Raw genomic sequence first — 72,089 nt, 5'->3', positions numbered from 1 at the left:
AAAGAACGCTGGTGAATCCCTAATTTATTGTAGTGTGTCAATGGCGTATACTACAGCTAGCAACTCCTTCTCGATAGTGGAGCAATTCAATTGAGCTCCCGAGAGGGTTTTGCTTGCATAGTATATGGCACATGGAAGTTTGCCAGCCCTTTGGCCTAAAACGGCACCCATAGCATAGTCGGACGCATCTTACATGATCTTAAATGATTGTAGCCAATTGGGAGGTTGCATGATGGGAGCAGAAAAGAGAAGAGACTAGAGTTGATGGAAGGCATCTAAACATGCTTTATCAAAGACAAATGGAGTCCCCTTGACAAGTAAATCATACAAGGGTCTAGCTATCTTGCTAAAGTCCTTGATAAAACGACGATAGAAGCCGACATAACCTAGAAAGGAGTGGATTTCTCTCACCATAGAAGGTGGAGGTAATTCGGAAATGAGCTCAACTTTGGCCTTATCAACTTTAATACCCTTCTTGGATATGACATGTCTAAGTACAATCCCCTCTCGAACCATAAAATGGCTCTTTCGCCAACTTAGCACGAGGTTTATCTTTCGACACCTTTGAAGCACTAGAGATAAATGATTGAGGCATAAATAAAACATTGACCCAAAGACCGAGAAGTTGTCCATGAAAACCTCTAGATACTTTTCTACCATGTCCTAAAAAATTATCATACACCTTTGGAATGTGGCAGGAGCATTACATAAACCAAATGGCATCTGTCAGTAAGCAAACGTACCAAAGGGACAAGTGAAAGTAATTTTCTCTTGATCAAACGGGTCTAAGGCTACTTAATTATAGCCTGAGTAGCCATCTAGGAAGCAATAATAACTTTACCTAGCTAATATTTTTAAGATTTGATCAATGAAGGACAAAGGGAAATGGTTAATCCTAGTGGCGGAATTGATCTTATGATAATGTACACACGCTATGAAGTGGCGGTGTGTTGTGAAATTTGCTCGCCTTTTGAGCTCTCAATGACTGTAATTCCTGACTTCTTGGGAACTACTTGTGTTGGACTCACCCATTTACTATCGGAGATAGGATATATGATCCCCGCATCCAGTAGCTTGACTACCTCTTTCTTGACCACCTCTTTCATATTAGGGTTCAACCTCCTTTGAGCATCCCTAAAAGGCTTTTCATCATCTTCCATATGAATGCGATGCATACACACGGAAGGATCAATGCCCTTCAATTTGGTGACACTCCATCCAATGGCTTCCTTGTTTTCCTTGAGTACTTCCAAAGATTCTTCTCTTGGTCACTTCAAGATTCGAAGCAATGATGTCCGGAAGATTTTAATTTGGGCCTAAAAAGGCATATTCTAGGTCGGATGAGAGCGACTTTAGCTCGAGAGTAGGTGAAGAAATGAGTGATGGAACCAGTGGAGTACTTGAGAGTGGAGGAAGAAGTTCTTTTGAAGTTTTCCATGGTGGGTAGTCCATCATAGCCACGGTGTCCACTAAATCATTCACTTAACATATGGAACCATCGATGTCGAAAGTATCTATATTGAAGTAAGCAAGGCACGCTAATAAGCGCCCAATATTGCATATTCAAGCACCCTTATTTGCATTAGTTAAGTCCATTAGTTGATCATATTGTATATATTAACTTTATTTGCGTGTTTTTGTTAACTTTCAGGTTGGTTCCCCAAAGATAGTTAAAAGTGCAGCTTTGTTGAGTTGTTGAAGAATCAGAGCATGTCGTTGTCGGGGACCTTCATTTTGGCCAAGCCAGTGATCCATTGAACTCATGGTTATCCCAGCAAAAAACGCTAAGGAGGATTACCGCATCTTCGAGCCGAGACAAATCATTTCAAGTTACAAGTAGCAAAATGGTGCAAGGCTGTAGCATTGCGGGCACCCACCAAGCCCTTATGGATGCCAGCCAAATTAGGCAGAAAAATTGGAAAAATGCGGGGCCCCCGTTGTGTGCCGCAGCACTCCCTCTTGACACCATGCAGGCGCCCGCCCTACGCTGCGGGCACCCGCCATTCTACAGATAAGAGAACATGGCCCTATTTATTTCACCTAATATTATCCCCTTAATTAAGGGGATTGCTCTGCACTTCTGTGACGGCCCAAGTTTTGTAAACCCAGTGCTTCAATGATGACCAAAAGATGACCCGATAATGGATCCGAAATGCAGAAACGAAAGGTGAAACAACGGTCTCTAGAGATACAATGCATCTCTAAGACACCAATGTGACCCTCAATGAGGTCACGAAACCCAAAGGAAACAAATAAAGAAGTGTCGTTTCAAAAACAGACAAAAAGAACCTAGGGGCAAAATGGTTATTTTGTAAAAAGTGGATTCAGGTGCTATCGAGTACACCACTAGAAAGACAATGACAAATTAGTCAAGTTCAAAAAAAAGTTTACTCAATTTGGATTCCGGACGGGGGAGAAAGGTCAAAAACAAAAATGATGTTGTGGCGGCCCGACAAGGACAACCCACCACTGCTGCAACTGAGAGCAAAAACGGGCATCTAAACGGACTTTTTTGGAAAAACTCAAAGAAGAAACCCCCCCTAAAATCAAGTTTCCTACCCTGAATATGGATAGAAACAAAAAAAAAAAAAAATGCATAGTAAAATGTCCAGAATGCCCCCAAAAAAATCATGTCAAGAGGAAAAAAACTAATCCGAGCTACTGCCCAAGTTTTGGAAATAGGGCTTTGGGAGGTTTTTTAATTGCCTAAATTGAAAATGAAATCTTAAAATGCACCCACAAGACCTCCAGAAGTTTCAGATCAGTCGTGACGATTTTCAAAAAAAAAGTCGATGAATAGTACCAACAACATTTGTACTAAAAATTTGCAAAACTTGGCAGCAAGGATTTTTCAGAAAAATATTGATTTTTGAGGGCCAAGATGATGTTTTCTGGAAAAACACAAAGAAGACACCCACCTCAAAATTGAGTTTTCTATGTGACTCGCAAGGAAAAATGAAAAAAACGCATTGTGAAATAGCCAAAATGCCCCTGGAACATAATAGGGTAAAACTCCCTAAAAATGCTACTTCGAGTTTTTGTTTCATGCAAGTGTATGTAATATGATAAAATAGATGTGCTATGATAAAATAGATGTGCTACAATGGCCAAGGAAGGTATTGTTTGCCAAAGTGAGTATGCAAGTGTATGTAATATGATTAAATATATGTGCTACAATGGCCTATGGCTTCATTACAATACATTTAGAACATTTGACATGTCAAACCTCCAAGTTAGAAAAATTACATTTCATAGACAAATCATGAACATGCTAACACTTGCATGTGAATAAGAATGCTTCTAAAGAAGCTCAACTCAGCAAATCACCCAAGCAATTGCAATCTCCAATCTTGTATCCTGTACCTGAAATATGCCCCAGTATCATAGGCGTGAGTAACATAAAGCTACTCATAGGAAATGAGCATGCATCGACCTAGCATTTTACAATTATATCACCTTATGGTAAAACATGTTAAAGGGGCTTATGTCACCTAACGTCTATATCAAGTGAGACTCGGGGAGCATCCTAAGCTACCCATGCAAGTTAAAGCGAACAACGGCATCCAAGTATACATGCTCAAGTACACTCAACCATATTAAAACATGATACACGAAATACAAGCATACATCTCCAAGTATACTAACCATGTTAAGACAAGTTACACAATGTCTAAGCATATTACCCAAGTATACATTTTATATAAAAATCTCATAAATCAAGTATACGAACATAAGTATATTAAGCTCAACAAAATGCACATAAGACAAGTATACATGTCACAAGTATACTAAATGAAAGTCAAACTCACGGAGCAAGTATACAAGTTCAAGTATACTAAATAGTATTCAATTGTCCCAAACAAGCATCAATTCTCAAGCTACAAGTAATCCATGATTAACAACTTGAAATTAAACGCAAAAACAACAAATAGTTGAAAGACTAGGACATGCGGTCCCTAGACCAAGCAAGTATTTTCGGGTAATTACGACCCACAAGGTATTACCTAGTGCGCACTTATGACTTAGAAGACACTTGTCTCCGTACTAGAGCCAAACCCTAGCCATCACATAATATATGTCCTCACAAGCTTTCCAAAACCGATAAGTTCAAAACTTATACAAAATCAAATGCAAGTTACCACATTGCATGCACAAGTAAGGTTGATTCCACACAAACCATGTCCTAGAATTCAAGTCTAAATAGCATATGACATGTCAAGTCCTCAATATGCAATTTATACACAAAGAAAGAATATTTTACAATAATTGAGTCACATTACCATCCTAAGCCACAAGTACTAAATAAGCTTCAATTTAGTAACTAGTTTCCAAGGTAAACAATTGTAAATTCTAGATAAGTTATATACCTACACAAGATACATTTAAACAAGCTTTACTAATCAATGATATTATAAATCATGTTAAGTCTAAATACCATTTTAAGAGGCCACAAGTACTAAATATACTTCAAATTAGTAGTATGCTCACAAGGTTATTAGAATACTACATTTTAAGAGATTTTCAACCTAATCATGGAAAGTCTCTAGATTTCAAATCTATCCCAAACAACCTCAAATTAATCTATGTTAAACAACATAGCATGCTCAATACATATATCAAATCAAAAGAGCAAAATAAGCAAGACATCATCATGTAGATTTTAATTAATTCAATTTTAATTAAACCTCTAGATTTCAAAAGTTGTTCAAATGATCCTAAATTAATATATAACAAGCACCAAATCATGGTCATACCATATCTCTAGTCTAAAATGGAATATAAGTAAAATACAATTTACCAGAATTTAAATCAAATTAAATTCATTAAATCTCTAGATTTGAAAACTCATCTAAATCATCCCAAGTTAATATATATCAAAGATCAACTCATGGCCATGCCATTTAACAAGTTTAAAATGAGTTACATGCAAGCTATGATAAATCATAATTTCTCAAATTAGCAAAAGACATGCATATAACTCATATAAGCATCAATAGCATGCAAGAAACAAAATATAACCCTAAAACATCCCCTACCTCACAAGAGGATTGTTTCTCTTGAATCCAAGGCAAATCAACACAAAATAGCAAACCCTTCAAGGGTTATGAAGAGGAAGATGAGAGGAAACTTTTGTCTCCCAAGGTTAATGATCTAAGGTGAGTGGAAGACCCTCAAAAATCAAGGTCAAGGCTTAAGACTTCAAGCTCCATCCATGGAGGCTAGGGTTTTTGGTGAGAAAGGAGATGAAAAAAATGAATGAAGTGTGAGTGGAAGAAATAGAAATCCTTCACTCACTATGTGATCTTACACCATGGTCAACACACACATCTACGGTCAATTATACAAAAACCCTCCTTTAAAACCATAATCCCAAAGTGGCCCAAAGATATTTGCAAGACTAAATTGTGGCCCTACACTTGTCACCAATCCATGGCTCCTTCCTAGGCTTTATCCCACACCTACACTTGTCAACCATCCAAGCCAACAAGTGCACCAATCCTAGGCCAACAAGTGGGTGAATCCTCACCCTCCAAATGTCATCATCCAATGCATCAAAATGTTTCCACACAAATGTCAACAAGTGGACCAATGAGAGTGTGACACTTGTCACACTTTTCAAAAATTGCAAAAAGGTCCTTTTTGAAAATATCTTCCAAGTTTAATTGCAAAATGGTCTCCAAGATGAAAAATAATTACTTTATTTAATTACACTAAAACCCCACAAGTTAAGGATAATTATACTAAAGTATGCATTAATGTCCCTTTATGAAAGAAGTAAACAATTAACGTATTTTTCTAGAAAAGTAAGAATACCACTATCATGGAAAATCAAATATCATGAATGCATGCAAAACCGGAATCAAATCCGAGCACAAAAAGTGAGGTTGTGCCAGGAAAAAGGATAAGCGAGAAAAAGACAAAATATGAATAGTGTTCAGAAAAATAAAATATGGAAATGACAAAATCCCCAAAGAAGGTTGTCAATCCAAGGAAAAGAGTCTCGGAAATCATTCCAGAGCACTCGAGACGACATCAAGTGATGAAAAACTGAACACAAAAAGGAAAAGACAACAGAAAAAAAAATATCCGTAAAAATCCGAGAAAAAGAAAAAGAAGAAAAATGACCGAGTCATTACAACTTCTCTAGGAGTTTTGGGCCACGAAAATGGAGTGGTTGGAAGGCCATGGTGGATTATTAGAGTCTTGATACAATGTATTATTGATATCATATATTGTAAGGGGTTCTAGAGAGAGAAATATTGAGTTTTTGAGGGTGTGTGTGTATTGTGGCTTCTAGGTGCGAAAATGGAGGGTAAGATCACCTCTTCTCCTTCCTCCTTTACTTCTATGGGTAACTAACTCCCTTCCTAGGGAGGTGATGAAGCCCTTCCTTGTAAGCATGCCTTAGTTTTGGTTTATTTTGGGGAATGAAATATATATATGGGCCAAGTTTCATAATCTAAAGTATACACATGATGTAATGGACATTAATGTCTATAAATGATCATTTTGAGTTTATTATGTTGTCTTAGATTGTTTTCTCTCATGATCATATGGCTTGCATTTTCATAGTGACAATGAAAATGAGATTGTGAAATGGTTTTAATGGCATGTTGTTTAAGAAGTTTGATAGTCCATAGCTTAGGGCCTTCCTTTGATGGACTATTATTGGTTTTTAGCTTCATGTGCTATATCATTTGATTGAGGGTTTGATAATCTCTAGCTTTGTGAGCATGTCTAAGGCTACACCCTAGTTTAGGTAGTTCAAGCATGTAAAACTTTGATAGATTATTCTTACCTATTGATTTCATGAATTTCTTGAAAATAATGTAGAAATTTTTTGTTGTTACATATCATGGTCATATATATATGTTGTTCCCCGTGTTAAATACAAGCTAGCATTTTTATAGGGTTAGTAGTGGATTCACGTCCTTAGCCCTCTTTACATAAATCTTTCTCCTTTAAATTACTTGCATTTATTGTTTATACACATTTTTAATTCCAAATATCAAGTGATAAATCAAATAAAACCTTACACCTCTTTCATCAAACTAAAAGTGATTTTACAATCTTGGTTGCCATAAACTAGCAATCCCTGTGGTTTGACTTACCCGTACAGTAGCCCTATTTTACAATGATTTGTGCTATTGCAAAAGGTTGATTATTATTGTAATCGGCTCGACCGACCAATTTTTGGCGCCATTACCAGGGATTGTAAATGGTTTTGTAACCGAGGTTCAAAGATTAACTTTGGTTTGATTGTGAATATTGTGTCTTGTGAATATTTTCTTGTTGGTTTTGGTGACATTAGGTTTTAAGTTTTCTTATGAGATTCTAGGGACTCAAGGCTTGCCAAGGGAAAACTGAAAATATCATAAGTCTAGAGGACTTCACGTAAGTTTTTCGAAGTTTTAGTTTCAAAATTATTAATATCTTGCATGTGGTTAAATTAGAGATATTTGATTGTGGAGCCCTTGTCGAGGCTATTTCTATTTTACTTTTTTACAAAGCATCGGTCCTTGTTATGGCCATTTATTTTCTGTCTTGTTAATAATTGAGGAGAAAGGGAACATTGTATTTGGATGTTATAGTGAAGAGGTGTTGTGCTTGTTGTGAATTATGTAGTTAATGTTGGGACGTAGGTCATTATCTTTGCCAACTCTTGAAGCCCCAATTGATATAAATTCACTTGAAAGGACTATTAGAAGAAACCTTAGGGAATCTAAAAATACAAGAGAAATTGAACTTGAATTTAATACAATGGCCGGAAATGAAGGAAATGTCGGGAATGAGGGAATCAATAAATGATAGGGCCGAAATTCCAAATGTTATACCTATGACTCTTAGGGACTATTTCATCCCTACAACTTATGCCTCTCCTTCTTGCATAGTGAAGCCAAACATTGAGGCAGCCCAATATGAGATCAAATCTAGCACAATTCAAATGCTTCCATCCTTTCATGGATTTGAAAATGAAGACCCTTATAGGCATCTTAATGAGTTCCTTAAAATTTGTTCTACAATCAAGCTGAAGGGCTTCCCTGAAAATGCTCTCCATTTGCATCTCTTCCCATTCGCCTTAAAAGATAGGGCAAAATATTGGTTGAACTCCCTTGCTGCAAATTCCATCACTACATGGGCTCAATTGCAACAAGAATTCTTAAAAAAGTACTATCTTGTGAGTAAGACCAACCAAATGAGGCGTTCCATTCTTAGCTTTACACAAAGCGATGGGGAACAACTCTATGAGACTTGGGAAAGACTTCAAGACCTCCTTAGGAAATGTCCGCACCATCTAATTCCAAAATGGTAATTGGTGCAAGCTTTCTATGCTGGTTTAACCGACCCACATAGATTCAAAGTTGACTCATCATGTGGAGGGATGTTCATATCTAAAAATACAGATGAAGCTTGGCCCTTACTCGAGAATTTGAGTGAAAACTCATTGCAACATAATTCTCGTAGGGCTCTAACCTCAACCAATGCAAAGAACACCAATCTATGTCAACCAAAGACAATAAGGGAAGAATCTTCTCAAGTGGATGCTATAGCTCATAAATTCTATCAATTAATGGCACCACATCTCTCTCCTTCCTTGTCTCAAAATTCAGCAAGTGTGGTATGTGCATCATGCACTAGCCCATTCCATCTCTCGGAAGATTGCCCCTCACCGGAGCAATTTCCTAGTAACAATCAAGAGCAAGCAAATGCTATGTTTTCCAGGCCCGAAAATAATCCTTATTCCAATACCTACAATCCGAGATGGAGAGATCATCCAAATTTTTCGTAGAGGCAACCCGCCCCACAAAATTCGACATTTCAAAATCAAGGGCATCAAAACTAGCCCTCTTCTCAATTTCCAAATAGGCAATTTCAGGCATCTTCAAGTTACCGTTCACCCTATAATCCAAATATTTCTACTCCACCTCCTGTGTGTCCAACTGATGAAATTCTCGCTGCAAATAAGCAAATGATGGAATCTCTAAACAAGCAAATGTTAGAATCTAACAAGCAACTGTTGACATCATTGCAGCCCACTCTCCAAATGGTTCATTCACATACTCAGTCAATAGCTAAACTTGAGAATCAAGTGGGACAAATAGCTAATTCAATGAACCAACTTCTTCAAAGAGATAAGGGAAAACTTCCCACTCAACCATTTAAAAATCCTAGAGAGATGCATGTGATTGACGAAACCCCTCCTCCAAGTGAGCCTACTCATGAACAAGCTCAAGCAATCACCACCCTTCAGAGTGGTCGAATTGTGGACAACAAGGTTGATAGAGGAAAAGATGAAACAATCCTTCCATCCAAAAATCCAAATCCTAGATCATCTAATCCAAATTTCACTCCTGAAAATCCAAAGTCTAGCATTGAAAATTCCAAGCTTGTCACCCCAAATGTGGAGACTTCTTATGAGCCTAAGGCTCCGTTTCCTCAACGTCTCCAAGAGTCGACACATTTTGGGAACAAAAGTTGTAAAATTCAGGATATATGGGAGGTCTTCAAGCAAGTAAAGATCAACCTACCTCTCTTGAATGCTATCAAGCAAATTCCTCCCTATGCTAAATTTCTCAAGGATTTGTGCACTTAAAAGCGCACTTCTAAAAGTCATTTACCGAAGAAGGTAAGACTAACTGAATAGGTGAGTGCAATAATTCAATACAGCACCCCTCCAAAGTCTAAGGATCCAGGTGCCCCGACAATCTCGTGTGTCATTGGTGACAATAAGATAGAAAGGGCTCTCCTTGACTTAGGAGCGAGCCTAAACTTGATTCCTTATTCAATTTACTTACAACTTGGGTTGGGAGATCTCAAGCCAACCTCCGTGGTCTTGCAGCTTGCCGATAGATTGGTCAAGCACCCACGGGGCATTCTTGAAGATGTCATTATCAAAGTGGACAAATTCTACTTCCTGATAGACTTTGTGGTTCTTGACACGGAACCGGTCCATAATCCAAAGAAACATATTCTCGTAATCCTCAGTAGGCCTTTCTTAGCTACGGCTAATGCTTTGATAAATTGCCGAACTGGGGTGATGGATATTGCCTTTGGAAATATGTAAGTCAAACTCCACATTTTTCATACAACTCAACATCCTTCTGAAGAGGATGATTGTTTTCTCATTGATGTGGTAGATGAAGTGGTCAAAGAATCTCTCCCTTTCATTCTAAGCAAGGATCCTCTTGAAACTTGCATGTCTCACTTTGATTTCGCAAACTTTGATATCAATCAATCCATCCAAGAAGTAAATTCTTTACTCGACATTGGTGCTATCATGGACTTTCCTCCATGGAAAGTGCCAAAAGAACCACTTCCACAACTTTCCACTACTCCTCCGGTCCCTTCCTTGAAATCTCCACCACAACTTAAGTTAAAGCCACTCCCGGCCCACCTCAAGTATGTGTTTCTTGGTACAAATAAAACTCTTCCAGTCATCATTGTATCAGACCATTTAAAGGACTAAGAAAACAGCCTTTTAGGGATGCTACAAGAGCACAAAGAAGCTATTAGCTGGGCAGTAGCTAATTTAAAAGGAATCGACCCTTTTATTTATATACATGGCATTCATATGGAGGACGACGTTAAACCTTCTATAGAGGTGTAGCATCGGTTGAATCCAAACATGAAGGAAGTGGTCATAAAATAAGTGATCAAGCTACTAGATACAGGAATCATCTACTGTAATACCCTTAATTTTAAAAGGATAGTCTCGACATTTTAATTATTGTTTTTATTATTATTTTTGTGTGACTATTTGCTTATTTGGTAATTGTTTAGTTGTTTTAATTAATTATTTGAGTTAATTGTTTATTTTTCTTGATTATATGAATTTTTAATGAGTTAATTAATTATTTGCTTAGTTATCTGAGTTATTTAAATAAACTGTTAATTATGTTATTTAATGGAATTGTTTATTTTAATTGCTTATTTAAATGAATTGTTTAAGTATTTGCTTCTTTTATGTATGGTGTTAGTAGGATTGCATTAGGGTTTTGTTTTTCTGTTTAGGTAATTTAATTTTAGCCGACTTAGAGATTTAATGAGTATTTTCTTTTTCCGGCTTTAAGTTACAATTAGGATTAGGGTTTTTGGTTTGTTTAGGCCTATAAATATATTTATTAAGTTCTGCCTAGGGTTTTAGAACTCTAGTTACGACTATGGAGGCAGAGAAAGAACAGACGTGGATTTCAGTAAGGATTGCCGGAAACCTTAGGACGACGGTATTAAGATTTTGAACCAAAGTCTTACAGGAAAGTTCTAATCCTAACTCTGTTCCTTAGGCTCGTGTTCTTTTCATGTCTAATACAACTCTAGGAATGTATATGGATTAAAAGTAAACAGGTTTTCATGTCTCTGTTGTTTAAACTGAACATAGCCAAGAGTTGTACTGCTTGTTTTATTAGTTTTCATTATGTAACTCATAAAGTAATTCACAGAACTGGTTGTATATTTCATCTAAATTGATATATAAAGAGTTGAGTTAGTCTGTAACACACTGGAAAGTATTAATGTTAATCTGGTTTGCATGTTTAGGTTCATTTACAACTGTATATGTTTGCATGTTTCGTATTTGCTTGTTTTACTTCTTTCTTGAATTTTTCTATTCTAGTTAGATTAGGTTTAAGATTAATGGTTTTAAAATATCTAGGGCATTGGAAACTTAATTTTAATCAGTAGAAACCATTAAAGTTGAGGACTGATAAAACTGGACGTCACCGGAGAAGACACCGTTGAAGGAAACTAGCAGATAGGAGGAGAGGGGGAAGGAGGCGGCTCCAGGGAATCATGGAGCTGGCTCTAAAGGGTTTGGAGGCGGCTCCAACTTGTTTAGAGCCAGCTCTATCTTGGTTGGAGGCGGCTCCAACTTGTTTGGAGCAGGCTCTCTTCAATTCTTTAGTTTTCTGGGTTTTGGGGCGACTGTTTGGGCTGTGGTGCTCGGATTTTGGGATTTTTAAGTTCTGGTAAGAGCTGTATTGAGGTGTTTTGAGATGATCTAACTCTATATGAAAACTTCTATGGGTTGATTAATGTGTACTAAAACACCATTGTTCAGGGTGAAACAGAACATAAGTCGGTATATGAAAATCTGGATACTGTCATTGGAGATGAAGAGTTTAATTGCTTAAAATTAACTTAGCAGATTACTATGGATGGTTACACCATGTTAATCATGGAACAGTGGTAGGAATAAGCATGCTTAAACTTTAACTACTGCTAGCTACGGATTAACCGACGTATAGAATTTAACGACTTGTTTCAGTTAGTGTTGGTTTGGTATAAAAGTAAGCATGTGAATTTGTATATTCTGTTATGCTATCTTGGAGTTAAATTGATGTTTATAAGTATGATATGTATGATCAATTATTGGAAATATGAAATAGTTGATAACTACATTTATTACTTGTTTTATCAACTGCTGGATGTTGGATTACATGCACCGGTATGGGACGGTGGCATGTCTAGGTTTGGATTAGTTCAAAATACTAAATCTTACTTACATAGAATAAGGGAATGGATTATAAAATAAATCCTACTCATACTTAAGTCAAAGAAGCTGTACAAGATGAATGACTAACTGGATTGCTTGTTATTTATGTTATGTCAAAGAAGCTGCATAAGCTGAATGACTAACTGGATTTCTTGTGGATGGATAGGATAGGACTTTAAATATATTTTTATGGTACCGTGATATGAGCTTGAGTCTCAGAGTCGATGGTTAGGGAGCGTATATGCAGTAAGATGCGTAGCTGGCTATGAGAGATTGAAGTATACCCTGTTAGGTCTAGGCACTCATGCCCACCTTTGGGTGCGTTTTCGCATGTTGCCTTCTATTCAGGTTGAGACCCTCTCCATAGTCCAGTGAGAGTCCTGTAGTATGGATATACTTACGTACAGACTATTAGCTATTGTTGAGTTGCTTAGGATTTATATGCGTATCGAGTCTCTACTTGGATTGTAGTAGGTTAGAACTTTTTCGTGGGCCTAACCCACTTCTACTTTTCAGGTACTCGTCAGTTCTAGACTTAGACTTGATCGTGCTGAGTAGAGACTACTACTGACTCTTCTAACGACGTAGGACTTCTCTCCATGGTTTACTCTGGATGTTTTTTGAGTAGTTTCACTTCAGTTCGGATTTTAGTATTAGAGGTCCCATGGATGGATTCCCGAGTTGTTTAAACTACTGAAGGTTTTGGATTACCGGATTTAAGTATTTATTTTTCTTAAAGGATTTTATTTTAGTTTCTTCCAGCTATTATTTATTTATTTCTTATTTCATTTTGTATTCCGTGTTCATTTTAAATGTTAATTGTTTGATATTCCCTCGGGTTTGGGCTTGGGCCTGATCAACCCGTGTCTCGTATTCGAGGGGTATCATAGTTGGTATCAGAGCACTCCAGGTTCAAGTGTCTCTAGGATGTTTCGTATGAGACTTCTGCGTAGCGTTTTCTCTTTATTAGAGCTTAAGTTTAGGATTCATCGTATTCCTTTATGGTTCATTTAGAAAGTACTGATGTCAAGTTTATTCTGTAATTTTAGAATGTTTGGCACTAGGTAATGGATGTGGTCCGCGATGAAAGTAAAGAAGGACCCAAGGAAGAGGAAGGTTACTCCAACGATTCCCCTACGAAGGCCGACCATGAAGGCAGAGTTAGAGACTAAGGAATTGATTCCAATGGGTGTTGCTTCGGAGTTCAAGGCAAGGAAGGTTTCTGCTGTGCGAGATTGGCCACCATACTGTGGACCTAACACAACTTTGGTGGTGCTCAAAGCTGAACTAAGCGGAGAGGAAGACCCCGAAGAAGATCAAGATGGAGGAGATACCGGAGCATCCAAGATGGAGGGCACCAGAGTTCAAGGATGACCGTTATTTTAAGAGTACTTTTAATTACTAATAATGGAGGAAGTATTAGAAAGTGTAGTATGGATTTAATCACGTACACTAGGATTATGTTAAAGAATATTTACGATTGTTCATTTAACAGTTTATGGTTTGGAAAAGTTCTTAATAAAGTGAACTAGCGGTTTGGCTATTTTTGAATTGTGTCTTGTGATAGCATTCTTTTGGTAATATATAGACATATGGTTTTATTAGACTATATTGGAATATGTATGTTGCGATAATAGATGATTATCACAGTGGAGTGATTGGGGGTTTGTGGAACAGGCAAACAAATAGTTGCTTGTAAATACATGGTGTGGAGACAGGTTGATTACCAAGAAGTTTATAAAAGAACTTGTGTAAATCAATATGGTAGGTTTGGTTTAGAAGGAGGAATTCCCAAGATAGAACAATAATCTAAAAATGGGACGATTGCGGAGCATTTCATTTTACCTTATGTGTTTTGCTCTACGGAGTATTCAGAAACTGAGGATTTTCATGGAGTGGTTGGTGACACACATATGCAATAGACCTCAGGATATTTTTACCCCGTTGGGTAGTACTGCCATTTCTCATAAGAGTGATGGGCCTGTGACACTAGATATTGGTAGACTTGGATTTCTAGCCAATCTTTTTGTCCTGGACATGCACACTTATGACGTGATACTTGGGATGGATTGGTTATCACTGCCATGCTCAAGTTATTTGTTTTGGATGGGTCTATTGTGGTTACCATACCTAGTTAGGACATGTACGTCGTCGCTATGCCGCGTTCTAGTGGGGTCACTAGCACCTATTTGTTCCGTATGGAGGAGGGGACTACTGTAGTATTGGATAACATACCAATTGTACAGGATTTCCTGGTTTTTTTTTCAGGAGATTCCTAGGTTGCTGCCAAGTCGCGAGATCAACTTTGTGATTGGCTTAGCTCCAGGCACTACGCCTATTGCTAGGGCACCATATAAGATGGCACTAGTGGAGATGCGAGAGCTGAGGGATCAGATTCAGCAATTACTCAGCCAGGGTTTTATTCGTAGGAGTACTTCACCCTGGGGAGAACCGGTTTTATTTATAAAGAAAAAGGATGGTTCACTTCGACTGTGTATAGATAACAGGGAGTTGAACAAGGTTACTATTCATAACAAGTATCCGTTACCCAGGATTGATGATCTTTTTTATCAGTTGAAGGGAGCTACTGACGACAGCCGTTCCAATACGCCAAACTAAATGTAGTGAACGTGTGGTTCAAGAAAAGCCTTTTATGTCAAATTTAAATTTATAAAAACCACTACCAACACCACTACTAACGTAGCAAGAGTGAGTAGGGATCGTCCCAAGGGATTATACGTGTTGGAATTTCAACTTCGACTCTAGCGTACCAAATGATTACAAAAGAGAGTTGGGTTGATTGATTACTTCTAGAAAAGAATGAATTAAAATGCAATAAAAATAAAACTAAGTAGAGATAGGGATTTAAGAGATGAGAAGAGAGGACTTAGGGTGTTGGAATCACCACTAAGCTCATGTAATTAACCACTTGCTTTCCATTAATGGGGAATACATTGTTGTGAACAAAATTGGTTCGACTAGCAAAGGTGACTCAACAAGTGTATAATGTTTAAACAACATGTGAAAGGCTACAATATATCTATTGGAAGAGGAATATATTGTCTAGACAACATGTGAAGAGAACAAAATATCAAATCAAGTCATTAAACCTTTCATTAAGCTCATAGTCCAAATAATTCACAAGGATGACTTAGTTAAACATATATTGTCTAAACATCATGTGAGAGGCCACAATATATCTATTGGGAGAGGAATATATTGTCTAAACACATGTGAAAGATACAATATATCATAACAAGTCATTAATCCTTCATTAAGCTCAAAATTTCATTACACCACAATATTAGAGCATATGCTTTTTGCATTCAAAAACATGGAACATCAAAGAACAAGCATGAATTGTCTCCCCCATCTAACACTACACTACAACTACACTACTAGCATGAAAATAAACTAAGGGAGAGGTACAATCCATCAAGGAATAAGTATGAACCATCAAGAGACATAACAAGAGCATTCCATTAAGCACTAATGTCTAGCCATCACTAGATTTTCAATCAATCACACATAGACATGCAATTAATATAGAAAAAACTAGTGTAGCGATCAATTCCCCAAATAATCACACATAAGACAACATGTAATTAAAATAGAGAATCAATGGAAGAATTAACCCATATGAATCATGTGAGACATAATTCCTAATTTAATCACACATAGACATGTAAATAAACTAGAGAATTAATAGGAAGAATTAGACCATGGAAATCATAGAAATATACCAAGATTCATGACATTCACAAGGCTAGAACACTAATCACAACAATATATATAAAAATCTCCAAAAATGGAAATACAAGGGTTTAGATTACACAAGACTTAGGGCTCATCCAAGCCCTAAGTGTAGATCTAGTAAATCATGGAGGAGGTGGATGTAGTCATGGAATCAAGCTCCAAACATAGCTCCATCTTCTTTTTCCTCTTCTTCTTCTTCTTCTTTGAAGCTCTAGAGATGGAAAGATAGTGGATTTAGAGTTGTGTTCTTGAGATGTGCCTCCACTTCCCTCTTTTCTTCTAACCCTAATCTCCAACTTTTCTAGAGAGAAAAATAAAAATTACAATGTAGAAAATAAAATGATAAAAAGCCTAAAGAAAATCCTCCTTTACAAATGGGTCACTTCCCTTTATATATAAGGTCATTTTCTTAGTCACTAAGTCTAGAATATATGCCAAAAAATATCTAATCCCACAACTTTTTGGTAGGTGAACTTTTGGGCGCGCACGGAAAAAGTGACAGCTTGTTGCCAGCATGTCCAGTTCGATCGATCGAACTTATTTTCGATCGATCCAACTTTTCTGATCGATCCAACTAAAAGTTCGATCGATCCAACTTTTTCTGCGATCCATCCAACTTTTCAGCTTTTCAGTATCAGCTTCTTTTTGCTCCAAATCAGCCTCTTTTTGCTCCGGATCATCGCTAAGACTTAGTTTGACTCCAAAAAGGCCTTAAGAACTCATTTTTAGCCCATTTTAACATTATTGACCTGAAATAGATAAAAACACAAATAAGTACTAAAACGGATAAATAAGATAGATAAAGGTCCTAGAATACTCAAGCTTAAGGGGTTTAAATGTGTACTTTTCAGCGCTCATCACACCCCTAAACTTAAATATTGCTAGTCCCTAGCAATGAACTACAAAGTCAAGAAAAGAAATGAACAACTAAACAACTATGAACTAGAAAGCAATAAAATGATAGCGCCACTTTCGTAGGGAACACGATTGCATTTAGCATATGCAACAAGCCTTTTAAACCCCTAGGTTACCCCTAGTGGACGAGTGAAGTCTCGTGAGGGTTTCCAGAAATGATACCCACAAACATTAAGCTCATTCTTTCAAAAGAGGCACCAATATTACAAACAAGCATTGGGAGAAAACTACCTCAAGTATGCAATTTTTCAACCATTTCCAAGCAATCTCCCAAAATCTCAACATCAAACAAGCAAGTATGGTCCTCCACATATCAAGAAAATGATCATGAAAATCGAAACAAGTCTAGAATCCATGTGAGAGGTCCGGCATCAAGTGTGTTGCTATCTTAGCCAACTAGAGAAGTAATCACATCCTTACCCTCAAACTAGCACACAAATCTAGTACCGATCATCAAGATAAGAGAGTGGACCTTTTATTAAAGCTTTATTGTTCTAGGTAGGCTTATTCTTTTCACTCTTTTTCTTCTTTTTTTTTTTCTTTATTGAGGATCAAAGATGGAAATATTGTGCAATGTGTTGATCTCTTAAACTTTCTAGAAGATTCATGTAGCGAGCTTTAGGTCAATGACTCCCAAACCAGATGGCTTTAGGGCATTAGGTGTTAAGACACCCCAACGGACTTACAAACTCAAATCAACTAGGCTACAAATCAAGACAACAACCATCTAATCATTTCCTACTTCTCACCTTTTGGGAGAAGTCCTCACTTTTATTACTTTTGCAACTTCCTTTTTTTTTTTTTTTTTTTTGAAATAATCAATTATTAACCTAGAGTTTGGGCCCTCCACCTTTCGGCGCGAGAAGTTCACTGCTTAATGAGGCAAGAATCCCTGCTACTCAATGAAAAGGGGTTGTTATCCACCTTTATCAAGAATGAAAGCTTTCAATGCACTACTAGCTCAATTGGGATATAACCAATTCAATAATCAACAAAGCATGTACTCCACAAATGAATGCTAGTGTGCACCGATGCTAGTGTAGAATCCTAGAATGAATCTCAAAAGAATCACAATTTCAGGATGATGTGGACCACAAATGCAAGCAAGATATCAATCTTTTGAAAAATTTACTCCTAAATGGCATCCTCAAGGCATACAAGGAGTATTAGACTCTCAAGTCAAGCAATTTTTAAATTTTAAGCAATATAGTCCTCAAAAGATCAAAATCATAGCTAACATCAATCTCAAATCTCAATCATGCATTTAAAGCTCAAATCTTAAGTAGAATGCAACAAGACACCTTACCCCCAAACTTAAACCGCACATTGTCCTCAATGTGTAATGAGAACAATGGAAAAGATGGAAAGAGTATACCGTGGTGGTGTAGACATGAAACCCGGTCATGATCCAATTCGAAAGACGTCTCCCCCAAACTCGGAATCAACAACCTACTTGAATAACCACGCTAGCAAACTCACATCAAATATCAAATGGGATAAGAATAATCAAATCAAGCATTCTAAGGCAATGTAACACATGATGCAAGAGAGATATAAGATCAAGCCCTAACTAAAGCATAAAGTATGCATGACTACACATAAGGGCACAATGATGAATCTTTTTATATTTTTCATTTAATGAAAGTAAGTATATACAAAATGCAAGAAAAATAAAGAATAAAATGTATGAACAAAATATAAAAAGAAAATTAAATAAGGCAAAATGTAATGAAAGAATATGTTCAATGTAAGAAATGAAAAACAATATGAGCAATGCAAGAAATGAAAAGGAACATGTACAATGGAAAGAATATGTACAATGTAAGTATATACAAAATTTTCTTACTTTTTGTTTTTCATTTTTTTTTTTTTTTTTTTTTTTTTAATATATATGTGAAAACATGCAAAGAAAAATGAAAAATGTAAGAAATATGCAAAATGGGTGCTAAGTTTAACGTCTCTAGCAAGACGGAATACTTCTTTGAAAAATCGTCTCATTTTTATTATTTTTTTATTTTTTTTAGACAAAACAAATATGTACACAAATAAAAATAAAAAGGCAAGTAAATAAAAATGTAAGAAAATAAGGAATGCAAAGATTTTTTTTTTTTTTTTTTTTTTTTTTTTTTTTGATAAGTTAGAAGAATTAAAAATTAAAGTTAAACAAAATATTTTTGGATTTTTTTGGAAATAAGATAAAAGGAAATAAAATAAAATAAAAGAAATATTATTATATTTTTTTATTTTTTTTATATATATATTTTTTTTATTTTTAATACCAAGATAGAAGTAACTAAATAAAATAAAATAAAATAAAATAAAAATAGAAATAGGAAAAAGTCAAAAAGTCAAAGGGTCAAAGGGGCAAAGTTGTGATCGATCGAAGATGAAGTTCGATCGATCGAACATAGCTGTGATCTATCCGAGATGAAATTCGATCGATCGAACATGTAAAATTTTGGAGATCCCGAGAGCATGCATTTTTGAAAAATGGATGAGGCTTGAAAATTTTTCTAAGTGTTGGGACTCATGATCGATCGAACCACATGTTGGATCGATCGAAAGATAGTTCGATCGATCGAAATGGTTTACGATCGATCGAACTTTCAAAAATTTGGAGATCCCGAGAGCATGCATTTTGGAATTTGGATGCAGGTCCAAAATTTTTCTAAGTGTTGGGACTCATGATCGATCGAACCACATGTTGGATCGATCGAATGTGATCTTGTGATCGATCGAACTGGCACCAAATGCCTAATTTTGAACTGAAAGTGCAGAAAATCCTATGCTAAGCCCCAATGATGGTAACAAGAATAAAATTTTGAAAAATAGATGGAAGAATGTACACAAGAATGAAAAATAAAAAGAAATGAGGGAGGAATAGAGTTGTGAAACTCTACGAATACTAGTGTTTAACGTCTCTAGCAAGACGTTAGGTCAACTCACTAATCAAATGAATCAAAAACTGGATATGAAACATCCTTATTGACCCTCTTTTCACTTTTCTCATTTAATGTCTCACTTATGACAATGAAATCATCCTCCAAAAGAATGACTTGAAAAGAAATAAAAGAGATGATATTGTTCCTTTCATCCACGGTCTTGAAAACAAAATCAATCATGGTTAGGCTTGCCTCTTTGTTGTGTTCTTGAAACACATTTAAATGATCATCCATATTGATAATTGGAGAGGCATTGTCTTTCAAAGACTCATTTAGATTAATAAGAAACACCCTCTCTTCATCCATCTTCTCCTCCTCATAAATTACCATTTCCTCACCTTCTAAGTAAGCTAAGGAGTCCATTAGAGAGTTTATTTCATTTTTAGAGTTTTTAAAGTCAAAACCACAATTTTTATACATTTCCAAAAGACACTCCTCAAGAGGGTCATTAGAGATAATAGAAGGAAGGCCCTCTTCAACAAGTTCATCCTCTTTCTCTCCTACCTCAAGTGTGGTCAACATCTCCTCACTTTCTAGAGTAACCATGTCCGAGATAAAATCATAATCAAAACAAGGAAAGTCCTCATTAATCATGTTATGTTCTATTGGATTAGCCACTAACTCACTTGCCACTTCCTTCTTTATACAAGATAGAGTGCTAGGCATTAGCTCACTTGTTTCATTCTCCTCACTCTCATCATCCTCATCTATATACATTAAAGTTCTCGCCATTTTTTCATTTGCCTCTTCCTCCTCCTCTTGATGAGAAAGAGTACTTGCAATTTGCTCAACTTGAGCTTCTAAGTTGGCTAAAGTTTAAAAATGAGAATTAATAAGTGAAGTGTGTGAAATATGCACATCAAGTAAAGCTAACACTTTTTCTTCAAATCCGGGTGAGTACTTAGAAGGTGGTGGAATTGATTCATCATAAAATGGTGGTGGAGGGCAATAGTCATAAGAAGGATTAAATGAGTGATCAAGTCCATAATAAGATGATGCATGAAATGAATTGGACTCAATCTCATAAGGATTAAAACATGATGGAGGAGCATAAGGTGAAGGGATGTAATTCCCCCCTAAACTTGGATCAAACAATTCCTCCATTCACAATTAAAACCCAAATGCAAAAAAAAAAAATTGGCCTCAACAAGGGCTTATGCTTGGACAAAAATTTAGTAATAAAATGAGCCTCAACAAGGGCTATCACAAGCATACAAAGAAGTGAAACAATTAAAATACAAGAGTGCCAAGAATTGCTTACAATGGTCCTTTAGCACTTCAACTCCAAATTTAGCTTTTAAGCTCCAATGATTGCTTTAAGTTCCAAAGTTCGCCTTCCTTGTAGTCAAGTACCTAATTGAACAAATAATAATGAGAATCAAGAGAAAAGAATATACAATGGAAAATAAAATAAAAATAGAAGCAATCTAATGAACACTATTGTCTAGTTTAATTCCAACAAAACCGTTAACCTCGGCAACGACGCCAAAATCTGACGACGGCCGTTCCAATACGCCAAACTAAATGTAGTGAACGTGTGGTTCAAGAAAAGCCTTTTATGTCAAATTTAAATTTATAAAAACCACTACCAACACCACTACTAACGTAGCAAGAGTGAGTAGGGATCTTCCCAAGGGATTATACGTGTTGGAATTTCAACTTCGACTCTAGCGTACCAAATGATTGCAAAAGAAAGTTGGGTTGATTGATTACTTCTAGAAAAGAATTAATTAAAATGCAATAAAAATAAAACTAAGTAGAGATAGGGATTTAAGAGATGAAAAGAGAGGACTTAGGGTGTTGGAATCACCACTAAGCTCATGTAATTAACCACTTGCTTTCCATTAATGGGGAATACATTGTTGTGAACAAAATTGATTCGACTAGCAAAGGTGACTCAACAAGTGTATAATGTCTAAACAACATGTGAAAGGCTACAATATATCTATTGGAAAAGGAATATATTGTCTAGACAACATGTGAAGAGAACAAAATATCAAATCAAGTCATTAAACCTTTCATTAAGCTCATAGTCCAAATAATTCACAAGGATGACTTAGTTAAACATATATTGTCTAAACATCATGTGAGAGGCCACAATATATCTATTGGGAGAGGAATATATTGTCTAAACACATGTGAAAGATACAATATATCATAACAAGTCATTAATCCTTCATTAAGCTCAAAATTCCATTACACCACAATATTAGAGCATATGCTTCTTGCATTCAAAAACATCGAACATCAAAGAACAAGCATGAATTGTCTCCCCCATCTAACACTACACTACAACTACACTACTAGCATGAAAAAAAACCTAGGGAGAGGTACAATCCATCAAGGAATAAGTATGAACCATCAAGAGACATAACAAGAGCATTCCATTAAGCACTAATGTCTAGCCATCACTAGATTTTCAATCAATCACACATAGACATGCAATTAATATAGAAAAACTAGTGTAGAGATCAATTCCCCAAATAATCACACATAAGACAACATGTAATTAAAATAGAGAATCAATGGAAGAATTAACCAATATGAATCATGTGAGACATAATTCCTAATTTAATCACACATAGACATGTAAATAAACTAGAGAATTAATAGGAAGAATTAGACCATGGAAATCATAGAAATATACCAAGATTCATGACATTCACAAGGCTAGAACACTAATCACAACAATATATATAAAAATCTCCAAAAATAGAAATACAAGGGTTTAGATTACACAAGACTTAGGGCTCATCCAAGCCCTAAGTGTAGATTTAGTCAATCATGGAGGAGGTGGATGTAGTCATGGAATCAAGCTCCAAACATGGCTCCATCTTCTTCTTCCTCTTCTTCTTCTTCTTCTTTGAAGCTCTAGAGATGGAAAGATAGTGGATTTAGAGATGTGTTCTTGAGATGTGCTTCCACTTCCCTCTTTTCTTCTAACCCTAATCTCTAACTTTTCTAGAGAGAAAAATAAAAATTACAATGTAGAAAATAAAATGATAAAAAGCCTAAAGAAAATCCTCCTTTACAAATGGGTCACTTCCCTTTATATATAAGGTCATTTTCTTAGTCACTAAGTCTAGAATATATGCCAAAAAATATCTAATCCCGTAACTTTTTGGTAGGTGAACTTTTGGGCGCGCACGGAAAAAGTGACAGCTTGCTGCCAGCATGTCCAGTTCAATCGATCGAACTTATTTTCGATCGATCCAACTTTTCTGATCGATCCAACTAAAAGTTCGATCGATCCAACTTTTTCTGCGATCCATCCAACTTTTCAGCTTTTCAGTATCAGCTTCTTTTTGCTCTAAATCAGCCTCTTTTTGCTCCGGATCATCGCTAAGACTTAGTTTGACTCCAAAAAGGCCTTAAGAACTCATTTTTAGCCCATTTTAACATTATTGACCTGAAATAGATAAAAACACAAATAAGTACTAAAACGGATAAATAAGATAGATAAAGGTCCTAGAATACTCAAGCTTAAGGGGTTTAAATGTGTACTTTTCAGCGCTCATCAGCTACGTACTTCTCTAAGATTGATCTGTGGTCTGGATGTCATCAACTTTGGGTTCGGGAGCAGGATGTTCCGAGGATAGCGTTTCTCACAAGATACGGATCTTATGAGTTTCGAATGATGCCATTTGGGTTGACGAATGCACCAGTGGTCTTCATGGATTTAATTAACAGAGTCTTCAGGGCTTATTTGGATCAGTTTGTCATTGTTTTCATTGATGATATCTTGATCTATTCTAGGTCTGAGGATGATCATGCTAGACATCTACAGATTGTCTTACAGACGCTTCGTGAACACCAGTTATATGCCAAGTTCAAAAAATGTGAATTTTGGCAGCGGGAGGTGAAATTTCGGGGTTACATGGTGTCAGAAAGGGGAATAGTGGTGGATCCAACCAAGGTTTCAGCAGTGGTTGAGTGAGGACAGCCTATTTAACCTACCAAGATTCGGGGTTCCTTAGATTGGCAAGATACTATCGTGGGTTCATCTAAGGGTTTTCAAAGATAGCCGGATCACTCACTCATTTAACTAAAAAGGGTGTACGGTTCGTATGGGATGAACTTTGTTTGAAAGCTTTTGATGAGATAAAAACTAAGTTGACTTCTGCACCAGTTTTGTCCACCCCACAGAGCGGAATAGAGTATCTTGTCTACACGGATGCTTCTTTGCAGGGTCTTGGATGTGTTTTGATGCAGGAGGAGCGACCAATTTCGTTTGGATATCAGAAGCTTAAGCCTCACAAGCTTAATTATCCAACACATGATTTAGAGTTAGCAGCTGTGGTCTTTGCCTTACGTATTTGGAGCCATTATGTGTTGGGTGAGTCCTTCAAATTATTCAGCGATCACAAGAGTCTGCAGTATTTGTTCACTCAGCGGGAACTGAATATAAGATAGCGTAGGTGGTTGGAGTTTGTAAAAGACTATCATTTTTCTATACAGTACCATCCAGGGAAAGCGAATGTGGTGGCAGATGCACTCAGTCGCCGACCCGTTGCTAGTTTTTCTACTCTATTCACCACTGAGTGGAATGTTTTGAAGATGGTGGATGAGTTGTCGGATGCTATCATGGCTTGCATGGTAGTTACACCTTCTATCATTCACAAAGTTTTGAAGACACAACTCACGGATCAGCAATGCATTGATAAAGTTACAGAGATAGCTTCCGGGGAGGTTCCATTTTACTATGTTAAGGCTGATGGAGGTTTGAGGTATAAGGGATGGTTAATGGTACCTTCTGCTGATGGGTTGAGGAAGGATGTGATGACTGAGACTCACCACTCTGAGTTTCTGTTCATCCAGGAGGAGACAAGATGTATCAGGATATGAAGCGGCAATTTTGGTGGGCAAGTATGAAGAGGGACATTGCTCTTTTTGTTTTGCAGTGTAGTACCTGTCAGATGGTTAAGATTGATCATCAGAGGCCGCCAGGAGCTCTACAGCCACTGCCGGTACCGGAGTGGAAATGGAAGAGCATTTCTATGGATTTCGTGGAGGGATTGCCTAATTCCTTCAAGGATCCCAATTCCATTTGGGTCATCGTGGACAGATTGACAAAATCAGCTCATTTCTTGCCTATTTGCACTGACTTCACTTCGGAGTAGTTGGCGAGACTTTACATTTCAAAGATTGTAAAGTTACATAGCATTCCATTGTCTATTATATCGGACAGGGATTCAAGCTTTGTGTCAGGATTCTGGAAGAGTTTTCAGTAGGCTTTGGGTACAGAGTTGCATCTTAGTACTGCTTATGATCCTCAAACTGATGGACAGACTGAGAGGGTTAATCAGATTATAGAGGATATGTTTCGGTCGTGTGTTCTGGATTTCAAGGGTCATTGGGAGGATTACTTACTGCTTGTGGAATTTGCTTATAACAATAGTTTTCAGAAGACTATTGGGATAGCACCATTTAAGGCGTTATACGGCCGACCATGTCGATCGCCTGTTTGTTGGATGGAGGTTGACCAGAGCATATTCTTGGGTCCTGCGTTCATCAAGGATACTTTTGAGAAGATAGCTCTTATTAGGGATCGCATGCGCACTGCCCAGAGTAGGCAAAAGAGTTGTGCAGATTGTCGCACACGTGCTTTAGAGTTTCAGGTTGGGGATCAGGTTCTACTCAAAGTGTCGCCTATGAAGGGTGTAATGCATTTTAGGAAGAAAGGGAAGTTGTCACCATGATTTGTCGGTCCATTCATGATTACGGATCGAGTTGGAGCTGTCGCTTATCGGTTGGCACTTCCGTATAATTTGGTTCGGGTACACACTGTATTTTATGTTTCCATGTTGCGGAAATTTTTGCGAGATGAGGATCGGTATCAGCATGTCGATGTTGGGGAGATTGCGTTGTAGCCGGATACAACTTATTTGGAGCCACCGTGTCGTATTGTCGACCGTCGGGATTAAATCCTTCGTAATAAGGTTATCATTTTGGTGTTCAGTGGAGTCATCACAATGAGGCTGAGTCTACTTGGGAACGGAAGGATGTCATTCGCTCACAATTTCCTGATATATTGGAAGAAAGTAAGAGCGAATTCCGATGACGAAATTCCTTTTGTTAGGGGAGAAGAATGTAATAACCCTAATTTTAAAAGAATAGTCTCGATATTTTAATTATTGTTTTATTATATTTTTGTGTGACTATTTGCTTATTTGGTAATTGTTTAGTTGTTTTAATTAATTATTTGAGTTAATTGTTTATTTTTCTTGATTATCTGAATTTTTAATGAGTTAATTGATTATTTGCTTAGTTATCTGAGTTATTTAAATAAACTATGAATTATGTTATTTAATGGAATTGTTTATTTTAATTGCTTATTTAAATGAATTGTTTAAGTATTTGCTTCTTTTATGTACGGTGTTAGTAGGATTGCATTAGGGTTTTGTTTTTCTGTTTAGGTAATTTAATTTTAGCCGACTTAGAGATTTAAAGAGTATTTTCTTTTCCTAGCTTTAAGTTACAATTAGGATTAGGGTTTTTGGTCTGTTTAGGCTTATAAATATATTTATTAAGTTCTGCCAAAGGTTTTAGAACTTTAGTTACGACTATAGAGGCAGAGAAAGGACAGAGGAGGATTTCAATAAGGATTGCCGAAAACCTTAGGACGGCAGCATTACGATTTTGAACCAAAGTCTTACAGGCAAGTTCTAATCCTAACTCTGTTCCTTAGGCTCGTGTTCTTTACATGTCTAATGCAACTCTAGGAATATATATGGATTAAAAGTAAACAGGTTTTCATGCCTCTGTTGTTTAAACTGAACATAGCTATGAGTTGTACTGCTTGTTTTATTAGTTTTCATAATGTAACTCATAAAGTAATTCACAGAACTGGTTGTATATTTCATCTAAATTGCTATATAAAGAGTTGAGTTAGCCTGTAACACACTGGAAAGTATTAATGTTAATCTGGTTTACATGTTTAGGTTCGTTTGCAACTGTATATGTTTGCATGTTTCGTATTTTCCTTCTTTTACTTCTTTCTTGAATTTTTTTCTTCTAATTAGAATGGGTTTAAGATTAATGGTTTTAAAATATCTGGGGCATTGGAAACTTAATTTTAATCAGTAGAAACCATTAAAGTTGAGGACTGATAAAACTGAACGTCACCGAAGAAGACACCGTTGATGGAAACTAGCAAATAGGAGGAGAGGGGGAAGGAGGCAGCTTCATGGAATCATGGAGCCGGCTCTAAAGGGTTTGGAGGCGGCTCCAACTTTTTTTGGAGCTGGCTCCATCTTGGTTGGAGGTGGCTCCAACTTGTTTGGAGCAGGCTCTCTTCAATTCTTCAGTTTTCTGAGTTTTGGGGCGACTGTTTGGGTTGTGGTGCTCGGATTTTGGGATTTTTAAGTTCTGGTAGGAGATGTATTGAGGTGTTTTGAGATGATATAACTCTATATTAAAACTTCTAAGAGTTTATTAATGTGTACTAAAACACCATTGTTCAGGGTGAAACAGAACATAAGTCGATATATTAAAATCTGGATACTGTCATTGGAGATGAAGAGTTTAATTGCTTAAAATTAACTTAGCAGATTCCTATGGATGGTTACACCATGTTAATCATGGTACAGTGGTAGGAACAAGCATGCTTAACTTTAACCACTGCTAGCTATGGATTAACTGACGTATAGAATTTAACGACTTGTTTCAGTTAGTGTTGCTTTAGTATAAAAGTAAGCATGTGAATTTGTATATTCTGTTATGCTATCTTGGAGTTAAATTGATGTTTATATGTATGATATGTATGATCAATTATTAGATATATGAAATATTTGATAACTACATTTATTACTTGTTTTATCAACTACTGGATGTTGGATTACATGCACCAGTATGGGACGGTGCCATGTCTAGGTTTGGATTAGTTCAAAATACTAAATCTTACTTACACAAAATAAGGGAATGGATTATAAAATAAATCCTACTTATACTTAAGTCAAAGAAGCTGCACAAGCTGAATGACTAACTGGATTGCTTGTTATTTATGTTAGGTCAAAAAAGCTACACAAGCTGAATGACTAACTGGATTTCTTGTGGATGGATAGGATAGGACTTTAAATATATTTTTATGGTACCGCGATATGAGCTTGAGTCTCAAAGTCAATGGTTAGGGAGCGTATATGTAGTAAGATGCGTAGCTGGCTATGAGAGATTGAGGTATACCCTGTTAGGTCTAGGTACTCATGCCCACCTTTGGGTTCGTTTTCGCATGTTTCCTTCTATTCAGGTTGAGACCCTATAGTCTAGTGAGAGTCCTATAGCATGGATATACTTACGTATGGACTATTAGCTATTGTTGAGTTGCTTAGGATGTATATGCTTATCAAGTCTCTACTTGGATTGTAGTAGGTTAGAACTTTTTCGTGGGCCTGACCCACTTCTACTTTTCAGGTACTCGTCAGTTCCAGACTTAGACTTGATCATGCTGAGCAGAGACTACTACTGACTCTTCCGACGACGTAGGACTTCTCTCCATGGTTTACTCTGGATGTTCTTTGAGTAGTTTCACTTCAGTTCGGATTTTAGCATTAGGGGTCCCATGGATGGATTCCCGAGTTGTTTAAACTACTGAAGGTTTTGGATTGCCGGATTTAAGTATTTATTTTTTCTTTAAGGATTTTATTTTAGTTTCTTCCAGCTGTTATTTATTTATTTCTTATTTCATTTTATATTCCGTGTTCGTTTTAAATATTAATTGTTTGATATTCCCTCAGGTTTGGGCTTCGTCCTGATCAACCCGTGTCTCGGATTCGAGGGGTATCACATCTACCCCATCTCTGATAGCAAGTGGGTGAGCCCCACTCAAGTTGTTCCCAAGAAATCATGCCTCACCGTTGTTGAAAATTCAGCGGGAGAGCTCGTGTCACAATGCACCACCACCAGGTGGCGTGTGTGCATTGACTACCGGAAACTCAATTCTGCCACTAGGAAGGATCATTTTCCACTCCCATTCATTGATCAAATCCTAGAAAGGCTTACCGGCCAAAGCTACTACTGTTTCCTTGATGGTTATTCCGGCTATAACCAAGCGGCAATTGATTCTCAAGATCAAGAGAAGACCACATTCACATGTCCCTTTGGAACATTTACCTATAGACGCATGCCTTTGGGCTATGCAATGCACCAGCAACCTTCCAAAGGTGCATGATGTCCATATTTTCTGATATGGTTGAAAAGTTTTTGGAAGTATTCATGGATGATTTCTCCGTCTTTGGATCTTCCTTTGACTCATGTCTCCAAAATCTATCCCTTGTGCTTCAAAGATGCAAGGAGATAAATCTTATTCTAAGTTGGGAAAAGAGTCATTTCATTGTCTTGGGGCATGTTATTTCAAAAAGGGGAATTGAGGTCAACAAGGCCAAAGTCGAATTGATCTCTAATCTTCTTCCTCCAAATTTTATCCGACAAATCCGTTCCTTTCTTGGTCATGCCGGCTTTTATCACCGCTTCATCAAAGATTTTAGCAAAATATTCCGGCCCTTTCGTAATATTCTTGCCAAGGATATTCCCTTCAATTTTGATGAAGCCTATTTGGAAGCTTTTAAGAAACTCCGTACTCTTCTCTCATCAGCCCCAATCATGAACCCGCCTAACTGGTCTCTTCCATTTGAGATTATGTGTGATACATCTGATTATGCAGTGGGTGTGGTTTTAGGCCAGCGTGTGGACAAGCTTCCGCATGCCATCTATTACGCTAGCAAAACTCTATCTGATGCTCAATTGAATTACACCACCATTAAAAAATAGTTGCTAGCTGTGGTTTATGCCTTGGATAAATTCCGTTCTTACCTTCTTGGATCCAAGGTCATTGTCTTTTCAGACTATGCCGCTCTAAGGCATTTGCTCACCAAAAAAGAGACCACACCCAGCCTAATTTGATAGATACTCTTACTTCAAGAGTTTGATATTGAAATCCAGGATAAAAAAGGGAAAAACAATGTTGTCGCTGACCATCTCTCTTGTTTACTCATTGAGAAATCCTCTGAATTTGCTGCAGCTCGTGATTCTTTCCAGATGAGCAACTATTTCAGATTTCTCATTTAAATCTTCCTTGGTTTGCGGATATTGTCAACTACCTTGCGGTAGGAAAAATTCTGTCCAAATGGTCAAAATAAGAGAAAGACCAATTCTTCTCCCAAGTCAAAAATTTCTTTTGGGAAGTTCTGGAATTATTCAAGTATTGGCCGAACCAAATCATCCGGCGATGCATTCCCGAAATTGAATTCTCAAGTGTCCTAAATTTCTGCCACATTCTTGCATGTGGAGGACACTTCAGTGCCAAGAAAACTACTAATAAAGTCCTTCAAAGTAGATTTTATTGGCCCTCTTTGTTTCGGGATACTTATAATTTCTGCAAGTCATGTGAGCATTTCCAAAAGCTCGGATCTATGTCCAGGAGAGACATGATGCCCCTAACTCATATCTTAATCATAGAAATCTTCGATGTGTGGGGAATTGACTTCATGGGACCTTTTCTATCCTCTTATGGCTATGAGTACATTCTCGTAGTGGTGGATTACGTGTCTAAATGGGTTAAGGGGAAAGCTACCAAAACCAATGATCATAAAGTTGTGGTCAAGTTCGTGCAATCGAGTATCTTCAGTCGATTTGGTATGCCAAGAGCCCTCATCAGTGACGGAGGATCTCATTTTTGAAATCGCTATCTCAAATCCGTCCTTCTTAAATACTCTATGATTCATAAGGTTGCCACACCTTACCACCCTCAAACGAGTGGTCAAGTGGAAGTATCTAATCATAAGATCAAGCATATTCTGGAAAAAATGGTTTGTCTGGACCGCAAAGATTGGTCAGTAAGACTAAACGATGCACTCTGGGCCTACCGGACAGCGTATAAAATGCCCATCGGCATATCCCTATATCGACTTGTCTTTGGCAAAGCTTATCATCTCCCAGTAGAGTTAGAACATCGTGCTTTTTGGGCCATAAAATGGTTCAACTTTAACCTTAAGCAAGCTGGTTCTACTCGCAAATTGTAGCTCAATGAGCTTGAGGAAATTTGAAATGATGCGTATGAAAGTGCCAAAATCTATAAAGCAAAGACTAAAGCATTTCATGACAAGCATATTGTCAACAAATCTTTTGCCCCTGGACAGAAAGTTTGGCTTTTCAATTCTCGCTTGCAACTCTTTCCTGGTAAACTTTGTTCACGATGGGATAGTCCATATGTTATCTCATCCGTCTTTTCTCATGGTGCAATCGAACTTCATGGTCCTACCGATGGATCTCTCTTTAAGGTTAATAGCCAACGGCTTAAGCCTTATGTTGATGGCATAGTCCCGATCCGAAAAGTAAAGAAAGTTCTATTGACGGACCCAATTTATGAGGACTGATGCAGCATCATGGTTCATCTAACTCATGGGAAGCAATTCTTTCAACTTCCAAGCTTCCCTCTTTCAAGTTGCCTTAGCCAAGGTTTTTCGGAAATTAGCTAAGTGTAGCCAAAATGTGAACTTTTCCAAAACTGTCTCGAATTGCGTTGCAAAAGTCACATTCAGTTTTCTTAGTCATTTTAAGGTCTTGGTACCATTTTTGGAATTTTTCAATGTCATTCCAGTAATTTTCTCCAAAAATCACGGGAAATTTGGGCCTAAAAAATAGCGCTTTTACAAATGAGCTCCGCTTCTCGTTCCGAAGGTTTTACAAGGTGTCTCGGGTCCATAGGTACTTAAGTTTCTAACTAAAGAATTTTTTAACCCCGGCCCGGCCTCCGTTAGGCCAAAAATCACTTTAAGAAGGAGGTTTCTGGCTAGAAGGATGGCGGGGCCCCACCAAACCTTGAGGGCTCCCGCCATATGTTTTCATCCGAGCTGAAGTGAGCGCCTTTGATAACCTACAGGCGCCCGCCAGCCTTCGGGTTTTATAAAAACCAATGAACCCTTGGCCCATTTTAAAAATACTCTTACCCTCCCTCTCTCTTTCCCTCTCAGCCCAGCTTCTCTAATTCCCCTACCCTTCTTCTCATTCTTCCTCATTCTCCCTCCTAACCCTATTTCCATCACAAACCCTTATCTCCATCATCTCCCTCATCCTCTCATTCTCTCATCCACCAGCCCTTTCAACCAAGCAAAAGGGATTTTGTTCTCCATTGTTGGGTAAGTTTCTATCTCTCTCTTTATTTCAATTTTTAGATTGATGGAGGAAGGGATTGATCATGTGGAGGTGTAGTATTTGTTTGGGCTTGTTCTATCTTGATTGTAGGACAAAAATTTTGGGGTTTTCACCATTCTAATCAATTCTTGCCTTTTGAAATTTGTTCTTGCACACCAGGTGATCGATAAATTGCTTGAACCAACTCCTTCTTCCAAATGGCTCCCAAAACCTCCTTCAAGCGTGCTCGCTCCTTCGAGGGACCATCTGAGGACCCTCCCATGCCCAATTGGGCTGAGTGGCCCATTAAAATCGAGGCAAAATTTGTCATCAAAGACGACTTTGAAGAAAATCCGAATATGGGCGGTCCAAGAGTTGAAGGACCATGGCCTAAAAGCTCTATTCAAACCACGCGCTAGCTCTTTCTATCCTCTCATCATCCGCCAGTTCTATTCCAACATGTTTTATACATGTGCAGAGCCGGAGGTCATTAAGACCACCATTGATGGTGTAGCTTTTGAATGCACCATTCATGACCTTGCCGCGGCCTTAGAGTGTCCATTAGCATCTCCGGTGAATAAACTGGACCAGCCTCTGTATGATGACCCTCCAACTGGGCTAAGATTGTCTGAAATTATCGAGGAAATTTGCCACAACATGTATACCGGCAGTCGCAGATCAAGCACGAATAAGTCATTCCTCACGTGCCGGTTGTGGTTCTTGGACTCGGTCCTTGCCAAGAATGTCCTGCCCATCCCTAAGCACTATTAACGTAAAGGGGTGTTTCTGCACACCCTTTATGCCACTGAGAAAGGACATTGGTTTTGTGTCCCGCAACTCATCTGGGACCAGCTTCTTAAAGTCTACAATGATCTTTTTGTGACACAGACGGATAATGCCCTCACTTGGGCACTTCCTTTTTCATACTTGGTCACCAAGCTCCTTAAGATTAAGAAGTTCAAGGTCCCCTAAAAAGAAGAGAAGAGCGCTAAGGTATTCCTTTTTGATATTGGTGCATAGAAGTCGAGCATTGTCTATCTTAAGACTTCACATCAAACACGCATTGGTGGTGTGTTTGATTGGGGAGGTCCAGCTGCTCCTGTTGCTCCTGCGCCGGCTGCTCCCGCACCAGTTGCGCCACCACCACCTACTATGTCCCGTGCAGATTACGACTCTCTCAGCACCCGTCTTGATACCCTTCAGCTGCGAGTCGAGACCATGGAGGGCACCCTTACAGACTTCCATAGGGAGACTCAGGAGGGACAGAAGGTCTTGCAGGCCATGCTGCAGTCTCTGATTGACCGAGCCCCAGGCGGCGCCGGTGGCTCTTCCTCTACGGCAATGATGGAGTGATTTTATGCTTTCCGTTCCTATTTTCATTTTCAATAGTATTCTTTTGCTTTATGTTGGGCCGCGTTTGGCATTACTTCGGTTCCTATTTAGAACTTATAACTGCAATTCTTTTTGCTATTTTGTATAACTTCTCAGTTTTTAGTTAAATAAAATTACAGTTGTTTATTTTTATCTTTGTCAGGATTTATTGATGTTTGTTATGCATAGATGCATTTTGACAGGTTTTTAGAATCAAGTTTGGGGGTGTGCTTTTGGAATTCACATGGTGGCATATTTTTGCACCGCCACTAAATTTCCTTCTCCACTCGGTAATATTGTTCTTGTTACCCTCTCTATTTTTTAGGGTAAAGTGCAAAAAAACCCCTGATCTTTACTCTCTCTCCCAAGAAACCCCCCTGAATTTCTATTTTTTAAGTAAACCCCCTGAACTATGGCAATTTTTGTAAAAATCCCCCAACCATCAATGTTCCAATATTTTGTCCACCTGAAATTGGTCTGTGACGTAGCAAAAATTTAAAATGACAAAGATACCTTTAGTACAATAAAATTAAAAAATTAATTTTTTAAACCCCAAATCAATGGACAGAGACGATGCACTGCCTCTCGCCAAACACCACCTCCTCCTCCTCCTCAGCCAATCTCACCTCGCCATGTGTCCATTCTCCGGCGACACACTCCGTCGCTTCTGCCACAATAAAGGTATCTTTTCAAGAAAAAAAAAAAAATCAACTCCATTCTCTATAATCGATTCGTTCTCAGTTATTGTGATCTGCAATCGATTTGCACACATATATATATGAACGTATATAAGATGTTCGAATTTGTGAGAAAATCAATTATTTAACTACTGGACTCTGACTCTCTCATTCATCAACCTCATCATATTTTTTATCTTCCTTGTTCTTCCTCTATATCACCGTTAATGGAGAAAGACACAATCAACCCCCATACTCAAGACCCAAGTCCTCTTCTGCAATCTTTGGTTTATCTCACGATTATAGTATCCGTCAATGGAAAGAGACGTTATCAATCAAACCCAACATCATCGTCAATGGAGAGACCTACCACGCACCAAATTTGATCAACCCCGATATAAAACCTGTTTAAATTGGAACCCATTTTGATATTTTGATAGTGTAACCTTACAATTTCCTCTCAGTTTCTTCAATTGCTTGTCGGTGCCAGAGTTATAGGTTACGCTCTAATCTCAAACACTCCACCGCCGATTCTTTCACCATCGGCAAAGACCTCCAGCTAAATTAGTAAAAAGCCCTTTGCACCATAAAGTCTCTGTTCCTAATCTTGGACCACATCAACGCCATACCCTCCAAGAGTTGTCACCTTGCAATGAGTGATTTAGAAGTTGCAGTGGGTGAGTTAGAGTGATTTCTGGCACAAGTCTTGATGGTGTTAGGCCCTAAAACGGGATAACAGAAGAAAGATAGTGATATTGTGATAAGGTTTAATGCGCTGTCTGATTTTCATTGGGTATTAGGATTATGGACGACACGTCAGCAACTGAAGGTAAAGAAACAATAAAATGGTTTCCTTCTGTTAATGATAAATTGGTAATTTACTGTGTACTTAACGGAAACATCACATTTTGTCCTTAAATGCACTTTTTTTCATAGTTCAGGGGGGTAGTTGTTAATATAAGGGGGTTTTGTGCAATCAGCTGATAGATTAGGGGGGTTTTTTGCACTTTACCCTATTTTTTATTAATCATTCTTTGTCTTCTCACATTGAGGACAATGTGACATTCAAGTTTGGGGGTATATTTTTGGTATGCATTTTTGCTTTTTATATGCATTTTTGTTTGCATGTGCTAATTGTTCATGTCAAGTAATAAAATCATTTTTTGGAAAGCAATGATTCTGTAATTTGGAACTTGTTGGAGATTGAAGCATATGTTTAATGCTTTGTGTATAGAGGCAAATGATAGTTTTGAAAATAAAGAAAAATCTGAAATGATCATGTTGATTCAAATCAGTTTGTATAAATGCTTCAATTAGATTTTCGTCAGATTTCATACTCTTCTATGCTTCACACTTCATAGATGCACACCAGAAACTTAATTGTGAGGCATGCAACCCGTTTTACCTCGACCTTGACTCAGTTGATTTGAACTGATGACCATAATGAATGGATATCTTTGGCATTGAATCTTTTAAAAAAAAAATTAAAATAAAATAAAATAAAATGAATAAGGATAATGACTAGTTTAAGTTCGTAGCCTTGCTAACTCGAGTTATTAAGCCCTTGGAATGTCCTTACACTTAACACCCTAAAGCCATCCAGTTTGGGAGTTGCTGGCCTAACACTTGCTACATGGGTTAGTTAGAAAGTTTAAGGGACTTAGGCATTGCACAGTCATTCACAAAAATAAATAAATAAATATGGTTCATTGGAGTTCGTAGCCTTACCAACTTGAGTTATTAAGCCCTTGGAGTGTCCTTACACTTAGCCCCTTAAAGCCATCCGGTTTGGGAGTTGTTAGCCTAAAACTTGCTACATTGGTTAGTTAGAAGCCTTAAGGGACTTAGGCATTGCACGGTCATTCACAAAAATAAAAATAAATAAATATGGTTCGTTAGAGTTCGTAGCCTTGCCAACTCGAGTTATTAAGCCCTTAAAGTATCCTTACACTTAGCATCCTAAAGTCATCCGGTTTGGGAGTTGTTGGCCTAACACTTGCTACATAGGTTGGTTAAAAAGCTTAAGGGACTTCGGCATTACACGACCATAATATGTATGTAAAAAAAAAAAAAAAAGGGTTGTATTTTGAATAAATTCATGCCTTAGAAACCTCATTTAAAAGGGAAATTCAATAATTTGAAGACTTGTGTTTTGAAATTTGAAAAAGAAGGTAAAAGCTATATATTGGGAATCCGATTCACTTTCATTGAAGTTAGAGTTGATTTCTATTAAAAAGATGACAATTGAAGTATTTATATAGACTATGATGTTGATGCATGAGAATTGAAATATGTTCAGCCATTTTGTTATATCAAGGCTTCATATACACAAAGTAGTCTGCAAAATGATTCCGTCTCCAATACTCTGTCTGTTCCAAGTTACAAGTGAGTTGTGTGTATATTTTCTTGCACCATGGTTGATGTATGTTGATAGCATTTCAAATGTTGTCATTTTGTTAAGATCTTTATTTTTGGTTTTGCTATGGGACTAGCAAAATGTAAGTTTGGGGGTGTGATAAGCGTCAAATATTGCATATTCAAGCGCCCTTATTTGCATTAGTTAAGTCTATTAGTTAATCATATTGTACATATTAGCTTTATTTGCGTGTTTTTGTTTACTTTTAGGTTGGTTCCCCAAAGATAGTTAAAAGTGTGGCTTTGTTGAGTTGTTGAAGAATCAGAGCATGCCGTTGCCGGGGACCTTCATTTTAGCCAAGCCAGTGATCCATTGAACTCATGGTTATCCCTGCAAAAAGCGTTAATGAGGATTACCGCGTCTTCGGGCCTAGCCAAATCATTTCAAGTTGCAAGTAGCAAAATGGTGCAAGGCTATAGCATTGCGGGCGCCCGCCAAATTAGGAAAAAAATTTTGGAAAAATGCAGGGCCCCACCATGAGCTGCGGGCCCTCGTCGTGTGCCGCAGCACTCCCTTTTGACACCGCGCAGGCACCCGCCATTCTGCAAACAAGAGAGCATGGCCTTCTTTATTTCACTTAATGTTATCCTCTTAATTAGGGGGATTGCTCTGCACTTCTCTAGGAGTTTTGGGCCACGGAAATGGAGTGGTTGGAAGGCCATGGTGGATTATTAGAGTCTTAATACAATGTATTATTGATATCATATATTGTAAGGGGTTCTAGAAAGAGAAATATTGAGTTTTTGAGGGTGTGTGTGTATTATGGCTTCTAGGTGCGAAAATGGAGGGTAAGATCACCTCTTCTCCTTCCTCATTTGCTTCTATGGGTAACTAACTCCCTTCCTAGGGAGGTGATGAAGCCCTTCCTTGTAAGCATGCCTTAGTTTTTGTTTATTTTGGGGAATAAAATATATGTATGGGCCAAGTTTCATAATCTAAAGTATACACATGATGTAATGGACATTAATGTCTATAAATGATCATTTTGAGTTTATTATATTGTCTTAGATTGTTTTCTCTCATGATCATATGGCTTGCATTTTCATAGTGACAATGAAAATGAGATTGTGAAATGGTTTTAATGGCATGTTGTTTAAAAAGTTTGATAGTCCATAGCTTAGGGCCTTCCTTTGATGGACTATTCTTGGTTTTTAGCTTCGTGTGCTATATCATTTGATTGAGGGTTTGATAATCTCTAGCTTAGTGAGCATGTCTAAGGCTACACCCTAGTTTAGATAGTTCAAGCATGTAAAACTTTGATAGATTATTCTTGCCTATTGATTTCATGAATTTCTTGAAGATAATGTAGCAATTTTGTGTTGTTACATATCATGGTCATATATATATGTTGTTCCCCATGTTAATCACAAGCTAGCATGTTTATAGGGCTGGTAGTGGATTCACTTCCCTAGCCCTCTTTACATAAATCTTTCTCCTTTAAATTCCTTGCATTTAGTGTTTATGCACATTTTTAATTCCAAGTACCAAGTGACAAACCAAACAAAACCTTACACCTCTTTCATTAAACTAAAAGTGATTTTAGAATCCTGGTTGCCATAAACTAGCAATCCCTGTGGTTCGACTTACCCGTACAGTAGCTCTATTTTACAATGATTTGTGCTATTGCAAAGGGTTGATTATTATTGTAACTGGCTTGACCGGTCACACGCCTCAAGAGGGTCCTTTGATAAAATAGAAGGAAAGGATTCTTCCACAAGTTCATCCAAAACATCCACTAAAAAACACTCGCCTTCATGATCATATTGCCAAATGAAATGTCTATGATGCCGGATCTACAATTGATAACGGCATTGGCGGTGGCAAGGAATGGTCTTCTTAGGATGATTGTAATATGATTGGTAGGGTTAGGGACCAGGTTGGTATCAAGCACGACAAAATCAACCGGGAAGTAGAATTTATCGACTTTGATAAGGATGTCCTCAACAATTCCACTTGGTTGTTTCGTGGATCTATCAGCTAGTTAAAGTACCATTGAAGTTGGCTTAAGGTCATCCAAACCTAATTAACAATACACGAAGTAAGGAATGAGATTAACACTCACCCCTAAGTCTAGAAGAGCCCTGTGAACCTCATAGTTCCCAATGATGCAAGAGATGGTAGGAGCAACAGGATCCTTGAACTTAGGTGAGGCATTATGCTTATGATCGAGCTCATTTGCTCCGTGAGGAGCACTTTCTTTGGGGCTTGACCTTACACTTCCTCTTTTGTGTACACAAGTCCTTCAAGAACTTGGCATAAGGTTGAATTTGACGAATAGCATCAAGAAGAGGAAGGTTGATTTTCACTTGTTTGAAGATTTCCATTATATCATGGATCTTGCCTACTTGTCTCGCAAATGGAGAAGAGTCTCTCAATGCTTTAGGAAAGGGAGCTTTTGGATTATAAGGCTTCTCTAGATTGGGAGATGATAATGATGGTGGTGATTAATCCTTAATATAACCATTTGTCTCTAGTGAAGTAGGAATAGATTTGGGAATGGAGAGCTGGCAAACACTTGGTTGCATGAGACCAGTAACTTCACTAGGTAATTCTACCTTGTTGTCAACTTTCCTCCCACTCCTCAAGGTGGAAATGGCTTGCACTTGTTCATAGGTGGAAAATCCCGATGGAGGATTTGTTTCCACCATGAAGTGCGCCTTAGGGTTTGGCTCAGGTTAACTTGGCAACTTTCCCTTCTCCCTTACATTCATGGAATTTATGATTTGCCCAATTTGGGATTCAAGCTTTGCAATGGATTGGGAATGAGAATGGAGTAATTGAGTGTTTGTCTCGAGGTTGCCCAAAGCGGCCAAAACCTTGTCCTCAAAAGCAGAATTCCTTGGAGGGACTTAAGGTGGATGAGAGTACGCTTGATTTGGACCTTGATGGTTGGAAGAGTAATTCATATTGGATGATGTAATGATGATGATGGATGATACGCTTGATTTTGTTGATTTTGAAGGTGGGGAGGAACATACTTTCCTTGGGAATTTTAAAGAAAATGAGGATTGGTACCTTCTCCTTGATTTCTCCAAGAAAAGTTAGGATGATCCCTCCATCCCGGATTGTATGTGTTGGAATAGGGATTGTTCCCCAGACGAGTAAATATGGCATTGACTTATTCTTGGGGCTCACTCGGTAAAACATATCCAAGAGGACAATTGGAAGTATTGTGAGTAGCACTAGAATAAGTCATGCTATTCTCATTTTGAGGATGAAAAGAAGAGGACGATTGGCTTGCCGGGTTTTGACTTGAGAAGAATTGATCAAACTTTTGAGTGAGAGTCTTAACCTCGATAGTAATCTCCATAGAGTTATCTACTTGACATAGATTTGTGAGTTTCTTTCCCATAACATTATAAACACGCCTCGGCCTTGAAGATAACGAATGGTGCATGGAATTTTCACTCATATTTTCAAAAAGAGTCCAAATGTCATCTTCATGCTTTTGCAAGTATGTGCCTCCACATAAAGCATCGACAATACCTTTGTGATTGTCGAATAAGCTTTCATAAAAACATTGAACTAATTGCCACTTAGGAAGTGTAAGATGTGGACACTTTCATAACAAGTCGTTCAAATGCTACCAAGCTTCATGTAATGGCTCTCCATCACCTTAGGAAAATTCTTGAATTGAAGTTCTCATTGAATTTGTCCTACTTGCGGGGTAATACTTCTTTAGGAATTCTTGTTGCATTTGAGTCCAAGATGTTATAGTAGATGCCCCCAAGTTGTTGAACCAATACTTAGCTTTGCCCCGAAGAGTGAAAAGGAAGAGTTTCATTCTTAAAACTTCTTCGGGGACATCTGTGATCTTCATAATAGAACACACTTCTAAGAACTCATCCAAATGTTTGTTTGGTTCTTCATTGCTCAACCTATGGAATATGGGACACATTTGAATGGTTCCGGGCTTGATTTCATAATGGTTAGCCCTAAAGTTTGGTAATTAGTAACATGTCGATGCATCATAGACATAAGGAATATAATGATCCCAAAGGACCATTTGAGGAGGGGGTTGAGGAGGTTGAGCTCCGGGAGGAGGTTGCACTACATTGGGTCATGAACCTAATGGAGGTTGTTGCACCAATTAAGGCTCAACATAATCGGGAATACGATTTTGTTGTTCCATTGAGTTGATTGAATGATTAAGAATAGGAGGAGGAGGAGGATTCCTACTTGCACTACTCCTTAGTCGCCTAAGGGAAGATTCAATTTCTTAATCTAAACGAACAAGAGGAATGTGAAGAGATCTCCTACCATAAATACACAACAAAAAACCATGACAACAACTTCACAAAAGCAATTCACAACATCCACATACGATGATCCCGTTCTCCCTAATATAACAATGCACTTAAAGAAATGACCTCGACAAGGGCCTATGCTTTGAACATTAAATAAATGGCCTCGACAAGGGCCTATAATTGGACAAGAATATAAACAATGTGATAGCCTTTACAAGGGCTATCTCGTAATCATATATAGCAATATGCAATAATGGTGTAAGAGTTTAAGATACGCTCACAACGGTCCCAAGCAATAATGCTATGATCCAAAGCTCGCTTTTCTTGTGATCCGATCAAATACCCAATTGCACATTAAAGAAAAAGAATAAGAAAAGAGTAGGAGATTAATCCTACTTGCTATCAAATGAACACCAATGTCTAATTTGATTCCAAATTGAAAACCATTTAATCCCAGAAAACAGCGCCAAAAACTTGATGCGACTTGTGTGTTCCAACAAAAAAGTGTTTAAATATTTAGAATTAAGAATGCAAAGTGGGCATCAACTTTTACATTTATAAAAGCTACTAACACTTATACGTGAGTATAAAGTGAGAAGGGGTCGTCCTTAGGGATTGTGGGATGGAATCTAACTCAACATTAATGGACGTGAGATTAAAAGGAAGTTTGATTGATTGATTATACTAATATGAACATGCAATTCAAAGTAAAGCTAAAGTAAATAGGGTTTAAAAATAAGAAGAGGAGGCTTAGGGCATGGAATTCACCACTAAGCATATGTAACCAAACCAAAAGTCTTCAATTAATGGGGGAAACATATTGTAACAAAATGTGGCTACAAGCACACATAAATCAAGAGGATAATATAAATTGCAAAATAAGCATAAACTATCAAAATCAAGTATAAATTGTCTACCTAACAACAAGTAAACTAATGTGTAGAACAACCTATCAAGACTAATCCATAACCCATCAAACTAATTGACAATTGTATCTAATAAATACCATGCATAGCCATCACTAAACACAATTAGTAAAAGCATTTAGTGTAAAGATTAATCCTCAATTAATTACACATAAGACAATATGCAACCAATATAGAGAATCAATAGGAAGAATTATCAATAAAATCCTTGGTACAACCAAGTTTGATTGCACAAGACCATAGCACAAATTACAATATATAAATCCCTAAAAATTGAAGAATAAGAATTTAGTTACACATGCTTAGGGTTCATCAAAGCCCTACGTGAAGGTCTAGCCAATCATAGAAAAGGTAGATGTCATCAAGGATGATTCACAAATCATCTCCAAGACTTGGCTCATCTTCTTTTTCTTCTTCTTTGGTTAAAACCCTAGAGAGAGTGTGTATGAACTAGAGAGAGAATGTCCCAAAATATATCTAATCCTAAGCTAATCCTTGCCAAATGTCTAACATCCTTTTCCAAAAAGGGCTAATTCCCTTATATAGGTGACTTAAGTGACATCAAAATGGTCAGACCTCGTGCATTAGGATCCCAAATGATTACAGCATGAGCTCCCCTAAATTCGGGCTTCAATTATACTTTTCATAGTTTTTGAGGCAAGTTAGATCAATCACAGGTGTGGCTCGATTTATCATAGTATGACGACTAATAATGTGATTAAGGATTGTTAAATACAAAAGAGAGAACTCTGTATTGTATATTGATGTGTAATAAGATGTATACAAGAGGGGTTTATATAGGAGGGATTATGTGTGATAAACAAGTAAACCCTATATGTATATGGTAACTATATATGGTAATCTTATTATATGGTAATCATATATAAGGTTAGAATTTTATATATGGTAATCCTATACAAGGTTAGAATATATTATACAATATAGTAATAATATATTCTAATATATTCTAACAGCCCCCTCCAAAATCAAGGTGGATTAAATGAAACCAACTTGAGTTTGGAAATAAGATCCTAAAAATGGCATGGCAGAAGTGATTTGGTGAAAACATCAGTGATCTGATCATGTGAAATGATGGACCGCAATTGTAAGGTCTTCTGAAGAAGATGATGATAAACAAAATGACAGTCAATCTTAATATGTTTAGTGCACTCATGAAAAACATCATTATGTGGAATCTAGATTGCACTCCTATTATCACAATAAATAGTGGTAGTGGATGAAGAAACTCCCATGTCTTGAAGGAGCCAACGCAACCACAGAAACTCAAAAGTAGTATTAGTAAGCGCCCTACATTCAACTTCTGTGCTAGATCGTGCAACCATAGTTTGTTTCTTGCTGCACCAAGAGATAAATGAAACACTAAGAAATAAACAATAGCCTCTGGTGGAATAACGATTTGTAGGGTCTCCTGCCTAATCTGCATCTGAATAGGCACAAAGAATAAGAGATGACTGGGAAGAAAAATGCAGTCCATGAAACATAGTGCCTTTGAGATAACGAAGGATGCAATGAACAGCGGCAAAATGAGTGGACCGAGGGGCAGTCATGAACTAACTAACTATGTGGACGGCATGAGAGATGTTGAGACAAGTGACAGTGAGATAAACCAGACTACCTACCAATTGGTGATATAAAGTACCATCTCGAAGAAATTCTCCATCATATAGATTAAGTCTTGTATTGCACTTAAAGGGGGTATCAACAATCTTGTTGTCAGTGAGACTTGATTTTGAGAGAAGATTGGATATGTATTTCACCTGAGTAAGATAGTAACCATTTGTAGATGTAGTTATCTCAAGACTAAGAAAATAACTAAGGGGTCCAAGATCCTTCATCTCGAACTGACGATTGAAAAAATGTTTGAGCTCCTGAATTCTAATTAAATCATCTCCAGTAATGATCATATCATCAACATAAAGTAAAAGGCACGTCATATGGACTAGCAGAGTAGCCAAGTCGAGAGATAGTCTGACTGAATTTGGCAAACCAAGCTCGTGGTGTCTGTTTGAGACCATATAAGGCACATCTAAGTCTGCACACCTTACTAGAAGGATAAGGAGAACCTGGAGGAGGCTGCATATACTTCCTTGAGTAAATCACCATTAAGAAAAGTATTCTTAACATCCATCTAAAAAAGTCCCCAATGACGAGAAGCTATCACGGCAATAAGAGTTTGAACAGAGGAAAGACGTGTAACAGTAACAAATGTTTCCTCAAAATCAATGCCATATTCCTGTGTGAACCCTCTAAAAACAAGTCAAGCTTTATAGCGCTCAACAAACCCATTTGAACGAGTCTTGATCTTGAAAACCCATTTGCATCCTATAGCAGACTTTCCAGGAGGCAGATCAACCAGATCCCATATATGAGTTTTGGACAGTGCATCTAACTCTTCTTACATTGCGTGCTGCTATATGGGGTCAGAGGATGCCTCATGAAAATTTTGAGGTTCATGTAAGGTAGCAAGGGCATGATAACAATGAAAATCACTAAGATGTGCAAGTAGATTTCTTACCCTAGTTGAATAAGGGCAAAAATGTGTGGTAGGCGCACTGTCAAGAACCTCGGACTGAGTAGATGAGTGGGACTCAGCTGGCAAAGGGTTGACTATATCAGATGATTCTGTAGAATCAGGAAAGAGATCTACAGATGTGTCAAATGGGGGAAGAGGAAAAACCTGATCATGAACACCACTAAACTTATGAAGCAGTTTATGTTCCCATAAAATGACATGACAAGAAATTCTGAGGCATTTATCAACAGGATCAGAACATCTATACCCCTTTTGTTCAATTCCATAGCCAAGAAAACAACAAAGTCGAGAATGTGGTTATAACTTATTTTGCTCATGAGGTTGAAGGAGAACAAAACAGGCACACCCAAAGACTTTAAGATGACTATATTCAGGAAGTCTTCCATAGAGACGTTCGGTGTTGATTTTGTAAAAGTGGTGTAGGAACACAATTCATGGTATAAACAGCAGTAAGAGATGATTCACCCTAAAAAGATAAAGGCACAGAAGCAGAAATAATGAGTGAACGAGTTAAATCTAAAATATGTCGAAGTTTACGTTCAGCTCGACCATTCTATTGAGATGTGTTAATACAAGAAGTGTGAAAAATAGTACTATAATGTTGAAGATTTTTTTGAAATTCATGTTGTCGATACTCTTGAGCATTATTAAACCGAAACATTTTGATTGGTTTGGAAAACTGAGTAGCAATCATTTGAGTAAAATCATAAAATATTTTAAGTAATTTAGAACGATTTTTCATTAAAAAAAAATCCATTTGAATCGTGAAAAATCATCAACAAAAACAACAAAATATCGTGATTCTCCCATAGTAAATATAGTCGAAGGTCCCCAAACATCAGAATGAATAAGATCAAATGGAGCAGAAGCAAAAGACTCACTTTTATTAAATGGTAAGGCAGGCTATTTTCCAAATTGATATGAAATACAATCAAAAGACACGAGTTTAACCTAACCTAACAGACCCGTAGATGTAAGGGTTTTGACATGAGATAATGACGCATAACCCAAACGAGAATGCCATAACTCAAGTGTAGGAGAGGTGGATTGTGTAGAGGCAGCAGAAATAGTAGTAGTAGGTAGATGTAATAAAGATAGTTCAAACAGTCGTCCTATCTTACAACCTGTCCTAATGATCTATCCTGTCCGAGGATCCTATACAACACAACCATTAAAAGAAAATGTTATTGTCAATCCCAACTCAGTTAGTTGTCAAAATGATAAAAGATTAAGGGAAAGATTTGGAATAAGATAAATAAAGGGCACAGATATCTGAGATTGAGAAATAGTTCATATGTGACTAATAGCCATAGATGAATCATTGGCTATGTGTATGACAGGAGAGTGAGAAGTAGGAGTCTGGAATGTGAGTAAGGTGAGATCAAGTGTCATGTGATTGCAGCAAGCAGAGTCAAAATACCAAGAACCATGTTTACCTATTGTAGTAGAAAGAGCAGTGAAAGATGCACCTTGATAATGAGATAAAACTTGGTTGAGAACTACCTCAAAGTCAGTTGTAGAAAAAACAGATAAGGCAGAAGTAGATTCGCCAAAAGAGTTATTGACTAGTGTTGAAGATGGTAGTGACAAATATTCTATGTTAGCCATAGCTATAGTGGAGAGTCAAGCACGAGTACGATAAAAGTCAATGCTATGCACTGGAAGTTGACAGAAAATGCAATAAAGACCTGAATGGTCCTTTTTGTTATTAGATTGTTGAGAGCTAAATCAATTGTTATTGTTACGTCCTTTGGAGCCAGATTGATTACTATTGTTGTGTCTATTGGAGCTAGACTGATTGGTATTGTTGCGTTCATTTTGTCGAAAAATGAAACGGGGCGATCTGGTGCTGACTGAGATAGCACTGACTAAGGAGCAGAAGATGGTATGGCTAAAAACAATTATAGGATTTAAGAACAACAAGTCTGCAAGCGTGTCTCTTCTCGAACAAGTTCATTGAGAGCTTGATCAAGTGATGGAAGAGGTGAGCAATGGAGAAGCTGACTGCATACTAGTTCAAAATCATCATGAAGACTCATCAGAAACTGATAAAGTCGAATCTGGTTGCGATACTCGATAAATTTCTTTGCTTCAGAAGAATGTTTCCATGATGGTTCGGAAAGAGCTAATTAATCCCATAAGTATTTCATCTAAGAGAAGAATTCATTAATTCGCTCACCTGATTCTTATTTAAGAGTAGAAAGTTGAACCATTAATTAAAATTGGGAGCCTCATTAGAACTAGAGTAGTGAGAGGCAAGCATATCCCAGATCTCCTTGGCTGTCTCGTAACTCCCAAATTTCATACCAATGGAAGAATTGGATATGTTGCATAACCATGTGATGATCTTGTGATTGTTACTATCCCAGTCTTCAACACGTGTTGCATAGGTATCTGATGTCTCTTCTTTAGCTTGAGTAGGTTCTGTACGATCTCCAGTGACATAGGACTATAGCTTGTGACCTTTCAGAAAGCTGCACATAGATTGACTCCAAAAGAAATAATTGTCACCATTAAAAATAACTAAAATATGGTGAGTTACCTCGTTTTGGGCCATTTAGAAATCCCAAATGCAAAAACAGATTGCGAATTTGGAATCAGCGTGAAAAACTGGGCTGAATAGGTGTTGTCAAAAAAAAAAAAATCTGCGTGCCCGTGGATCTGACGTGGCTGGGCGCGTGGAGGCGCTTGGTTGACCGAAAAAGTTAGCTAATCCATCTGCCCGCATGTGGGAGCATGTGTGTGGTGTTTTCTGGCTATTTTTGGCGGCGTCGGGATGATTTTGAGTGTAATCTTTCACTAGTATGCTCAGAATTGCGAAAGAACTTGCAGAAACTCAAGTTCGAACCCCTAAAAGGATGTATTCTTGATGAACTTATTGGAAGCCATCAGAGAAGAAAAAAAAAATTAAAATAAAGTAAACAGAGAACTTGGCTCTGATACCATGTTAAATACAAAAGAGAGAACTATGTACTGTATATTGATGTGTAATAAGATTTATACAAGAGGAGTTTATATAGGAAGGGTTATGTGTGATGAACAAGTAAATCCTTTATGTATATGGTAACTATATATATGATAATCCTAGACAAGGTTAGACTCCTATATATGGTAATCCTATATAAGGTTAGAATATATTATATAATATAGTGATAATATATTATAATATATTCTAACAAGAACAAAGGTTGAGATATTTATGAAGATAAGAACAAAAGAAGTCATGAAGATAAGAACAAAGGTTGTGATCAATCATAGAAGAGCTGGACCGATTAAAGCTGATGGGAGATATTTATTTGGATAAGGACAAGGCCTTCGATCGATCATAGCAGCTAGCTGGATCGATCATAGCATGATCGATCATACATAAGTTGGATCGATTGATGAGGAAAATTTTCATCTTTTGCTTCCATTTTGCTCCATCTTCCCACCAAAACTTTGATTGACCTTCCCGAGGCTCTAATTTAACTGAGTTAGCTCATTTTAACCTTATGCACCTGAAAAGGGGAAAAACGTAAAATAAGATTAAAACAAGAAAATAAGATAGAATAAAGTCCTAATATACTTAAGATCAAGGGTTCAAATGTGCATATTTCAGCACTTAACATATCTCTAAACCATATGGTTTTCCATCGGTGAAGAAACTATCAGCACATGCAAAAGGACAAAAAAACGTGTAAGGCGCGTGATGGTAAAATGGGAATTTTAATTTATTCAGTACACGACATCAGCAAAATTCGTCTTTGACTCACATTGACCGTAACAGAAGGGAGGTCCGTGTAGGATATTTTCATTTTTAGGGGAGGTCCGAGTAAATTCTTAAACCACAGCGGAGGTTCGTGTAATTATGACAAACCATAGGGGAGGTTTGTGTAAATTACCCCAATATAAACTATATAAAATATTAATAAACCCATTTATAATTTTTTTTTTAACTACGGAATATTACATTATCACTTAAAAATTTCAGCATTTAAAATTCAACTCTTAAAATGTTTACTTAATTTTTAATTTTATGGAACATGACCTATCTAAATCCCAAAAAAAAAATAATAAATAAAAATAAAAATAAAAATTAGTAGATTTTATGTCTTAGCCATCAGGGTTTAGTTGAAGAGTTGGAGTTCAAGTCCTATAGCCCAAGCCCACCTTGGTCCAGATTGAGTCAGATTAAACACCAGATATACGTGGACTCAAGATCCGAAAGAGTGTGAGAGGGGCTCCAACCTTGGTCCGGAAACTACTTCCCAAACAACTTGATTCTTCAAAAACCATATACGGAGTACTATTAAAATACTGAATTTCTCCCAAATTCCTAATCTATAGATTTCTCGTTCCTTTTTCTCCGTTTCTGCAAAATTAGGGTTTCTCTATCTTTGCAAATCTAGGGTTACACTATCAACCCGACCATCAAAGGTTTCGCTGTATATTTTCCGTAATCTAATTTGGTTTTGGTGAAATCCCTATCAAGGTTTCGTCAATGGCGGAGCACTTAGCTTCGATCTTCGGCACCGAAAAGGATCGCGTGAACTGCCCCTTCTATTTCAAGATCGGAGCTTGTCGCCATGGCGATCGATGCTCTCGTCTCCACAATCGCCCCACCATCTCTCCGACTCTGCTCCTCTCCAACATGTACCAGCGTCCCGACATGATCACTCCCGGCGTCGACCCTCAAGGCCAACCCATTGACCCCAGGAAGATTCAAGAACACTTTGAAGACTTCTACGAGGACATCTTCGAAGAACTCGGAAAGTTCGGCGAGATCGAGAATCTCAATATCTGTGACAACCTCGCTGACCACATGATCGGCAATGTCTATGTACAGTTCAAGGAGGAAGATCAGGCTGCTGCAGCTTTGCAGGCTTTGCAAGGCCGGTTCTACTCCGGACGACCCATCATTGCTGATTTCTCGCCCGTCACGGATTTCCGCGAAGCCACCTGCCGTCAGTATGAGGAGGACAACTGCAACCGTGGTGGGTACTGTAATTTTATGCACGTGAAGCTGATTGGGAGGGATTTGAGGAGGAAGCTCTTCGGGAGGTACCGCCGCAGCTTTAGGGGAAGCCGAAGCCGGAGCAGGAGCAGGAGTGTGAGTCCTGCACACCACCGGAAGGATTACGACAGGCGTGGTGGTGGTGGAGGTGGAGAGTATCGGGACCGTATGGAATTTTACCGTGGCGGTGGTGGTGGTGGTGGCGGCGGCGGACGCCGGAGTGGGGACAGGCATGGGAGGTATGACAATGATGGCGGTGGTCGGAGGAGACAGGGGAGTCCGAGGCGGAACAGAAGTCCAATAAGGGAAGGTAGTGAGGAGCGCAGAGCCAGGATTGAGCAGTGGAACCGTGAGAGGGAGGAGAGGCTGTGATGTGATGTGACTTTTTTTATTTATTGTTCTTGTCCCTCGACCAGGAGTGGAGCTGGCTTTGGCATTTTTCTCTTGTTGGTAATCATTCTAAGCTCAGATGCTATATTTATGCTTCTTGAAACTGTAGAATGGTGTTTATTTCTTTGGATTATGGGTTTCAGCTGGCGCCAGCTTCCTTGTGTTGATAAGGTTAGGAGTTTAGAACTGGGGATTAGTTTTCAGTCCATGCTAAAAGAGCTCAAGTTGCCACGTTCCTGCAATTATGTAGTGTGTGTATGTGGTTTTTTTTTTTTTATTGTTTTCTACCTTATGTCTGTATGTGCCCTTTTTCCTTTTTTCCCTAAAGGTGTGTGCTTATGTGGAAAACTTCTTTCTATTGTTTTCTTTTAAGCTTTCTATATGGCGAGTCTGTGAATCTTCTTAGGGCAAGGTTTTACTACTTGTTCAAATATCATCACATATTTAGGTAACCTGAGTACTTGTAAGTAGCACCAATACTTCTCAGGCTTCCTAATACATTAACAAATACATATACATATATATTTATATACATATACATATATATTTATATACATATATATATATAAAGAAAAAGGACCTAATGAGATATTTTTTTTATAATAATATAATAGGCTGAAAAGTTGAAGTGATAGAAGCCGAATAAATTGAGGGTGTCAGCCTGTTAATGATTCACTGTCATTGCTTTTATTTGGATACTTTTATTTATTTTGTTGCTTATTTTGAGGTAAAAATGTGTTTGTAATTTCACTGATGGTGTCTGCTTGGATATTTTAAAATACCACACATTGTTTAAAGCTCAAACAATTAAGTGGATAAATCACTCAAGTCATTGGGACTTTATTGTGGCTTACAAATATGACATAGAAATATTAGATGCTCTTACCTTTTCACTATTACCTATGCAATAATAGTTCTTTCTCTACAAAACTCATTTGCCAAATGATAAAAAGAAGCAACATTGTCTAAGTTGCTCAACCTTTTAAAATGATTTACCATTACGTTTTTTGGTCTCTCTGGAGCTTCATACCTTTTCTTTTTGTGTTTGTTGGGCTCAGCTTAGCCAGAATGGCAATCCAAACTAACCTCAAGCCTCGTAAAACTTCTTTCCGGAAGCCTGTAAAATGTCCAATGAGCTTAAAAGCCCTGCTCAAGCCAGAGTGGTGATTTGGGTTTTCAAGCTGGAGTTGTGATAAGAATTTGATGTCTCAATTCCTAGTTCTTACGTAACTGGTTGACATGTTTTTGGATATAGAATTTAATTAATCTATGTTCTGATTTCTGGAATTTTACAAAAAAAATGAGCTTGTTAGGATTATGGATCATGTGTTTGCAATTTCTTACTCAAAACTTGGGTTGTAGTGGTTGTCAAAGTGTCATGAGTTGTTCATCTACAACCACAGAAGATGAAGCTATGAGAATCAGCGAAGAACTCGGCAAAAAATCTCTCAAGATTTGCCATATATCTAGGGTAAAGGAAAATGAGACCATGGAGCTTGACCTTGATTTGATTTTTAAGTGGCCCATGAGTAAGTTTCAAAAAATTTCTTCAATTTTAAGGTTTCGAATTAAAAGTTTTCTCAAAGGATTTTGAAATTGGGATTTTTCAAAAAAACAAAATAGCTCGATTGATCATGGGAATACGAGTGTGCCTCAATTGATTGTTGGATCAATCAACATGTTCCCAAAACTCTTTTCAAAACCAATATGCTTCTACGGATGACTTAATTGATCGAAGCTTGTCCAGTAGGTGTGGGTCAAAGGTTCAATCGGTCATCAATAGTTTTTGAAACTCTCTCAAATTAGATCTCTATTTAACTTAACATACTACATGGCTTTCTTATATTGGCTATAAATATGGGGTTATGGTCAGTGTTTCTTTTCTTTTCTGATAAGTAGTTATTGTTTCTCAATCTAGGGTTTCTCATAGAGATATCAATATGTGATTGGGGCATTCAAAGCGAGGAGTTATTAAGAGGACACAAAGAGTAGACCAACTGATCAGAGTTTAAGCATAAGGATTGAACAAATTATGGAGAAACAGATTGTGTGAGGGGTGAGTCTGTTGACAGATCAACTATAGAGGGATTTGGGGAGATCTAGCATCTGGGTTGGGAGGGGCTAAGTGATTCTAGGGTGAATCTGGCAACTTAGTTGTAAGCTTCTTTGTCTTATAGTGGATTGGTTATGGCTGGACGAGGTCCGATAGTTTTTCCCTATTTAGAGTTTTCCATGTAAAAATCTAGTGTCTGTGCTCTATTTATTTTCTGTTCTCTGTGTTGCGTAACCACGATTATGGCACAATTCAAACTAATTTACTAAATTCAGTAAGGTTTACAAAAATATCATAATATGAAAAGTTAGTTGCAAATTGTTATTCATAAGACCTATTCACCTACTAGGCCCAATTAAACGTTTGTACTCTAATTTATCAGACCCTTTGGTAACAGTCCTCATATTTCATAACTGCTTCAAAGCATATCGATTGTAGATTTCATAGAGCTTAAGGTATATGATGCAAAAGCTCTTCGAATGATGCCTAAAATTCATCTGGTGGAGTATTAGTAAACAAGCATATATTTCAAATTCTATTTAAATAGTAAATTTGGTTAGATATAGAATGACCCCTTTACTTTGTCCTCTTTTAATGTGGCTGTGTTTTGTATATCTGGTATTTTATTTAGGCACTAGAAAAGGTTCTTGGGGGATTTGATGCTTTGATTTTTTTTTTGCTTTCCTCTTGTTGGGCAAGTAAGCAAACACATGCACAGCACAACATAGTCACCTACTATGCGCCCAATGGAGGCTTTTATTTTTTATTATAAGTAAAATATATTCAAAAGATGCATATGCGGGGGAATGCCCTTATACAACTAAAGCAAGACAAATGTCTATCAAACTCAAAACATCCACAAACTCAACTGTATCCTTCATGGATTTATACCCTTTATCCCAAAAGAATTACATGGTCAAAATAGAATGTTAAGATACCCCAATAGGAACCTCCTCCCCTTCGAAGAATCTCCTATTTCTCTCCCTCAACAACCCCACCATAAACAAAGGGGAGAAGCTCTCCAAGCATATCAGGCATGATCACCCTGTATACATCCTTTCCAAGCCTCGAGCATGCTCCTCGTGGAATCTGGTTGCACCCAATGAACACCGAGCATGGAAAAACTCATAGACCAAACATCTCTAGCCACCGGACGATGTAAAGATAAGATGGTCTACAGACTCTGCATCTCTCTTGCACATGCAAACACCAATTCAAATACCATAAGGCGCCTATTTCGAAGGTTATCAAGTGTCAAAATCTTGTCCCAAGCCGCAATCCAACTGAAGAAAGCCATCTTAAGAGGTGCTTTAGTGCGCCCATGGCTTCAGTTCAATGGGGACTTAAACCCTCAAACCTCAGTCTTCCATATAAGAAGGAAAAGGAGATACCTCTTCAGCCAAAGGCTTGGTGGTATGATATTATGAATGTTGCTTAGGAAGATCCATGGTCTACCAAATCCCCCAGAACGAAGTGGTATATTATAATATTACTGGATGTTGATTTATGTGGTAACATGGGGGTATACCTTGTACAAAATAGAGCATTTCAGTTATACCTTATTTATAGAGGCCGCATGCATATATCATCTCAAAGAAGATACTTGTGGCATAGTTATTAGGGGGATTCGAACACATTCGCAAGGAGTAGAGATTCAACTGACATTGCGTATATGACCCTTGTTTTTAGTTGTCACCTAGACACCTACACTTCAAAGGTATGGGTGTTGAGTGTGGATGAGTGTAGAATTTATCAAATTCCCAAAGTCTAGATAGTGATATTGCTGTGTATTTGTAATTTCAGTATTCATTCTATTTTTAGGGTAAAATTTTACTTATACATAATACATATTATCATATTGGACAAATACTTAATTGAAACATAATGTAACAAAAGGGAACATGGTAAAATGGTTTTTGTATGATTCTTTGTTCTTTGGATATAATTTTAAGAGCATGTCAACTGGACATGTATAGTCATATGACTCATAGCTACTTGTTACGTGCCCCATGCTGGCTTTTTGTGCTGGTTTTTTTGTGCATTTAAAAGAGTATATAATGTAAGTTGCCACTTGAAACTACAAAATTGGCAGCATTCGCGTAGTACATTTCGTATTTACGAAAAATGTTTCCATGTGGGATGGTTGTTAGTTGGCATTTGGAGTACTTATATTCTTCAGAAACTCATTCTACCTGGTATTTTGATATGAAACAACACGTGTTGATAATTAATGCTGTTGCCTAGTGGTAGAGTAATTTAGATCTCTGATTGACCTTTGAATAGTTATTAGTAATGTTTGAAAGGCTACAAAGTACTTTTAAATTGTTATATTTCAGAAGAAGGAAAAGTTTCATTTGATTTTCCTGTTACTGGCTGATAAAAGAAGTGGTTCAAACATTGCACAATAGTTCGCTAACTTTTTTATGATTAAACAGAATAGAACTTTTTAGTTTTATTTACAAAAAAAATAAACACTGACACAGTTTGAAGAACTGTTGGAATTTTTTTTTTTCCCTTTTTTTTCCCCTCTATCTTGTATCTGTCCCTTCTCAATTATGCTTTTCATGGTTATTTCCTCAAAGTTCCATATTAAACATTTAGTTATGTGTTCACTTTACATTATTAAATATATGCACTGGTAAAGATGATACGTATTACAAATGTTGCCACCTTAGGCTGTATAGTCATTGCCTACTTTACGCATTTAACTTCATTTTAACTGGGAGGTTTACATGCTGGACTGTAGTTTTTATTTCTATTCTTTTTTCTTTTCCTTGGCAAGAAACTCACACATGCATTTGCCCTCTGGGGACTTGAGCCCTCACCTCTCACTTTGGGAGGTAAAGGAGATGGTGATACCACTGGGTTACAACCCTTGGAGGTCATTCATATTCTAGTTCGTGACCTATATGATTCCCTTTTCTATTTCTGTTGTGTTTCATGTCTACTGGTGGTATTAATGCTACACTCTTTTTAAAAAATATCTTTGAGCCACCTTGCGTACTTATCTATACTTATGTGCTGTGATTGGATGGCACTAATAACTGCGGAGATATGGAGCCTAATTTTATATTCTAGCATGCATGTGCAGAACTTGATATGTATTAGTTTTAGTTTTCAAGTGCTTAAGTTAAGGTAGGCATCTCTTAGCTTGTCATCTCAAGCTTTGATTAGCACAAATATGCTTGATGTGTGGTTATATCTAATGTAACATATGATGAGATCAGTAAATATAGAATAATATAAACAATAAAGCCTTCTAGTTTTATGGACAGGATGCGTATTTGTTCCTTGTATCCCGCATGCATAGATTCATGAGGCGAGTTTCAAAATGTTAGGTTGAAGTGAATTCCTCAAGTCATTTTAGGTTTTCTGAGACTGAAGGGCTCCCTTTAATATTTTATAGCTTTTGAAGCTTTGAGCTACAAATCCTTCTCCTATATTGGGGCATCGAAGAAAATTACCAAGAAATTCATTTTTCTTTTAACTTACTATTTCTTATACTTCTTTTGACTCAGCAAAATATACTTCTATTTTGTTGAGAGTATGTTTGTTGAATCTCTTCTATTGTCAACGTGGAATCTTTCTTCAACTTGGAGAATATGTTTGTTGTTGCTTGTGGGCTGTTTTGTGCAAATTCCCTTTTAACGTTATAGAAGAGAAAATTTAGAGGAAAATGATCTTGTTTAAATTTATAATGGCTATATGATGAGATCAGTAAATATAGAATAATATAAACAATAAAGCCTTCTAGTTTTATGGACAGGATGCGTATTTGTTCCTTGTATCCCGCATGCATAGATTCATGAGGCGAGTTTCAAAATGTTAGGTTGAAGTGAATTCCTCAAGTCATTTTAGGTTTTCTGAGACTGAAGGGCTCCCTTTAATATTTTATAGCTTTTGAAGCTTTGAGCTACAAATCCTTCTCCTATATTGGGGCATCGAAGAAAATTACCAAGAAATTCATTTTTCTTTTAACTTACTATTTCTTATACTTCTTTTGACTCAGCAAAATATACTTCTATTTTGTTGAGAGTATGTTTGTTGAATCTCTTCTATTGTCAACGTGGAATCTTTCTTCAACTTGGAGAATATGTTTGTTGTTGCTTGTGGGCTGTTTTGTGCAAATTCCCTTTTAACGTTATAGAAGAGAAAATTTAGAGGAAAATGATCTTGTTTAAATTTATAATGGCTGTTGGAAAGAGTCATCTGAAAATTCTTGTGTAGTTTCAACTTGGAACCTGACTTTTATTCATACCTTAGGTTGATGCGAGCATGGGCATTATTTGGTGCACAATATATACAATACAATTGACCCTGGGCAACAAACTAATTATCTACGTTTTAGGTGGTGCTGGTAGCATAATTGTTTCTTACACCTTATTCTGTTCTTGACATGTATGATTTGATCATCTGGTGCTTCCTGCACTCTGTCCTTGAACTTTGGAGTTGTTTCAATTAAAAGAGTGTGTGAATAAAATCGTTTGCTGCCCCATGCTTTTACCTGCATCAAAAACAATTTTTCTTTCCCCTGGGTACATCAATGCCTAGTTGTGTTTGTCAAATTTGTTTATTAGATGTTGAATTCCTTTATGATTGAATTGATTGCTAGGAAGATTAATGCAAAGAACAAAACGTGGAAGTAGCTTATATTCTGCAAAATTTATGATGATATAGTTTATTACTACATTAGTTGCTTTAGAAACCCCATCCATGGCTTTTTTTTTTTTTTACCTAGGATTAAGAGCCACGAACCATAATGTGTTGGTATTAAATTTGCAATCATGAGTTTAGAGCTGTTTATGGGTGATTAATTCAGATAAAACTTTGATATTAAGCTTCACAGAGATTCCAAGTTGTTTAGGGAGCCTAGATTTTAGGGTCTGTTTGGAAGCTCTGAAACTAAACCAGCTGAACATGAAGATGGTATCAAGCTCTCGGTTTAAGGCATCAAACGTGAAAGTTATATTTGTTGCTACAGATAACAAAAAGTCATGTTCCTTTAAGCAGGTGCTAGGTTTTCTGATTAACAAAGGGAACAGGAACCTCTACATTGGAGCTCCCATCCGCTTCTATCTGCTGGATTACTCAGGATTTCGCCACGGCACTTAAAATAGGAGGCCCAGATTATTGCAAAAAAAAAATGTTAACGGATTATTTCAAAATTCCTCCTGGGTTCTCTCCTGTTATTTACAGCTATCATATAGTCTCTCTCTTCTGATGACCTCTCATCTCTCCCTAGCTCGATGTCTCTGCCAGCGACTAGTATCCATGATCAACGAGGTCTGATTCACCCCTTTTCACTCTCTCTCTCATTCCTTTTTCTCTTCTCCTTTTTTTTTTTTTTGGTTTAAATCTTCTTTCTCATTTTCTATCTCCTATTTAATACATGTTTCAATGTTCACTGTTTATTCATTGATGAATATACAGTTACAGGAATATACTCTTCATAAATATATATATATATATATACACTCAATTTTTTTTCCTTCGACTGTAACATCACACAATACTTTCACAGGAAAATTTATGTAATTTTTTATCATTTCATTGCTAGGACTCTTATACACATATAGATGCCGATAAACAGAGACAAAAGAGGAACAAAGGAAAGGTTTAAGTCCATAATTTGCAATGATCTGGTCTCTTGTTCCAAGTGATGTGACAAAATCCTCACCGATGGATCACCAGTGGATGGGAGCTCCAACGTAGGGTATCCGGTTCCTTAAAAAAATTTGGAATTTGACATGACCAAGTTGGTTTTGTACATCAATATAATGTGAAAAACTGGTTATTGGTGTAATTGTATGATCTGTATACTTTACCTGATGTTTGACCTCTGGTTGATATGTTTGTGCCATGTATAGAAGTTGCTTCTCATGATTCACAACGAACTTGTCACAGGTGCGATTTCTATGAATTATGATCTGTGATTTGGAAAATGTACGTGTAGTTATGTGATCTTTAATTGTTTTAGATAGTATCATCTGCCAAATGTCGTTTGGGACTGAATTGGCGTATTGGAATTGGTTTGAACTAAAGCTCGACCTAAAATATGTTCTGTTTTTTTTTAAAAGATTCTCTTTTTTCAGGTAAAATGTTTTCTTTATTTTGTTTTTTCGGTGTTTGGCAAAGGTGTAGGTCGAAATTGAGGTCGGGGCATGTAAAATAATTTATCGAAAATTGAAAGGTAAGTTATTTTTGTTAGGTTCTAATATTTTGTTTTGTTTTTTAGTGTTTAGCAAAAGTGTAGGTCGAGTCCATTGGGCGAAGCGTGCAAAATAATTTGATAAAAATTAATGCCAAGTTATTTTTATTAGGTTTGAAAAAAAAAATCTTTCCTACTACAACCAAACATTAGAAAATATAAAATATAAAATTATTATATTCGAAGACACTTATTTGGTGTTATCAAAACATTAGTGCAAATTCAATTTTGTTAGGAGTTCTAGCCTCTTTTTGACAAAGTGTGAGATTGTGATTACAATATGGAATTTGATGGTACGAAAATTGTGGTTATTTTGAAAGTTTCCAGCGTGTTGATTAAAAAAATTGGATTTTGTGGTGCAGCAATGAAGCACGGACACGGGTACGATACGACACGGATACGGTGATACGTATGATACGATACGGATACAGCGACGAACATAGCAATAAAATAATAATATTTATTTATTTTTACTCAATTTTTAATTTATATTTAATAAACACAACTTTTAGGCCATTATTCTCTTGAAAAATATAGGTCCAAATACCTTGAAAAATATAGGTCGAGGAAAAGCGTTACAGAAGCCCTCTCATTTGTAAGAATACATGCTGGAGTGCAAAAGGAGAGCTGATTCATGGAATTTTCCTTATCTCGTCTGGCATCGCTTGGATCGGATCATCCTATGAACTAGTCCTGACTTACTTACTTGATCCGAAGCTTGAAGCAGATACATAAAACCTATAATCTTCGGTCAATCCTTTGCAACCGACTTTCTCATATTCTCCATCTCTCTCCCTCAATCTGTCTTTCTATTAATATACACAACCATATACATGTATATATATCTTTATCTTTTTCTTTTTTTTTTGACAAAAAATTTGAACCCTTGTCGTATGCATGTTGCCGGCGTGTCCTTCGCCGTGTTTGGCATGAAAAAAATGATAAAAAAATAAGGCACCTCTACGGGGGTGTTGGACACGTGTACTGTCGCAGTGCATGTGACAGTACATTCTCACGTGTCGGGGCTTCATAGTAGTGCATGCTTGCCATTTTTTATCTTATTTTATTTTATTTTGGTATACCTTAAATGCAAATGATGACTCACATAGGAGATATAGAAAAGCAAGTGTGACTCTAGTGCATGAGAGGAGTGGAGAAGTGTAAAAGATGACCGCGGGGGGGGGGGGGGGGGGGGACTATGGTGGGTAGTGTGGAGCCAGATAAATATTGTACATTAGGCTTAATTCCGTGGATCCAAGTGTATCTAGTGTCTTAATGTTAGAGTATTTGTTCATTTTGAACTTTTTGTATGGGTGCTATTTTTTTTTTAATCATCATAGTATTCATGCAATCCTTGTGCAACTCTTGGACGTAAAAATATGTATTCTTGTAGTGTGTTTGATATGTTTTTCTATATTCTCTGATTAATTTCGCAAAATACTAAAGACTCCTTTACGTAGATTTTAAGATTTTTACATAATAATAATAATAATAATAATAATAACAAATAAGATTAATTTAGGGAGTGATTTGTCCCTCGTAAAAGACAAGGGTTAAGTTGTTCTCCTTTTTCCCACATTCATTTAATTAGGGGGAATGAATATTGGAAGGATTTAATTGCGGTGGAAAAACGAAAGATGGCACATCGCACGCACTGCTTCAATTGGTCCGACTCAAACGAGGGATATAGTCAATCATTAAATGTTTGGTCAATTACAGTATTAAACTAAAAAATACTTTGGTTCTAGAATTTATTATTTTATATTCTAACTTTATCAAACCAACAGATGGATTAAAATCTAATGGCTGATATGAAATCCTATTTGAATGATGGACTAATGATTTTATAACTCCTTGGGTCTTATTATTAAAAGAATAGTGATAGGGTATCCAAAGGTTATCTCTCAAATAGTCCCCGAATTTGATATTTGATGTAATTTTGCAGCTTAAACTCTTTAAACATCCTACTTATATTAAACATCTCAAGTGTATAAACATTCTCTTTCTTATATCACATGATAAAATTAAAGGGCTAAAAATGTTGATTGAATATCATGGAAGGAGAAGGTTGGGTTTCGTGTTTTTGCCATCGCCATCACTGTAAGTTTACACATGTATATAAATTTTTTTATATATGAACGTTCTCCATCCCCATGACTATTAGGGCCAATTTTGAAACCCTAATTTGATCCACTTTTTCTCAATTTAAGTTCAAGATTTATTACTTCGATTTGAATATTATGCAGAGCTTAATTTTGAATTAGTAGGCTCCAATTTGACGCTAAATTTTTATTGTGAATAATCTTTTCACACAAAGAGAGAGAGGTCAAGTACATTTTCAGGGAAAGAAATAAATAAAATTTATGTCCGTAATCGTAGAGAAAAACTAAAGAGAATTTGAAAGCGAGGTAAATTTTTAGGGAGAGATAGTGTATTTCAGACCCAATTTTAGGTAGAAAAAATAAAGAAATTTTTGGGAAGAGAAGGAAGAGAGAGAAAAAGTGAAGGGTCTTGAATTGAAGATAAGGTTGAATATTTAAGATATATATGTCTTTATATTTATTGAACAAAATTTTCTTTTTTGAAAACTGTCTAAGTAGATTGTGTCAAAAACATGTCAAATTCGGTGCACATTCGGGAATTTTTGTTCGGTTTCCGTATCAATACACTTGAATTAACGAGTTTATTTACAAGATTAACGAGTTGAGTTCAATGATACTGAAGTTCGGCTCGTTTATAAAATGAGATTGAAATCTGAGCTCGATTTCAGTTTGAACCCTAAAATGAATGAATTATAACCGAACTTTTAGCTCAAGCTCTTCATAGTCTTGGTTCATTTGTAGCACAACCCAATCCCCATATACATGAACTTTACTGCTTTTACCATCTACCTCTAGTCTGTCATTGTAGTACTGATTTTATTTTTTCCAATTCTTATTCAGCTAATACATTCAAATTCCTTAATTTAAGGGAGTTGATATCAGTGTTCCAAAATTATACTAAGCCGTTCCACTTATATATATTTTAAATTAAATGACAAGAATAACCTTGAATTGCTCTAATATAGTTGTTCTCTAACTTGCTCTAATAAAGTTCTTTTTCTGTCTCGTACTACTCTCAACTCACTCTTCATCCATTCTCTCTCCCTTGTTTCTCTTTCATTCCTTTCTTTTCTCTCTCCCTACCATCTATCATCTTCTTGGCATATGGGTTGCTCTCAACATATTGAAGACAAATTTATTGTCAATGTCATCAACTTAAAATGAAAAAAGAGAGATTAATTCGAACACTACAAAGAGAAAGTGAAAAATAATCGTTGACGATGAAGATGAGAACAACAAGACAAACATGGCCTAGTAGAATCCTTAGAGCATCTTCAATGCCCTCTCAATAGGCCTCTCAAGGTTAAAATATAATAAATGAATAAAAATAATACACTCCAACGAACTCTCAAAAAACCTCTTATATTTTGAAATTATAAAAAATATTACCATATATTACAACTCTCATTTATTATTTTTTCTCGTATGGTGTTGTTTCTCACACCGTCACACACACAATCCTGGCAGTCTCTCACTCCCTTTCGTTGCCATTCTCTCTCCCTTTTGTTGCCATTCTCTCTCTCTCTCTCCCCCTTTCTTGCCATTCTCTCTCCCTTTCATTGCCATGTCTACTGTTTTGCAACCAGGGATCGACGAAATCGCTGGTACGATCATAGGAAGATCAGGCTAGGATTATCCGCGCTCGACGAAATCGCTGGTACGATCTCCAAACCATGTTGATTATTATGTTTGTAAGATCTCACTACTATGTCCTGGATTTCTTTAGGGTTCTTCGGACTCGACAAAATCGCTGCATTCTATTCTCACTTGCATCTCGTGGTTATCTGATTTGATTGTTTCGATTTACATCTTTTAAGTTAATCATCATCTGCTCTGTTTGGTATGTTTTAATCCATATATGCAAAGCTGATTGTCATGGATTATAAACAAATTAATTTTAGTCTGAAATTGAAATCAGATAATTCACTAATATGGATAACAGGCTGGATTTGTTTCCCAAAGCCCTATATGGACATGAATTAGCAAAAAAAAAAAAAACAAATAAATCGGAGAAAGATGTACCAGTAGATGTTTTCAAGTGGAGCTTTCGTTGTAAATTCTAGTGTTCCCTTTAAATTTGAATTATATCCATCACATATTGCGGCTGAAGGTTTCTCATATGATATGATTGACTTAATAATTCGCCACGGGCCTTGCCGACTTGGACTGAAGTCAAAACCATGGAATGTGCTTCAGTGGTGACTTGCTGCCTCTGAATATAGCACTTGAAATGATAAGGTAGAAGATGCCATGTTGGTAACTCGCGTCTCTGGAAGTCCTAAATTCAAAGACATCTCTTTGGTAAAAAATGTGGTCTTTATTGTAATCAAAAGGTCAAATTTTTCTATTTGTGGTTGTAGTCTTAGTAGAAGTAGGAAAATGCTAGCAGCCCATATGAACTCATGATTCAATAAAATGAAAGAATTTGAAAGAGGTTTTGAACCATTGGTGTTTTGTGCATCCTTTATGGCCGTTTTGCATTATAAGCGTTCTTTATGGATAAATTTTACAAGGTTAAATTTTTTTTTCAAAAGAAAAATGGAAGTCACTCAACAATCAACGAGGCGGGGAAAGTCATTCACGCTGGATCAAGATAGAGCAATTTGCAATATTTGGTTGAGCGTCACCTAAGATCCAATTGTTGGTAACTCGCAATCACAAAGTAATTTTTGGAGTCGGATATTCCAAAATTATCTTGATCACAGCAACGACGAAAATGTACGAGCACAAGGTTCTATCCAATCTCGTTGGGGTATAATCATGAAGTGTTGTAGTAAATATAGTGGGTGTCTCACACAAATTGAAAATAGGCAACAAAATGAAATCAATGAAACAGATAAGGTGAGATTTCTACTTTTCTTGTTAGTTCTAATTTTAATTTTTATACATCTAATTTCCTTTTCTAGGTTTTTCAAACAAAAAATATGTATTATGAAAATGAGAAGAAACATTTTTTTTGTAATCACTGTTGGGCGATCTTGGAACATTGCATGAAGTGGGGAGATTCGGCATCCTCCAAAAAGCCAAAGTCTCCTACAATGACCCCATATTCCTCTTCCTCATCCCAAATTCTTGAAACACACATTTCTCTTGATTCCGATCAAGATCCAACCAGAATTGTTGTTGACTCCCCAAGAACCAAAAGGCCTAGTGGAAGGAAAGCTGCAAAAGAAGCACGTAGAAAAAGCAAGATAGCAGATACTTCAGACACTCGTTTTTGTGATTTGATGGAAAAATTTAAATCAAAGGGAGAAAGAAGCCTTGATTATTATGTTCCTCTTCCCCCATCTCCATGATTATCAAAGGGAGAAAGCAAGCTAGAATGAAGAAGTTCAAAATAAAAAAAAGAAAAGTTAGAATAATGGAGCAAATAAATCAAAGGGAGCAAGAAGAGAAAAAAGCAAGGAAAAAAAGAAAAAAGAAAGAAAGATGATAAGATTATGATAATGGACCTTTCCACTATGGAACCTCAGGGAAAGTTTATTACCAGTTGCGCAAGGATGAGATTCTTGCCAGGCTACTAGCACGGTCAACAAACCTTGATTATTATATTCCTTTTCCCCCATCTCCATGATTATCTACTTTTTTTTTGTTAATCTTATGTATTTATTTTAGATCACTGTTATGGATTTTATTGAATTGTAGTATTGAAATGCCAAACATGGATTTGATTATTCTTTTTTTTTTAAATTTATTTTTAACAAGGCAAACAAACTAAATAAAATACAAACACTTAAAAAAAAAAAAAAAAAAAAAAAAAATACAAACTTACTTGTACACTATCCAGTGTACAAAACACACATACTAATAAATTAAGGATCCAAACAAAGGACATCTGAAACACACTTCTTCAAGTCTCTCCTTATCGTGACCACAAATGTTCAATAAGATCATTGTGGAGTGTGTGTGATGGATTGCTGAAGATCAAATCATACAATGACGAGCGAGGAACTCAGAAAACACGTTTATTTTTCAATGATTATGTTGTGCAAACACGCCTTCATGATAAAGCTAAGATCTTCATGTCTCCAAAATTTTGCCGGCCCCCGCATAATAGCAAAACGTGCTTGCAGTGCACCAAATGCCCTTTCCACATCCTTCCGATATGACTTTTGCATTGTTGCAAATAGTTGCCTCTTTAATCCTTGAGGTTGAGAAATCGTTTGGACAAGGGTTGCCCACTTAGAATAGATACTATCAGCAAGATAATATCCTATAGTGTATTGGTTGCCATTGATGGTATAATTGGTAGGAGGGGCATGTCCTTCAACAAGCTCATCAAAGAGATGAGACCGATCAAGAACATTGATATCATTATGGGATCCAAGCATACCAAAAAAAGCATGCCATATCTATAAATCGTACGAGGCCACTGCCTCAAATATTATTGTTGGTTTATGTACATACCCAATGAATTGACTATGCCATGCAGTAAGACAATTCTTCCATTTCCAATGCATACAATCTAAACTCCCTAACATTCTGGGAAATCCACCTTTCTCCCACTCCCGTTGCAGTCTGGAAATGCCCGCCTCAGTCGGTGATCTTAGACATTCTTCACCATAAATGCTAATAATTCCTACACAGAATCTCTTCAAAGACTCAATTGTTGTGCTTTCACCAATTCTCACATACTCGTCAATAGCATCAACGAGCATACCGTATGCAAGCATCCTAATTGCCGCAGTCATCTTCTATAAACCGGATAATCCGGTAAAATCGACGGCGTCAATCTTTTGGACAAAGTAGTCATCATATTGTTCAATTGCATTTAATATACGAAGGACAATGGACGATTCATTCGAAAGTGTCTTCGAATTAGTCAGGTAGACAGGATTTTCACCAAAGTAATCTTTAATTAGTCGCTCGTTGTCGGAGATTCTATCACGATGGATGTGTCACTGACCACTTACAAAACCAACATGCATAGTTGGTTGGTTATCTCATTGCATTTTCCTTCTGTGAAACTCTGATATTATAAGTTCCATAACCTCTGGGCTTTGATCTTCATCAAACGAAGAATCATTGAAATCACTTCTCAAAATCGCTCTTCTCAAATTGCTCATTGCAGTACTAAAGTTATAATGAAGGAAGATAGTTTGTGGGTAGAGGGTGATAGTTTTTATAGATGAAGAAATGATAATTGAGAATGGTAATTGAAAAACAATTGTAGTTGAGGCTGATAGTTAAAAAAGAATGGTTGTTGTGTAAAAAAATAGCATTTTGGATGAAATGCACCATTAGAGCAGAATTGCTAAAATATAGCATTTTGATATTGTATTTCCTCTCAAAATATAGATTTGGTATGGAAAAATAGCATTTTACATTGGAGATGCTCTTAAAGGCTATAATTATAAACTGTGTAGTGTTTGTATTATCTCTAAAGTCGTTTTTTTTTTTTTTTTGTTTTCTTTCTTTGATAGCTTTTAAAAAAAAATTAAAAAATTGTGTGTATGTGGTAAGTATAATTTTTCCCAACTTTGATAACTTCTTTTCTTGATCGAAATGGACAGTAATGTTCTTAATTTTATTTTTCTTCATCTAATTCTAAAAATTCACCTTAAAAATCTAAGTGACAGTGATTTGCCAGAATTATGCATATTCTTATTCACCATTATATACAAAAGGGTAAATTACACAGACCTCCTTTATATTTTGTCATAATTATAGGGACCTCTCATGTAGTTTAGAAAATTACTCGGACCTTCCCTAAAAATAAAACTATCCTACACGGACCTCCCTTCTTTTATACTCAACACCAGTCAATGACGAGACATCATGTATTGAATAAATTAAAATTTCTATATTACCCTTATTTGAAGTATGCCCTTATTTGAAGTATGCTTATATATATATATATATATATATATAACAGCGCCACGTGTCTGCCGCCTATTGGCTGCTAACTTTAATTTTGTTTTCTATTTTTGAGGCTATCTTTTTTGAAATATATATTATATATATTATACATATATATTATATTCGTTTTCCTTTCTTTCCTCCTTAATTTATTCCTTCTGTTTCTCTTCTTTCTTAATATATGTATATATATATATATATATATATATATATATATATATATATATATTATATTCGGTTTTCTTTCTTTTCTCATTGATTTACTTCTTGATTATTTCCTCCTTGATTTATTTCTTTTATCTGCAACTTTATTTCCTATATATTGTGTATCAATACAATGTAAACATATCAAGAAATACAAGCAATAAGAGAAATATAGCCTCAGTAGCTCTTGATCCATGTGTTAGGATTTATATGCCCTGGCATAGCAAATTCCTGTTTGGATTAAAGTGACATATGTTCCTGACGTTTCTGAAATATTTATGTTTTATACAATTGGTGAATTCAATGTATTATATTTCGATTCATTATAGAATTAATAGTGTCCACTTGATTACAAGAGATATTTATATATGTATGTGATGGCGCTCAATACACGAATATAAATAGTAATCATAAATAGTTCATAGTCGGTAATTATGGATGGACTCATAATTAATTAAGACTTGAACTGGATCCGCGTTAGGTTGAGATATATTGCGAGAGCTGTCGTATGCAATTGCTCCCTATCATCGTCATGGCATTTGACTCTTAAACATGAGAAAATTATAGACTCTTTTATTAATTAATAATTACTTTGATTTGTTCGGCGGATTCTTCGGGATCCTTAGACCGACACTTTGGGTAGTTATGTGATTAATAGTTAGAGGGTTATATTTTCAATATTTGCATCATTGCTACTTGTATTTATTTTGTATTGATTGTGGTTGATCACAAAGTAAATTCGAAGGCCTTCGTATGGTTTTAGACAAAATGATTTATTATATATTTATTTATTAAATTATTATTTTTGTCAAACAAATGTTTTATTGTGATCGAGCCAGAAATAATCAATGGTACCAAAATAAATATATTAATTAAATAGTCGGATTGATGGCTTTATTTATCCGATAACTAATTATGCATAGAGGGGTCAAAGTGCAATATTGACTTAGAGGTTATTTATTATTTAATTGGAGTTCAATTAATTTCTTTTAGTGGATTAGAAATTAATTTATGAATTAATTGAATTGGGTCCATGGACCAGGCCAATTATTAATTCATTGTAGCCAATAAAAATAATAAGCCCAAAGGATTCTCACTCATAGCCCAACTTGATATTAGAATCATATTAGATTTGAGATATGTGAATTAGAGATTGAAAAGGATTTATAGTTTCCTTTTCCTTATCTTTATGTTGCCTATATATATACATGGTCTATGTATAATTTGGTGGTGATTTTTATGAGAAGGAAAAAGGAATAAATTTTCTCTCTCTAGAAAATTAGGGTTAGTGTTCTCATCTAATGGAGGCTCCCACAAGCCTAGTTTTTCAAGGTCATTTATGGAGGCTTATGAGTGATTCATAAAGGTAAGACCATTACCAAGAAGATGGAGATCCATGAAAAAAGTTTCTAGCAAAAGGGATCTACAATAAGTGAGAACATTCACTTTAGAGGAGAGATCTAAGGTTTACTCAAACCTTGATGTAAGTATTCAATCTTTTAATTGAATGATACATCATATTTTATTTTTGCATAAAACTTATCTCTATGTAATGAATCAAGATCTATGAATTAAAATTCCTCGAAAAGTTTTTAAAATTAGCACGTTTCCAAACAGTGGTATCAGAGCATGGTTTGATTCATTACTAAAGATCATGATTTTATGAAAATCATCATTCGTGGATCCAAAATTATATTCATATATATTTTTATTGATGTATGTTGATGTATGATTTAATATGTTGATATCTATTGATACATGATGATGTATGAATAATTGTGAATGAATGATAATATATAGTTGGGCCATGGATGAAGCTTATAGGTTCATTGAATGTAATTTTATCTTTGGATGAATGTAATTAAGGCTTTGATTTAGCCATTTAAAAGTTCAATGATGTAATTTAATTTTTTCCATTGTATTTCAAATTGTAAATATTTTTAAAGCCATGTAATATTCATCAAAGGTTGCTATGAAGCTTCAAGAAGGTCCAAGAGGGTTAAATTAGGCTTCAGGAATTTTCTGGAATTTTTCAGAATTTTTCTAGAATTTTTGGGGCTTAGTTTATAGTTTCTGGAATTTTTAAATGATTTTCTGGAAAAATCGGCGATTTTCCGGCGACCGAAGTCTCGCTGGTGGTGAAAAGAGGCATCAGAAGAGGCTGGGATCAAGTGTATCTCACTAAGAGGCTGGGATCAAGGAGATGGAGGCCTTGAGGAGATGCTGGCGCGTGAGATGCACGCGCCAGCACTAACATATGTTCTCCACGCGCGTGAAGGCGCGTGGAGGTACTTCTATTGGTGTGCCACGCGCCACAATGAGCCCCAAGCACGTGCCAGCGGGTGGGGGCGCGTGGGAGCGCGTGCCTTGACCTGTAAGCTTCCCTAGGCGCGTGGGAGCGCGTGTGGGGTCCTTCGGGCTTGTTCCAAGCAGCGTTTTGCTTCTCCTAACGCGTACAAGCTTCCTATGGGTGTTTACAGACTGTTAAAGGACACCCGTACAGCAAGAATAGTATTTAAATGTTAAAAGCTGAATCCATTGACCATTTAAATTGCTTTTATCTGTTATTTATTTATTTGTTTGATACATGAAATAGATAATTGTTTATTAATTATTATTCATGCATTGGATTCATGATATTTAATTAAATGACTTGATTTATATTAATTAAATTATGAAAATTAATTGGATTTGATTACTAATTAATTTGAGGGCACTTATTGGGAAACGAAATTTTTTTTTTGTAAATTATTTTTAAAGTGTGCTTCAAATTAAATATTAGTGAATCATTTAAAGTCCAAATATTTTCTAAATTTAATTGGATTAAAATCAAGGCATTTTGTATGCATTATATCATGTAAATGAATAAATTCAAAACCCTAATTTTTAATGATTAAAAATTGAGTGGGAGCGGGGATTTTTATACATTGTCCCATGGCCTTCGTTATTAAAACTATTGTAATTAGGTCTTCAAAAATAAGGCCCTACGCATGATTTGAAGAGTCTTAATATTACAAGAATGGTTGTCTCATGAAAATTAAAATATTAAATGTTTATTGTAATTAGATCTTTAAAAATAAGGCCCTACGCATGATTTAAAGAGTTTAGATTATAATGACAAGATATTTAATGTTTTATTTTTCATTAGAGCATTAATAACGTTATACACTCAATCTAAAATCAATAGTGTTAGCTCCCCAACAGAGTGGTCTACACTAGGTGATTTTAGAAAGGTTAAACATAATCGGGAATCATTTCATATAGATAGACAAGGCATTATCTTAAGAAATATGGAAATGATGAGATTTGCCCGCCAATAGCAATAATAAACTTCGCCAACCGAATAAGTTATTGGCGTATTGGTTATCCGATTTTTCATGCAGTGGTTAAGGGACCCACATATTATTTTAATGGAAGTGCTCGCCTAATAGTAAATGAATCTCAACAATAGTAATAATGAACTCCTCCAACAGGATAAGTTATTGACATATTGATTGGTTAATTTATTATGCTACAGGGTTGAGGAACCCGCATTAATTAAAAAGAATTGTTCACCAATAATGATAATGATCTTTTGTTCGATTGAGATTTATTATATTATGTGGTTAACAAACTCATTTTAATTTTAAATATGCATGACAGTATTAATAATTCACTTTGCATATTGTATGAATGCATTTTTATTCAGATTAATTATGTCTAATCCATGTTATCTGTCTGCTAACATATTCAATGTATGTGTACCTCATTTATAATGACTGGAAAAGGAACTTAGATATTTTATTCACAACGTAAGGGTACAAAATGTATTTAATACTCCTATACCTAATTCATTTACTTTAAGATACTTAATGAGATGTTTTAGTGAGATTAGATAGAGAGTATGCCAAAGTACTATGTCAGACTTGAATACCATCAAGATAGTCTAAGGAACTCCAGTATGAGATCGAATTTTGAAAAATGATTGTTTATTATTTAAAAATTAGCTGGAGATCAATAGGGCTGACTTGGGTGGTAAGTTTCAAATTGACATGATTATTGCCTTGTTACCAAACTCGTTCGACTCTGTTAGAGTGAACTAAATAAGGAATCAGTTTGAATTCACACTCGCTGATATTCTTATAGAATTGGTAACAGATGAAGGAATAATCAAGAGTATGGGCGTTCTTATCAATCTAATCTAGTCTATACCATCTTCTTCTAGGTCCAAGTGGAAGGGCAAAGTAAAGAAGAAGGATGATAATAGGACTAGACTAGCACAAAACATGGGTATCCAAAAGGTTAAAGGGAATAAGGCAGTGTATGTTGAGGGCAAAGAAAATTGTTTCTTTTGTCGCTAACTAAGACACTAAAGGACAAACTGTCTAAGCAATGACGTGGCATAGGAAAATATATATTTAATCATTGAGCCATGTTATGTGGTTATATCTATTAATTCCTGATGAATAGATTCTGGAGCCACTAAATATGTTTGCAATTCATTACAAGGATTTCAGGAATCCAGAAGCCTCGATAATATGGAATATATTTGTACTTGACCTAATGTCAAGGTTGTAGCTAAGTTAGTGGGAGTATTACATCTGAAATTAGAGAGTATGAGGATATTAGTATTAGAGAATTATCTTTATGCACAGAGGTTAGACGCTATCTAATTTTTGTTTCACTTGTGGTTTATAAAAACTGGATCGTTATTTTGTAAAACTGGTTTTATAAAATTGAATAGATATGCGATTGCTTCTGGTGCATTGAAAGATGGTTAATATACTATAATCACAAACTCTTAAGATTTGCAGGATGTAGAAATTAATGTTGCATCTCTAGATTGAATGTTAAGAGAAAATTTGTTATTCCTGACTCATTGTATTTTTTGGTGTCTATTTTTGGGTTGTAATCAATCAAAATGAGATTCAAAGATTGGTCAAAGAAGGTTGATTACCTAGTGAGGCAGAGGAGCCTAAACCAAACTTGTGAATTATGTTTTGAAGGATAGATAACTTTAAGGGCTTAATCAGCCAAATGAAATAGACATAAAGAACAATTGGAGTCAGTACACACGGACACGTGTGGTCTTATGAACATCCAATCAAGATTACTCACGTTTTGGATAAATTTACCTGTTGCGACACAAGTCTTATACTTTTGGTATATTCCGAGAGGGTCAAGACTGATGTGGAGCACAGATTAGGTAAGCTTATCAAGACATTTCGATCTGATCGAGTATTTGAGTATTTCTTGGGATAGTGCAAAGACTATATGGTCAATGAGGGTGTTGTGTACCAGTTTTCCGCAATTGACGCTAAATTAATTTAGGTGTCAAATAGGAATAACAGAATTCCACTTAATATGGTTAGATCTATGATCAGTTATGCCACATTATCTCTTTCATTTAAGAGTTTAGCGTTAATGACATCGATGCGCATTATGAACTGCATTCCATCTTAGTCTGTCTCAAGGATACCGTTGAGCTATGTTTTTGACTAAATCTTAGTTTGAATCACATGCACATATGGGGTAGTCTTGCACATGTGCGCTTGATATGGACAAGTAAGTTAGAAATAGATCATATACATGATAGATTTGATAGCTACTCTAAAATGTCACTAGGACGGATTATTTTATGATCTCAATGATAAAAGTTGATTGTTTACACTCACTGTTTATCTATAGGAGAATCATATTATGAATCACATACCTAGTAGCATAGTGTTAGAGAATATGGTAAGAGTACCAAATGTACCACATATGAACACACTTATTATAGAGATTGAGAATAATACATGAATTCCCTATTGATGCGTCAGCATCATCTAGTACACAGATTCCTGCATCGGTACATTGAGGTAGTGGGAGGATTATC

At 36.5% G+C, this 72,089-nt stretch overlaps 1 protein-coding gene and 1 pseudogene across 1 annotated transcript; one reads left to right on the top strand and one right to left on the bottom strand.

The window, feature by feature from the left end:
- The first annotated feature begins 48,639 nt into the window (after nt 1–48,639).
- Nucleotides 48,640–50,186, top strand: LOC132278520 (splicing factor U2af small subunit B-like). The gene has a single exon (XM_059780324.1). It carries the CDS (start codon nt 48,904–48,906, stop codon nt 49,786–49,788), a length of 885 nt encoding a protein of 294 aa, XP_059636307.1. The 5' UTR covers nt 48,640–48,903; the 3' UTR covers nt 49,789–50,186.
- Nucleotides 50,187–64,134: 13,948 nt separating this feature from the next.
- LOC132277408 (uncharacterized) lies at nt 64,135–65,235 on the bottom strand (annotated as a pseudogene).
- Nucleotides 65,236–72,089: the final 6,854 nt, after the last annotated feature.

Source organism: Cornus florida, unplaced genomic scaffold (assembly GCF_030987335.1).
Source record: "Cornus florida cultivar Cherokee Brave unplaced genomic scaffold, ASM3098733v1 CherokeeBrave_3.0.0_Hap2_Chr10, whole genome shotgun sequence".
Lineage (NCBI taxonomy): Eukaryota > Viridiplantae > Streptophyta > Magnoliopsida > Cornales > Cornaceae > Cornus > Cornus florida.
Note: the sequence above shows the minus strand (reverse complement) of the source record. Positions and strands in the feature narration are given on the sequence as shown.

What these genes read in the sequence shown, in the direction of transcription:
- LOC132278520 (XM_059780324.1), top strand. Translation starts at nt 48,904, where the DNA reads ATGGCGGAGCACTTAGCTTCGATCTTCGGCACCGAAAAGGATCGCGTG.